This window comes from Oryx dammah, unplaced genomic scaffold, assembly GCF_014754425.2.
Source record: "Oryx dammah isolate SB20612 unplaced genomic scaffold, SCBI_Odam_1.1 HiC_scaffold_2, whole genome shotgun sequence".
In the NCBI taxonomy this organism is placed as follows: Eukaryota; Metazoa; Chordata; class Mammalia; order Artiodactyla; family Bovidae; genus Oryx; species Oryx dammah.
This window is the reverse complement of record NW_024070186.1, coordinates 84,607,711-84,679,799: the sequence shown is the minus strand read 5'-3', so window position 1 is coordinate 84,679,799 and position 72,089 is coordinate 84,607,711. Positions and strand designations below refer to the sequence as shown.

Here is a 72,089-nt window from a genome sequence, read left to right as displayed (position 1 = left end):
GGAGAAGAAACTCTGGACAGACCACCTCTGGGCTTGAATTGCAACTCTTCCCCAGGTCTCTGCCTTGCCAGATTAACCTAGATTTTGGACTTGCCAAGTTTCTATAAATGTGTGAGCCAGCTTCTCAAAATCAATCCCTTTTTGTTTCCCTCTCTCTTGCCATCCACATACAGCCTGTTGGTTTGTTTCTCAGGAAAACCCTCACTAATACACCCACTCAGAGTGGTTTGCTTCCCTGATTGGACCCTGATACTGCATTGAAATCCTTCTACACTGGGACTGGTCTCTCTTTCTGTCTGGAGGGCAGGACTCAACAGAACCAGGAAAGGCCCTTACTCAGGGCCCTGAAGCAGAGGTAGGAGGGGTGGTCCCCAGCCAGGGAGGAGCATGACAAAGCTTGCTTTTTTCACCCTCTCCATCCCTGGGGGTCTCTGCGGTCACTGCCCTGCAGGGTCTCATAGCCCAGGGAGGTGGACAGACATATCTGTGGCTTACTCCTCTTCAGGGTGGCTTGGGTCAGATGATGTAACAGGCAAAACCAGGAGGCTCTGGGAGGATGGAAACAGGAGCTGTTCCCTAAGATTTGGGCCAAAAAACAGGCTCCATGGAGGAAGTGACTGCCTTGGATTTCAGATTATAAGATAGATGGGATATTTTTTCCTTCAAATTATATTTTGAAAAAAGTTTAAACACATAAAGAAAGATGAAGGAAGAGTATAGTGAACACTCATATAGTCATAATCTAGATACACCAATTGTTAGCAATTTGTCATATTTCCTTCCTCTCACTGTATGTACACGTACACATATATACTTCACTGAGTCATTTAAAAATACGTTATAGACATTATAACACATCATTCCCAAACATTTCACCATGTATCTCAAAAGAACAAGGCAATTCTCTGACACAGTCATGATACTACTGACACGTTTAAGAAATTAAACATTGATAACAATATGATTTAATTAATCTATACTCCAAATTCCTTCAATTAGCCCAATAACGCCCTTATACTTTTGTAGTTTTTCCACCTTAATCAGGATTCTAATAAGGGATCATTAACTTATATTTAGTTATCTGTCTCTTCAGTTCCTTGTTTATCTAGAACAGTACCCTGCCTTTTCTTTTTTGGAGGGGAGAATTGTTCATGACTTTGACATACTCCCAAGGCTGGATTTGTTTGACCATTTCCTCATGATTGGATCCAGGCCAAACATTCTCGGTAGGCATACAATAAAGGTGATTCTACTTACTCATAGGTAGAATTTGGACAAACTGAGATAAGGAAGAATACACCAGACAGAAAACAGTAAAGATTTTCTCATAGGTGTGAGAAAGCCCAGCATGTCAGGGAATAGCTGTGACCCCAGGGAGCTCCACTGTGGCTTGAGGCATGGGGGCAGAGGGCAGGGAAGGATGTGTTAGGAGGATGGTCAGGGAAGTGTGGTCTGTGTCCATTGGCCTCTGTTTAGAGGGCGCCATGGAATTACAGCCTCTGGAGGCATATAAACTTTTCATAAATGCCAGAACAGAAACAGATTGGAAGTAAATCAGCTGATCTGACAGGAGGTACCAGTCTGTGACCCAGGGGTTGGAGACGCCTGCTTAAAGTTTCGCAACTAACCCAGGAGCATGACTTCTTTTCAGGAGACCTTGGCTAGCTGGGGTATCTCTGGGTGATTCTAGTGCAATGTTTCCTCATAGCTGGAGACTCTTTGAGGCAGACCAGGGGTTTCTGTTCCTGCCTCTTCATCCCTCCCATTTCACCAGGTTCTGCAGCCAGCCTCCAGTGCAGGAGGAATTCAGTTTACCAGCCACAGCATGCTAGCTCCTCCCTCCCATCACTGGGAAAGGTCTAGGGTGGGAGAGGACAGAAGGTGCAAGTTGGGGTCCTACCAGGCCAATTAGAGAAGAGTCGAGGAAAGCACAGGACATGAGAGGATGTGCAAAGGATTCTAGGGTAAGCGGGAAACAAAAGACCAGCAGACGCAGCCCAGTCTTGCAGTTCTGACCGAGCTGGAAGGAAAGGGAAAAGTGGCAGTATGAAGACAAAGGGGCTGTGGTGGGGCCCAGCTGTGTACTGGCATTCAGGGCACACCAGGTCATCCTTGGAGCTTTGCCCGCGAATGGCCTCTTAGTTTAGTGCACGATGTGAGGCCGCAGTGCCCACGCCAGAGAAGGGTGAAAGCCGTACTTACAGGGAGAGGATGTCCCGGAAAGAAGAGGCTGCCTCATGGCATGGGTCCCAAGCCCCCCATCCCCCGCCCCGCACCACTCATAATTAATAGCAGAGCTCCATCCATGGTGCAGGGGTCACAGCTGGAAGAGGGGTCGAAGCGTCACATCCCAAAGAGATGTCTAAGACAGAAACTACATCCAGACACCTCAAAGCCGAGGCTGAAGGCAAGAAAAAGAAAGTTTAAATAAAACTACCGTGATTCCAGGCATATAATTATTAATCTAGAATAGGATATTATTAGAATAATAACAGGTTCAGTAAGTTGGTTGAATACAAGGCAAACATAGGGAAAAAATGAAAAGCTTTCCCATTTAGAAAATGTAATGTTAAAGAAAAATTCCTAAGACTCACACTACAACAAAAAATACAAAAAACTCATAGATAACGGGGAAATGCAAAGTCTTAATCAAGAAAAAGCAAACTGTAAGTCTTTATTGAGTACCATGAAACAGACTGAAAATTGAGAGAACATACCATGTTTCCAGTTTGAAAGGCAATATTAAAATGATGGATCTTTCCCCTACATTTATCTAGAATTCAATTCAACTTTTCTAGAATTTGGTTCAGGGGCAGGTGGAGTTATGGGAGGGAGAACCTGACCAACTGATTCTGAATTAAGCAGGAAAATTTTTTAAAAATGCCTCATAGATCAAAACATACTACAAAGCTAATCTACTTAGTATATGGTATTGATGCGTGAATTGAAAAAGCAGATTAATGGAACAAATAAGCAGTATAGCAACAGAACCACAAATTAATGGAAATTTAAGACAATAAGAATGGCACTGCCAATCAAAAAGGCTGAATTATTTAATGGTATAGGGACAATTATTTACATATATACCATACATACAAAAATTAAAATAGATTAAATATCTAAAATGAAAACTGAAACTATAAAAATACTAAAAGAAAATATTAGACTATCTCTATTATCTTGAGTTTGGAAAAGGTTTTGCTAACCCCAACACATTGCTCTGGAGACATAAAGGAAAAGACTAAAAGAAGAGACTACTTAAAAATTTAAACTTTCATACAAGGAGAGCCAGCATTCAAATCATTGGCTGAGAGAAAACATTTGGAACATATATAACATATAAATAAGGGCTAAAAACCCACAACATATAAAGTGCTCCTACATATGAGAAAGAAAAAGATAAGTAATCTACTTGAAAAAATACACATAGGATAAATAAAGCACAATAAAGAAAATCAAATGCCTAATAAACATAAGAAGATATGCTCAATTGTGATAATAAACCAACTTTAAAAATGCAAGTCAAAAAAAGGTATATTTTAAATTCATGACATTGATGAAAATTAAAAGGTTGAAGAGACACAAGGAGGCAGCACCCTCATACACTGCTGGCAGGTGTGAAATTTTTTGAAAATAATTTGGCAACATGCATGATGCCCCTTGACTCAGCAATTCCATTCTAGGACTCTATTCTATAAACATACTAACATATTTCACAAAGATGCATGTATGTGGGTATTTGATGCAACATTATTTGTAACAGATTAAAAAATGGGTAATAATCAAAAACTGGAATTTTAAATAAATTATTTAATTTTAATTAATTAAAGTAATTAAAACAATTTCTTAATAAAAGAAATAATTTTAAATTAATGTTATTATTTTAACCAATTGATTAAATTTTATTATTTTAAAAGTTAAATAATTTTATTTAATTTTGGTCCACCTATTCCCAAAATATTGTCTAGCCAGAATGACTGCTTTTCTGGTATCACACTTCCTCATGTCCTGGGCTTCTCTATCCCCGAAACATGACTCTTGCTTGTTTGTTTTTAAACCTACTGTGCATTCAGTATTGGTCTGGAATGTCTGTTCCATAAAGGTACACCTTTGGAGTATTTCTTTTGTCTAAATCAGGGCCTGGTACTTCCCAGAGGATCCAAGTCTGCTATCTTGGCCACAGTTGATTGATTTATAGTGCTCACCTGATCCGTGGCCAACCAATCAGAACCCTTCTCTGAAATTTTTGAACTAGAAGTAAGAAAGAGAGCTAGTCTAAAGATATAAAATCTTAACTTCAGTGGGTAGCTGGGGAGTCCTCCCATAAATGTCATTTTTGCCCTGTGAAGCAGACAAATACAGCTGACTGGGCCACAGAAATTATGAACAGTGTGTGTGTGTGTGTGTGTGTGTGTGTGTGCAGAAATTATGAACAGAGTGTGTGTGTGTGTGTGTGTGTGTGCGTGTGTGTGTGTGTGTGTGTGTGTGTGTGTGTGTGTGCGCGCGCGCGTGTTAGTCCCTCAGTCGTGTCCGACTCTTTGTGACCCAGTGGTCTGTAGCCCACCAGGCTCCTCTGTCCATGCAATTCTCCAGGCAAGAATACTAGAGTGGGTTGCCATTCCTTTTCCAGGGGATCTTCCTGACGCAGGGATAGAACCTGGTCTCCTGCACTGCAGGCAGATGCTTTACCGTCTGAGCCGCCAGGGAAGCCCGTGAACAGAGGAACGAAGCTGAGACAGAGAAGACCTGCAAATAGAGAAGGAGAGAGCCTCACTCTGGCTCTGGCGTCCCTCTTTCTCACGAGTCTCCAGAGACATCCTGTTATTATTCTTATGCTCTGTTCTCCTTGTTTAAACTAATTCCAGCTGGCATTCAGTCACAACCAAACAAGTACTAAGTACTATGCTTTCCCTCTGTGGAACGCTGTGCAGCCTTTAAAAATACTGTCACCAAGTATATACATAAAGCCAAGAAAAGATATCCAGGATATACTGTAGTGTGAAAAAAATAAAGGTAAAGAACAATGTGTATACAACAAGTCCACCAAAAGATTTCTTTTAATTTTAAGAGAACTATTTGTTTGTATAGTATACAAAATTACAAACCTTTACTTAGGCATGGAAAAAGATGTGGAATATTAGATACCAAACTCCCAATTATTCTTATTTCTAAGGGACTAGAGTGGAAGAGAGATTGAGGAGCTTTTACTTTTTGCTTTATTTCCAAATTGTTTGAATTTTTTCACTCTAAGAATATATTGCTCTTTTATGCTTTAAATAAACTTTTTATTTTGAATAGTTTTAGATGAATAGGAAATTTGCTAGATAGTGCAGAGTTCCCATATACTCTTCGCCCAACTTCTCTAATGTTGATATTGTATAAATCATAGTATATTTGTCAAAACTAAGAAACTAAAATTACCACATTGCTATTAACTAAACTCTGGGCTTTAGTTGGGTTTCACTAGTTTTGTTTTTTCCCTGCTATTGTTCTTTTTGTGTTCCAGGATCTGATCTCAGACACCGCGTTGCATGTGGGTGTCATGGACCCTATTTCCTCTAATCTACGATAACTTCTCAGTCTCGCTTTGATTTTTCAGGACCCTGACAGTTTTAAAGAGTTCCGTGGAATGCTCCCCAATTTTTGTTTGTTAAAAGTCTTTCTCATGATTGTTGTTGTTGTTTAGTCACTTAGTTGTGTCTGACTCTTTGCAACCCATAGACTGTAGCCTGGCAATCTCCTCTGTCCGTGGAATTTCCCAGGTAAGAATACTCGAGTGGGTTGCCATCTCCTTCTCTAGGGGATCTTCCCAACCCAGGGATTGAACCTGAGCCTCCTGCTTGGCAGGTGGATTCTTTACCATTGAGCCACGAGGGAAGCCCCTTTCTCAAGACTTGACTGTGGTTTCAGGTTCCAGAGGGAAGATACCACAGAGGTAAACTGCTTTCCTCATCACATCACAAAGGGTCAATATTATCAACATAACTTTTCACTGATGATGTTAACCTTGATTACTTGGTTAAGGAAGTGACTGCCAGGTTTCTACATTGTAAAGCTCCTATTTTTCCCTTTCCATATTATTCTTTGGAGGCAAGTCACTAAGTCCAGCCCACACTCAAGAGGATGTAATTAAGCTTCAAAATCCAGGTATATTACTTTTTAATTAAAAAGACTTTGAGAGTAGGGGTGCTGCCCTATACTTTTTTTTTTTTACAGTTGCTTCAATATTTATTTATACATTCTACAAATATATATTGAGCCCTTACTATGGGAAGTACTAGCCCCTGATCTAGACACCAGAGATACAGCAAAAGTGTACCTTTATGGAACACACATTCTAGAACAATACTGAATGCACAGTAAGTTTAAAAACAAACAAAAGGCTAAAGGATCCAAGGAGCTACAATACAGAACCAAAAGTATGAGTGGAGTGTGAGGCGCGGGCAGGGCACAGTCCCAAAGGCAGGAGAGTGAGCAGGATTACTCAATGCTAGAGACATGGCCAATCCCCATGGTGCAAATTAAAAGCCCTGTCACGGATTTCTCTCGTGGTCCAGCGATTAAGAACCCACCTACCAAGGGCAGATCACATGGGTTCGATCCCTGGTCCAGGAAGATCCTACATGCTGAGAGGCAACTAAGCCTGTGCGCCACGACTATGGAGCCCATGCACTCTAGAGCCCATACTCTGTGACAAGAGAAGCCACCACAGTGAGAAGCCCACACACCAAGACTAGAGAAAGCCTGTGCACAGCAACAAAGACTCAGCACAGCCTGAGTAAAGAGTCTCTTTAAAAAGTCCTATCACATGGTTGAACGGGTAAGCTGAACTTACGTGAAGGGGCTGAGCCAACTGAATAGCATATGAGAGAATATTATAAGCAATTCCAGGCACATAATAGGCACTTCCTAGGTATTTGTTAAATAAATAGATGATTTGTTAAATAAACAGATGTTTGTTAAATAAATAGTTATTCAACTACATTGAATAGGCACATTCCTGCTTATTCTCTTCAGCACTAAGAAAATCCACCAAGACCTTCCAAGGTAATCCAGGGCAGAATTTCAACACTGGGGAGTGTGGCTGCCCCTCACTGCCCCAAGTCCTGCCTCCCCTTAGGTATGCCCGAGGCTGCTCCCCTTTAGCTTCACACTGAGGAATGGGCACAGAACTTTCCCCTAACTCTAGCAGGGCCAGGAGGGCAGAGTTGTTCTGAAACCAGGCTGAAATGTTTGCCCAGTCTTGCCTAGAGGTTCTAAGCAAACTGAATGGAATGTAAGTAGGTAACAGGCAGCCTGTTTCCAGAAGTGGTAGCAATGGAGTCACTCAAGGGAACCTGCGATCCCAGTTAAGTGGGGGAGTCCCTGGAGACCACCGCTTAGCTCTGTGCCCGTCTTTACTTCATCTCTGAGATGTCCTCAGAGAAGAAAATGGCAACTCACTCTGGTAGTCTTGCCTGGAAAATCCCTTGGACGGAGAAGCCTGGTAGGCTACAGTCCAAGGGGTCGCAAAGAGCTGGACACGGCTGAGTGACTTCACTTTCACTTTCTGAGATCTCCTAGCATTTTTGCTGTCTCAGGTTCAATGGGACAAAAAACAAGTGTTCACCGACTCCCCTTGTCCTGAAGGCAGACAGTCAGAGAGGAGCCCCCCAAAAGGGGGAGCCTGCTCCTCTTGTCCCATTCCTGCTGTTGTCACTGTACTCTGAGAGACAGGATTGTCAGGGACGGCCTGTGTCAAAATAACAAAGCTGTGAAGAACTCTGACTTTATAATAAATTAGCAATGCAGCAGGTCTGAACACTTTTCAGAGTCAAAAAACCAGCATCAGTTTCTGCCACTATTTTGCCATGTGACCTTACAATCTCTCCTTCCTGGGCGTCTGTCTCTGTATACTAGGATGACAAAGTGGGCTTGGGTAAATCTGACGATAGCTTAGTGCTCCTGTGTTCCATCATTTTTATCCAGGGTGATGCCCTCCTGACTCTTCCATGAACTTCACTGCCCTTTCAAGTGCCCAAGACCTATGATTCAAGGCACACAAGCAGGAGTTAAGGTAGAGAACCAGGGAAGAGGCCAGTACCCTTCCCAATGGTAGTTCCAGCCTGTTTGAGAAACCACAATGAACGAAACTGCCTAGAGGTGGAGCTCCCTGCTTAATGGAGAATTAAGCTGTATGTTGACTTGATGGTTTAATTACGTATTATCACCCAGCCATGTATCACGAGATATTTTAGGTAAACAATACTCCCTCAAATATCAATAAACCTCTGCCAGCGAAGAGTGACTCACCATGGGTACACTCATAATTGCCTTGCTTCTCTTCTAGGAGAAATTAATCTGAGTGTGACAACTTAGTTTGGGCCAGAAACAGTAAGAAATTCAATTTAATGGGCTTAAATTAATTAAAAGAAGGCTTTAGAAGATGCCTCTAAAATCATGGATTGCACAAATTTGAATTCTGCACAGTTGTAGATATTTATCCTTTTTAATAAAATTATCATATAGAATGCATGATTTTCATTTATCTCCCAAATGCTCAATGGCATTTAAAGTAACCTCAGTCCTTAGAAGGCTTTTTGAACCTTGCCTTCCTGATAGTTGCTCTCTCTCTCAAACCCTTTGGATACTCCAAGTGAAGTTTTACAGATCTTGAAATCCAGGTCAAATGACTGCCTTAGAAAGGCAGTGACCTTCTCAAAGATCCAGGTCAGCTGATGATGGGTCCTTGGTGGCAGAAACAGCTAGCAGGAGATTTAGCTCTTGGCGTCTCCCGCAAGACACACCTGTACTTCCTGCCACCACCAAGCCTCCTGGCCCCTGCTCCGCTCCCTGTGGGGCCTCAAGCACTCTTGCACAGTTCATGGCATTTGTCCAGAGCCATTCACCTTGACCCATGATCAAGTCCACTCTGGCCTGTCTTGGACTTCCCCTCTGGGTCTTATTTTCCTGTCTTTAGGATCAGCTTACCTATCCCTTATATCTAATACTGACATCCTTTCTTTATCTTTGCTTCTATTCAACCCCACTCCTTTTAGGGGTTTAGTGATCCCCGGGAGCTAGCAAGTGCCCTGAGGCATTACTGTGAAAGAGGGACCTCTTCTCAGGGGAGAAGTCTCTGAAGCAGAGACTCAGAGTGGAGCATCCTTCCATGGAGAGATGCCTTAAAGGTAATGGAGTAGAAACGGGCCCTCAAACTTCCTCCTGCCTTCAGGTATCTGCCCCTTACAGAATACTCATACTCATACCCTATTGGCCCAAGCACATCATAGTGTCAGGCCCTGGGTAACACAGTCATCTGACTTTCCAGTCCTGATACTTCTGTCCTCCTCTTTACAGATGCTTCCCTACTGTCTTGCTTGCCTTTTTTCTCCCAGTGGGAAATTTGCTGTCATCCTTGTCTTTGTTCCTCTATTCATTCTCCCATTGGCCACTTCTAAGATTTTCTCTCTACCATTGATTTTGAACAATTTGATTATGATGTTCTTTGATGTAGTTTTCTTCATTGGGGTTGATTGAACTTATTGAATCCGTGAGTTTATAGTTTTTATCAAATTTGGGGAATTTCTGGCCATTATTTCTTCAAATATTTTATTCTGTTCTGCCTTCCTTCTCCTCTCTCTGAAGCTGATCTTTGGTCAGGAGGCAGTATATGTGTCCAAATTTGCTGGGGGTTGGGGGAAGCATATGCAGTTTTTTTATCTTAGGTCCAGGAACCCAGGGCATTCCCATCGGGGCTGCAGTGGCCGAGGGAGCCCAGTGGAGGTGCCCTGCAGAGGCACTATTTCCCACGCTGACTACCCAGCCCTCTGGCCGCTGATTCATGAGTATCACCACAGTCCCAGTGCCTGCCCCTCCTACCCCAAGTCAGCAGGCCACTCCCTGGTGGCCTACGTGTGGGCGCCTCTTTTCCTCACCCTGGTTGAGGTGGTAGGGGCTCTGGTAATATATTTCCAGGAGAAAAAGCAGGTGGAGTGGCTTCATCATCATCACCACCCCTGTGCAGCTACAGCCCTGTTGAGATACACGAAGCTGAACAGGGGCTCTCCTCTGACGTGGGAGACCCCAAGGTGGTACACGCCTGGCAGAGTGACTACCAGCTCAAGCGAATGCCTCGCTGGTGTGAAGACATGCGCTGACCACCTTACCCCGATCTTCAGAACCCTCTGGCCTGGAGCGCGCAAGGCCGAGTGAGCTGCGGCTTCCCTCTGCTGTTTGTACGCATCCAGCGCCCCCTGCTGGATACTGGGTGTCCCCTCCTCCTCCCCTCCATTCCCAGGAGGATCCCAAGCAGCCAGCCTCACCCTCCTGCCCCCACATCACCTCTTTCCCCTCTAGGCCTTCAGTCCTGTGGGCTCTAAGCTCACCACCCGCTCCCAGGCGCTAATGGGAAATTTTCCTTCTGAGTTGGAAGGGTGACTGAGAGACAGAGCTCTGCTCTTTCTATGGGCATAGCTTTTTTTTTTTTTTTTTAAAGCCCGCCCTGCCTTGGCTTTGGGGTTATTTCCATGGTGACAGGCTGATGTGTAGTATTCAGTACATGTATTTTGTAAATAAAGTGTTTTGTGGCAAAAAAAAAAAAAGCTTACAGTAAGATAGGTTTTAGAAAAACATAAACAGCATGTAAACAACCACCATTAGAAATAGGAGAAAAGAAAAATGATAGGTACATATGAAAGCAGAAAATGTCTAAACATTCTAGACATTGGCAAAAACAACGAAAATAAAAGATAAATTACAAAAAGAGAGACAAACATATGCAAAACAGGTGACAAAGAGCTAATTAGCTTCATACACAAGAGAACATTTACAAATAAAGTGAGAGAGAGAAAGAAAAAGAAAAAGGAAAGGAGCAAAGATATAAAAACGGCTAAGAATCATGTGACTGTGTTCAGCATTACTAATTTTAAAGATATGCCCATCACAGTTCAGTATACCATTTCTGTCCACCCCCTCCAATAGACTAAGCGGAATCACTCAGTCTTGTCCGAGTCTTTGCAACTCCTCCATCCATGGGATTTTCCAGGCAAGACTACTGGAGTGGGCTGCCATTTCCTTCTCCAGGGGTTCTTCCCAACCCAGGGATCGAACCCAGGTCTCCTCCATTGCAGCCAGGCACTTAACCATTGGAGCCACACATTTAACATGTACAGGGGTAGAGCAATAATGCAAATGCATGCCCACATATCACATTATTCAATACATAAAAGTTGTAAATTAAGCAAACCATCAAATAAAATATATTATTTTCTCTTAACAAATATATCTCAGTCACAACCTGACAAGCCAGGTTTCAAGTTTAGACTTCTTACACCCCTCAGACTTCTGCATCAGAGATAACTTCCAGCCCCTAGTACAAAGCCTGTCTCTTTTTTTCCCACTCTAGCTCCATCCTCCACTGTGAGACACACCCAGCCCACACATCCAAGCTCTGTCTACACTTCATATAGGACCTAGGGATGATATACCAGCCATATGATCTTGGAAGAAGCCTGTGCTTACCCTAGAGGTAGGCTTAGAGCTCTTTGGAAAAGAAATCCTAGGGTCTCAGATACCCAGAGCATATCAAGAAGTGGAGGGGTGCAGGCTCTAGGTCAACACATCCCCTTGAACCCATACAGCCCATTCCCTTTGGGAAGGGCACAGTCAGAGAGAGCCAGAATGGAGCTTTCCTCAGCTTAGAGTCCATGGCAGGGATCCCTCTGGCCCTGTTTCCAGGAGGTACTAGATGTAGGGAAATAGCTTTATATACTGATTGGTTCAAATTAATTTGGGGGAGAGATCAATGTGACAATATCCTCCAAAATCCAACCCAGCAGTTCCGCTTCTAGTCATGAATCATCTCGAGTTATTTGCAGAAGTGCCTAATGGTGTTTGCAAAATTATGTTCACTAAAATGATGTAAAATCAAAAGGCTACAAATATAAATATCTAACAGTGAATGGGTAACTAAATTACAGTACACTCATGCATTGAAATATATTCTGCAGCCATTAAATAGGTTGGGTTGGTATGAAAAGTCTTCAATACATACATTTTAAGTCAGAAAAGCAAATTGATATTTATGTTGTATGACCAACTGTGTATGTTTGTGATGCTTACATTTGCTACAGATTTTTCCAGAGGAATTATAAGAAACTATTATAGGTGATTGCCTCCAATTAGAAGAGCAGGGATTGATGTGTGTTAGTGACTAAGTTGTTTCCGACTCTTTGTGACCCCCACGGACTAGCTCACAAGGCTCCTCTGTCCTCGGGATTTCCCAGGCAAGAACACTGGAGTGGGTTGCCATTTCCTTCTCCAGGGCATCTTCCCAACCCGGGGATCAAACCCGGGTCTCCTGCTTTGCAGGCAGATTCCTTACCATCTGAGCCACTAGGGAAGCCCCAGGGATTGATGATGGAGATTTTTATTTCACACTTCTTTCTGTCTGAATTTGTTGTCAGTGCATTTAGTATTTTCATAATTAAAACAATAACAAAAAGATACTCTGTAAACATTTCTCAGATGAATCCAATAACAACCAAGAATCCATTAGGTGTGCAGGGAGTACATGGGCACTGGGGCAACACAACTAAGCATCTCCTCTCCAGTTTGATGGAATTTTGTTCAGCCATTTGCTGCCAGTTCTTTCTCCTTCTTCATTTTCAAGGTGGCAGAACCCTTAGAGAAACCCTAGAGAAAACATGTCACACGGTGCTCCCTTCATGGATTTCCTTAGAAGGCTGCCCTCTGGGCAGCAGTGAGTCAGCAGCTCCTCTCGCTGCTGGTTCATGCACAGGCAACTGCAGGTTTCGGGACAAGCTCAGGCTCCAATGTTATCTAGTCTCACCATGTGGCCAGTGGATCAGAGGGACTCTCTGTTACCTGGAAAGCAACTCAAAGTCAGCCCTTCCCAGCAGTATCAAGCCCCCAGTTCTGAGAGAGGCCCAAAAAGCTCTACTGAGGCATGACATCCTCCATGGCAAGCTCTTGATTACTGATCTGGGAGCTCCTGGACCTCAGAAGTACAGATTGCCTCTGTACTACAGGCACCTAGGTGATGCTTCGCAGTCATTTGCTGAACTGACCCGTCTCATGTCTGTCCAGCCTGTCCCCTCTCCCGCCACATCACACATCCTCTGTGGAGAGCTGGCTGTTCCTGAGCTTCATTCCTTTGCATTTTGGAGCACTCATTTCCTAAAGGTGGTCCATCCTCTTGCGGAAGCTGCCTTGTGCATCTGGGAAAACTCACCAAGGGAGGAATTTTTTTTTAATTTAATTAATTTAAGTATTGTAAAATTTTTGGCTGTGCTGGGTCTTCGTTGCTGCTCAGGCTTTTCTCTAGTTGTGGTGAGCAGGAGCTACTCTGTAGCTGCAATGTGCCAGCTTCTTATTGTGGTGGCTTCTCTTGTGGTGGAGCATGGGCTCTGGGGTGCTTGGGTTTTAGTCGTTGCAGCTCCCGGGTTCTAGAGCAGAGGCTCAGTACTTGTGGTGCACAGGCTTAGTTGCTCCACGGCATGTGGAATCTTCCTGGATCTGGGACTGAACCTGTGTCTCCTGTCTTGGCAGGTGAATTCTTTACCCAGAGCCACCAGACTGAGGTGGCTCCCAGGAAGCCTCCAGTTCCTCCCAGGAAGCCCCTGAGAGGAACTCTTGATGACTTGCTCACTTTAATACTGAGAGCTTATTCTAGAAAATTTAGAAAATAAAAAATACTAGTCAAATAAGATAAAAATTTCATTCCCCTCCACCTTCCTCCTCCAGCAGAAACCCCTGTGCAACATACTTCCCCTGTGGAACTTCTGGCCTTGTGTTATATAGTAATTCCAGGTGCCCACTTTCCTCAACCTGTTTATTCCCTCACTGCCAGGGTGTCAGGCATGTCCACTCCAGCACTCAGCTTTGGCTATCACTGTCTCCAAGCTTCTAGGATTCACTGTAGAGTTTGCCTCATGCGCTGGGGTCCTTGCCAGGATGTTAAATCTGCCATCTTGAGAAAGTGTCTGCCAAGTCAGCTCTTGCTTAGTTACTTGGGGGCACTTACATCCCAGCCTCTTGGATCAAGCACTGTTCCCTAAGCAACCAGTTGTGCTTGCTTAAGAAGCTGAGGCTTGTTTAGTAAGGAGCTACCTTGTATTGCCTGGTCTCTTCACTTCCTTTTCCCTCTTACTCTTACTTCCTTGGAACTCAGTCCCTTTCCGCAGTAGAGATTTAGCCTGCAAGCTTGGCCTCAGGCCTGTTTTCTGGGGAAACTAGGCTGAGGCCAGCATCTTCATGAATTTACCTGTTCTGAGAAGAGAAGATTTCTTCCTGGCCCTTGGACTGGTGAGTGTCCAGAGCAGATCTGTCTAGCCTGGGGGTGAAAGCAGAAAACCCAACTTTTGTAGACATATATAAAACATTAGGAAGGGTAACATAAAGGTTGAATAGACATTTAGCAATTTCACAATTTAGTCCCTCCCTATAATGATGGAGCATTTTTTCATTGAAAGCAGCTGGGGATGGTACTTAGCCCCAGGCAGCAGAGGGGAGTAAAGGAGAAGGGGAGAGAGTGCCGTATGCTTTTTTGGTTCACAACCTGTACTGTGTTTCTCCTTTTCTCATGGTCCATGATGCTCCAGATCCTGCCAAAGTATGGTGAGTCAGTGTACTGGGGAGGATGAGGGGTTAGCGGAGGGAGTAAGGGAACCTGTTCCAGAATTTTAAAAAGCCTTTAGTATAAGAGCTACATTGTAAGAAAGAAGGGGAGTGTTTATTAGGCAAAAACTGGTGACCACCACACCTAGGTAACTTAAGATTCCAAAATCACAGACTTTATTTTGCATACAAGTTCAAGAACTCTTCCAAGAATGGCTTTATAGTCAGTAAGTGGAGGAGGGAACTTGTAAAGGAGAAAATACCCCACCATGACTGGCAGGGGAGAGGGAGGAAGATCTTTTGGTCATAAGTTGGCAAACTTTAACATGGTTGTTAGGAAGAGTCTCTAGTGGTATACCTTTGAAAGTATCACTATATTTGTCCAGTAAAACATTGAGTCTATCCTATTGTTGAGACGCTATTTTTCTGTAACCTATTACCATGAAGCACTGTCTCATGGAGAGGCTCATTTGTTCATCACAGTCAATGGGAAGTGACCAGAAGTTCAAAGTCCAGTGAGAAATCTATCATTATATCTCATTTCTGAATCATCCCAATAATTTCTTCTGGGACTCCAACTGCTTAATAAAGATGTGCTGTGCTTAGTCTCTCAGTCGCAACTGACTCTGCAACCCCATGAGCTGCAGCCTGCCAGGATCCTCTGTCCATAGGGATTCTCCAGGCAAGAATACTGGAGTGGGTTGCCATGCCCTCCTCCAGGGGATCTTCCCAACCCAGGGATCGAACCCAGGTCTCCCACGTTGCAGGCAGATTCTTTACCATCTGAGCCACCAGGGATGCCCAAGAACACTGGAGTGGGTAGCTTATCCCTTCTCCAGGGGAACTTCCTGAGCCAGGCATTGAACCAGGGTCTCCTGCGTTGCAGGTGGATTCTTTTTTTTTCTCGTCAAAGGAAATGTTTTATTTTTTATTTTATTTATTTATTATTATTATTTTTTAAACTTTACAATATTGTAGTGGTCTTGCCACACATCAACGTGAATCCGCCACGGGTGTACACGTGTTTCCCATCCTGAGCCCCCTCCCTCCGGGTCGTCCCAGTGCACCTGCATCCTGCACCCTGCATCGAACCTGGACTGGTGATTCGTTTCATATATGATATTATACATGTTTCAATGCCATTCTCCCAAATCATCCCACCCTCTCCCTCCCCCACAGAGTCCAAAAGACTGTTCTATACATCTGTGTCTCTTTTGCTGTCTCGCATACAGGGTTATCGTTACCATCTTTCTAAATTCCATATATATGCGTTAGTATACTGTATTGGTGTTTTTCTGTCTGGCTTACTTCACTCTGTATAATAGGTTCCAGTTTCATCCTCCAGGTGGATTCTTTACCAGCTGAACTCCTAGGAAAGCCCATTAATAAAGATATAAGATCCCAAGGGAAATAAGGGGTCCAAGCAAAATAAATTCAGATTAAAACTATGATTCTACATCATAGTCTTCAAAGCCAGAAGAATGAAGAAATGCAAACAAGACAAATGAGAAGGGGCCCTGACCTGAGGTAAGGCAGGAAAGCAGTGGTTACTGGAGGAAGTGGATGCTAGAAAGATGGTTCTCAAGCCTGGCTACATATTGGAACTGATAGCCACTGAGTAAAGGGACAAAGTAGGTGACTGTGTAGTTAACCCCACTAGAGAATTACAAGTAGGAAAAATACGGGCGATCCTTATAAGTTAATGATTACTCAAAAAAGCAGGTTTGCTTAACCACGAAACCAAGCAGGCTTGCTTAGCAGCAAATCTATATTAGAAGCATGAGACATGCCCCAAGTAATAAAACAGTGGTGGCCTGGGACCTGCAGCGGCCCAGCGAGTAAGTGAGTTAATGATCCTGAGGACACGTTCTCTGCACACATTAAAAAATAATAATTTGTGGACCTCGCTTGACCACGTAGGGACAAGAAAACTCTCCTGCTCAACCTGGAGGAGGAGCTGATGATGGAAGCATGATGTCTTCTCAAGAAAGACAAAGAAGTCCTTCTCCCCCTCTGCACTTTTCCTTCAATTATAAAACTGTAGCCCAGTAAGTTCTTGTGGTGCAGCACCGCCCACCCACTCGAAAGCCTCACAAGTGTCCTATTTTAATAAATCACTTCTATCGTTTGTCTCTCACTGAACTCTTTTCTACACTGAGACATAAAGGACTTTAGTACCAGAGCTCTTCAGAGCCCCTGGAAAGATACCAAACAGTTTCAGAACCACCCAGGGAGCTTTAAAAAAAAAATTGCTATTGCCTGGTTACCACTCCCAGAGTTTCTGATTTAATTGATCTAGGGTATGACCTGGTTGGTAGAAACGCTAAAAGCTTCCCAGGGTGATTCTAATGTCAACTCTAGGCTGAGAACCATCATTCTGGAGGAAAGATACTTCTCTCTTGATGCTGTTTACTTGTCTCCATCTGTTCCTGTCCCCGTTACCCAACCACACTTGGGTCGGCTCCCCTGTGCACCGTGAAGCCCATCTGCTGATACCTGGTTGTGGCGAAGGAAAGTGCAGCATTCACTGCCGCGCACCATGCAAGGAGTCCAGGCAGCTACTCCGTGAAACACCTGAACTCCTCGATGACTTTCAGGGAAAGGTCTTGAAAGACGGTGAGGGAGAGGGGTTGGGAGGCGCTTGATCAGCGCGTGGATATCCTTCTGATTGGTTGATGGTGAGGTAATCAGGGGTCAGTTTCAATGTCGTCAAACTTCTGGGTCCAACTGATCTGGGGTCTTTGTGCTTGTGGGCAGCATACAGTTAACTTCTTCTCCCTGGTGGGTGCCAATTACAAATTGGTGTTTGCCATCAGCCTCTGTGGAGATTGAACCCTGCGCTGCTGCAGTTGCCAACCTTCAACACCCCCTGAGGGGAATTCAGGGTAGAGAGTGAGGCACTCTGATACAGGGAAACTGGTGGAACAGGTCTTTAGATAGATATTTTCGGGAACTGATTTCATGATCCCAATCCTTGCATATCTTCATATCTAGAAAAGCACTAAATCCTTTCACGGTAACATCAGCTCCTGTGATTAGCAGAAAAACTTTTGTAGAATGAGTGCTTGATTGCGCTGAACTCCCCCTTCACCAAAATCTTATATATTGGCCTTCCCCCACTACCTTTTTGGAGCAGTTTCTCTCCCAGGCTGCAGTCCGTCCTCGTTTTGCCCCAAATAAAACTTAACTTGCAACTCTCACATTGAGCATCTTTTTAGTAGACATGGGAGTTTCAGGATCTGCCAAAGAGGTCAAAGGGTATGACTCGGGATATTGTCTATAGCTCGAGAGGAGGAACTAAAGTGTCTTAACTTTAATTGCTAAACTATTATCATTTTGTCTTCTTTGACTATCCCCCCACCTTTTTTTTTTTTTTTTGCATTTTCTCACTTTTCCAATTAAATTTGCTCTTTGGAACTTGGGGAAGACCTAGGAGGCTAAAGTTTTCTACAGACAAGAGGCAGGTGGAGGACACAGGGCGGGAGTTCTGTCCCAGGAAGTTCCCAGAGGATCCCACTCAGTTACACCCCTTATTCTTGAGAGCCTTCCCCCCTTGCTGTTGGCCAAGGCATCTTGCTCCAGAGCTCAGAGGGTCTGTGCTGACTGCTCAGGACAGGGAGCAGAAGTTAGCTCTGAGGTGTGCCCTCCTTCCTACTTGGGCAGGGACTCAGCCCCACCCTCCAGCCTCCAGCTTCCCTTTGCCACAGGAGTAGAAAAAGTTTCCACTCTCCTGGCAGCATGCTGTATACAAAGCAAAGCTTAGGGAAGAGTGCCTTGAGTAGTCCAGAAAGCCCCACTAGGAAGAACTACATAGAAGAGGGCAAAGTGAGAACCGTGCACACAAAATTCTCATTTCCTTTTCAGTTTACACTGAGTCAAGAAAAGCCCTCTGCAGGGAAGGCTGAGGGGTCTTTCCTCACTGAGAAGTCCATACGCTCAAAACTGGTCTGCTGCAGTCGTGGGGTGAGCAGGTAAAACTGTTAGGCTCATTATGCTTTGAAAAATGAATCAATATGCTTTCAGGTTCTGACAGACTGTTTCTGATGAGACCCATTTGGAAATGTGAAAAGCTCTTTCCAAAGAAGATTGCAGTTTCTACAGAGTTCTACATTCTAGACAGCTATAGCTTCCACTTCCTGGAGACTTGATTAACCTTAAAAAAAAAAAAATGGGATCCTTTCTAATTTATTTCATCTGGACATCAGCCATAGATATCAGAGATTGAAGAGATAAGTGTTTTTCCTCTAAAACAAAATGAACTTGGGCCATCAGATCGGTGTGTACATTAAGTGCTTGGCTGCCTCTTGAGAAATCTGTATGCAGGTCAGGAAGCAACAGTTAGAAGTGGACATGGAACAACGACTGGTTCCAAATAGGAAAAGGAGTGCGTCAAGGCTATATATTGTCACCCTGTTTATTTGACTTCTATGCAGAGTACATCATGAGAAACGCTGGACTGGAAGAAACACAAGCTGTAATCAAGATTGCCGGGAGAAATATCAATCACCTCAGATATGCAGATGACACCACCCTTATGGCAGAAAGTGAAGAGGAACTAAAAAGCCTCTTGATGAAAGTGAAAGAGGAGAGTGAAAAAGTTGGCTTAAAGCTCAACATTCAGAAAACGAAGATCATGGCATCCGGTCCCATCACTTCATGGGAAATAGATGGGGAAACAGTGGAAACAGTGTCAGACTTTATTTTTGGGGGCTCCAAAATCACTGCAGATGGTGACGGCAGCCATGAAATTAAAAGACGCTTACTCCTTGGAAGAAAAGTTATGACCAACCTAGATAGCATATTCAAAAGCAGAGACATTACTTTGCCGACAAAGGTCCGTCTAGTCAAGGCTATGGTGTTTCCAGTGGTCATGTATGGATGTGAGAGTTGGACTGTGAAGAAGGCTGAGCGCTGAAGAATTGATGCTTTTGAACTGTGGTGTTGGAGAAGACTGTTGAGAGTCCCTTGAACTGCAAGGAGATCCAACCAGTCCATTCTGAAGGAGATCAGCCCTGGGATTTCTTTGGAAGGAATGATGCTAAAGCTGAAACTCCAGTACTTTGGCCACCTCATGCGAAGAGTTGACTCATTGGAAAAGACCCTGATGCTGGGAGGGACTGGGGGCAGGAGGAGAAGGGGACGACAGAGGATGAGGTGGCTGGATGGCATCACTGACTCAATGGACGTGAGTCTGAGTGAACTCCGGGAGTTGGTGATGGACAGGGAGGCCTGGCGTGCTGCGATTCATGGGGTCGCAAAGAGTTGGACACGACTGAGCGACTGAACTGAACTGAAAGGTATTATTCAAAGCTGGCACTGGCTAGGCAGACCATCAAACAGGCCATGCAACTTCATTTTGGGGCATGCCCAAGTGCAACAGCCAAACCTGAAAAACCAATGGTTATTAGGAGTTTGGAAAGGACAGCCTGCCTAGGGGGCGGGGAGAGCAGCAAGGGGAGAATTGCCATAATTGTGCTTCTCTTCTCTCTTGGAAGCCAGACAGGGCCCTAAGATCTGCCTGGAGCAGTGACTCTTAAACCTTAGTGTGCATCAAAATCACCCCCAGTTTCTGATTCAGTGGGTCTTGGGTGGGGCCTGAGAATTTGCCTGTCTGACAGGTTTCTGGGTGATGCTGATGCTGCTGGCCTGGTACCAAACTTGGAGAGCCACTGGCTGGGAGAAGGAGAAGCTGAAAAGGAAGTTGTGCCAGAATGCTGGAAAACCCACTGTTGAAACTAGCCCCAAACGGTTGTGCCCCTGGAAACCAGACTGGGAGCAACTTTTTTCTTAATTTGCAAAAAACAGATGCCAAGAGTTACTCAAACAAGCATCATGAGAAGCTTTCTGTTTTGCTAAAAGAAAATTACCTTAAAAACATCTCTTATGATGATGGCTTAAAACACCATCTGCAACTGGGCCATTACTGTCCAAGGTCTTTCTACCTCGTCTTCCTGCCCCTGACTCCAGCCTGCGCTGGTGGCCTGGCAGAATCTCAGAATGTCTTGGTGAACAGCTCTATGAGGTTTTATTAGCATTGAGAATTAAACAGGGGTGTTAACCTCTGTTTTGCCACTAACTAACCACATTACCGGAGAAGGCAATGGCACCCTACTCCAGTACTCTTGCCTGGAAAATCCCATGAACCAAGGAGCCTGGTGGGCTGCAGTCCATGGGGTTGCGAAGAGTCGGACATGACTGAGCGACTTCACTTTAACTTTTCACTTTCATGCATTGGAGAAGGACATGGCAACTCACTCCAGTGTTCTTGCCTGGAGAATCCTAAGGACAGCGGAGCTTGGTGGGCTGCCGTCGTCTATGGGGTCGCAGAGGGTTGGACACGACTAAAGCAACTTAGCAGCAGCAGCAGCAGCAACCACATTACTTCTCTCTCTCTGGGCCTTGGCTTGTCCATCAACAAATGGAGGGTTTTCAACAAGGTAATATTGATACTTGTAATTTATTTAGCACTTGCATATGTATCATCTCACTTTATCCCTCTGAAATAATTTTTATTTCCTCTCCATTTTTCACAGAGAAAGAGAACTGGAAAATCACAATAATTTGCGGGACCAATATTAAAAGTGGCCACAAAATTCTGCAAAAACTAACATGAACAATACAGCTCCTGTGTTACTCATTGTCCCTTATATAACAATTTATGTGAAAAATTCTTTCTAAAATTGAGTGCCTGATAAATATTTCCCTCCAGAAGATGTAATCTGCACCATTTTACAAGACAGAATCAACTTCCTAACACTTCATATTTTCCTTCTTTTCAGCTGCCAGGAAGAATAGAGCTAATTATGCCAAGATTATAATAATTACTTAAATATCAAATTCCTGGTAACATTATCTCTCACATCCTCTAAATCCTAATGCCTAAATGTTTTCTTACATAGATTATCTGTGTTTAGCATGCCAGTGTAATTCACCATCTAAATGGGGCCCTTTACAAAGTGAAAGAGAACACCATGAATAATTATGTCATGGTGATAGATGTATACCAGTACTGTTTCAGGCAAGCTGGGATGTGTGGTCACCCTACCTATAATTGGAGACAGACTTGGCAAAAATTATGTACAAATAATTTGATCTCGTAGGTGTGGCAGTTTGAGGGTCTCATTAAACTCACTAAAGTCACATAGAACTGAAGAAAGATTATATAATTCATAGGAAACAACAGCGACAAAAGATTCTGAATGTATTTGTGAGACTGAGAAAGGAGAAAGCGTAGTGCCGAGAATGGAGCCTTCTCCCTCTAAGCATTCCAGACCCTTCATTTCCTAAAGCCTCTGCCTTCTAAGCCCCGTGGGCGTCACATGCTATAGCCAGAGGCAGCTCTACAACTCCTTATAGGAGGGGCTTAAGCAAGGCAGTCAGCTTAGAAGGGAAAGGGGAAGGGGGCTTTAATCCGAATTGTTGTTATTCAGTTGCTCAGTCGTGTCTGACTCTTTGTTTCCCCCTGGACTGCAGCACTCCAGGCTTCCCTGTCCTTTACCATCTCCCAGAGCTTGCTCAAACTCATGTCCATTGAGTCGGTGATGCCATCCAACCATCTCGTCCCCCGTTGCCCCGTTTTCCTCCTGCCCTCAATCTTTCCCAGCATCAGAGTCTTTTCCAAAGAGTCAGCTCTCCGTGTCAGGTGGCCAAATAGCGTAGTAATCTGAATAGTGTAGCACTTTACTGAAGACTGGGGGAAAATGTGGATTTTCCATCTCAGAGAATGAGGTGCTGTTGCTGAAGGTCGTGGAGCCCTGAAAAGTCACAGTCACCAGGCAGTCTTGCTACCTTACAGGACATGCCACCCAATATTCGCCTACTCACACTCTCCCCCCACCCACTCCCTGCCAAAGACCAGACTAATCGACTGGTCATGGCAGGACCACGAAGACACAGAAGGAGGCCACCTGAGGACTGGTGCTCTCAGCCCGGCGTCCTGGTTCATACCAGACACTGCCTGATGCCTGTCCCACCTTCCCCTTCCTTAGGCACCGGTGTGTAACTAAACAGGACCCTGTGAGGCCTTCCCCAAACAGATCCCCACCACGTCCTCTGCCTGCCTCTTGTCGGTAGAAAAACTATCTTCCTAGGCCTTCCCCAAGTCCCAAAGAATAAATTTAATCAGAGAAGTGAGAAAATGTAGAAAGAAAGGGAAACAGCCAAGGAAGACAAAATAATAGTGTGGCCATTAAGCAAAATCAAGAACCTTAACTTCCTCCTCAAGGGCTATAGATATCCTGAGACATGTCCTTTGAGCTTTTGGCAGAGACTGAAACCCCCATCAGGTGGAAGAAGTTAACTGCATGCTGTCCACAAGCCTGCAGACCCCAGACCAACTGGAACCAGCAGATTGATGATGTTGACTCCCAATTACATCACCACCAACCAATTAAAAGCATGTCTATGAGCTGATCACACACCCACAACCCCCTCTCTCACGCTGTCTTTAAACACCTTTCTTTAAAAGCCTTTGAGGAGTTTGGGCTTTTAAGTACTAACTGCTTGGTGCCCTGCAATAAACACTGAACTTTCCTTTGCCACAACCCAGTGTCAGTAGACTGACCTCACTGTATGTGGGGCGAGCTGATCCAAGTTTGGTTCAGTAACAGAGGCAGGTGAGTTTGCTTTGTCAAGGTGAGTCAGGGGTGAGGGGTGGGCTGAGTCTTGGGTGTTATGAAAGAGGAAGATAGTGCAAGAGGGATAGATGTGTTTGGACCGTGAGCAAGCCTCAGAGACCAAGTGTGCACAGTTGGGCTTCCTGGAAATGAAGAGTCCCTTCAGTCCATCCTCCCCATCTCTTTAACCCATCCAGTTAAGCTTCGCCTCTCAGTCCCCAGCAGGACTGTTTCCAGGAACCTCACTGGACTGCAGAAAGCCGCTCCGTCCCTTCCAAGAACCAACACTAGAGGTCGCCGTTCTCCAACATCTAGCAAGTAGCCTAGAGGGAGCCGCTCCATCTTCTGCTTAAATTGCAGGTTGGAGGGCGGGCCCGCATCCCAGGTGGGAAGGCGCTGCTGGGGCCAGAGCTCAGAGGAGGAGACTGAGCTGCAAAGCTCTTAGCACAGGCAGCGCTAGGTTGGGCGGTGAGGTGTGATTGTAGGAGGAAAAGGACCCATCTTCATAGTCCTTTCTCCTGTCCCAGCCGTTCCCTGGTAGGGAGGATGCTGTGCTTTGTGGGGAGTCCAAAGCCTTGGGATCTGAGGAACTGGTTGGAGGCAGGGCTGGGAAAGACCAAATACAGGTAGAAGTACTTTCTACGAGAGACAAAAACGTTCTGGAGCAACAAAAGCCTATGCAGTCTGGAGAGAGCCTGAGAAAGTGTATGTGCGAATTGTGAAGTTCTACACACACCCTTTTTAATGGGCTTGTTATTCTCTGCAGACGTGGAGACCATGTAAGGGAGGCCCAGGTGTCCCATGAAGGCTGTCTTGGGCCAGGGCTCACAGGAAAGCCCCCAGCCTGGCTTGCCGGTGGTTCTCTCCCACTGTGTTCTTCTCGCCCAAGGCTTTCTCGCAGAGCCCCGGTTTTCTGTGTAAAGGGGGAGGACGGTTTCTAAATGACAATTTTATAAACTTTAGTTTTCTGGTCACAACCATTCTCAGCTGGAAGTCACAAGGGCTTGCTCTGTGAGCAAGTCGGAGTTACCTAGTCCAAGCTTGTTCTGCTTGCCACACGACAGGCCAATAAATCAAGAGACGAGTGTTGAGGCAAGGAATATGACTTTATTCAGAAAGTCGGCTGATGGCAGACTAATGTCTCAAAATAACCATCTTCTTGGGATACCAAGTTCTTTTATAGAACCAGAGAGAGAAGCGGTGAGGAGCTGAAGTCAAAAGGCAGAATAGAAACGGAGAGGCAATAAAGTAAAAAGGGCTATTAGTCTTGCAAAACAACTCTGGGAAGGGATGTGTTAATCTTTTCTTTCTTGCAGCCATTCACAGGTGGGCAGGGTCAGATTATCTCTTTATGAGCTGAACAAAAGACACTTTAGTTTAACAGTCAGGCAGAGGGGCAGAGTCCTTTGAGGCAGACTATTGAAAGTCCCTTGGACTTCAAGGAGATCCAACCAGTCAATCCTAAAGGAAATCAGTCCTGAATATTGCTGAAAAACTCCAATACTTTGGCCACCTGATGTGAAGAACTAACTCATTGGAAAAGACCCTGATGCTGGAAAAGATTGAAGGTGGGAGGAGAAGGGGATGACAGAGGATGAGATAGTTAGATGGCATCACCGACTCGATGGACCTGAGTTTGAACAAGTTCCGGGAGTTGGTGATAGACAGATAAGCCTGGTGTGCCGCAGTCCGTGGAATCGCAAAGAATCAGACACAACTGAGTGACTGAACTGAACTGATTATGTATGATTATAACAACAATAGCAACAAAAAGCAAGCCAAAGAAACAGTTCCAACATGGAGTCAGAATTGATTCTTCTCTACAACATGGGAACCCTGAGGCTCAGGGCGGTTAAATACCTTGCTGGAACCAGACTAGAACCCTTGCCTGCTCACTCTTAGACAGCACTCCCACACTGCCCCAGCTGCCTCCTCTCACCAGAGGGCTATTCACCTCCTCAGAGAAGACCCAGAGCTGAAAAAAAAAAACTCTTCCTGGGCCAAAAAAGCTTTAAACTTGGCAAAAACCTCAAAACAACAAGAAAAGGAAAAGGAACAGAAGCAAGCATACCTCTGGGCGCTGTGAGCAGTCCCTCAGTCCCTAAGTGCTGAGTCATGTCCCACTCTGTGTGACCCAATGGACTGTAGCCCACTAGGCTCCTCAGTCCCTGGGATTCTCCAGGCAAGAATACTAGAGTGGGTTGCCATGCCCTTCTCCAGGGGATCTTCCTGACCCAGGGATCGAACCCATGTCTCTTAAGTCTCCTGCATTGGCAGGCGGGTTCTTTACCACTAGCACCACCTGGGAAGTCAGTCCCTGAGGCAGGGCCGAACCAATATCCATCTGCCCTCTGACCTGGGCCTTTGGGATGGACAAAGAGGTCAGCTGCCTGCCACTCTAGCACCCCCAAACTTTTCTTCATCCAGACAGTATGGCAGAGCTCAACTGGGGTGATTATGCACCACCAGTGCTCCTGTGTCCCAAGTGAATGTAGCCGTTTGTGTCTTAACTGGAGAACAAATAGGAGATGGTTCCGCATAAAACCCAAATGAGCCTGGCAGGTCCACACACTTGGCACCCAGTAGCTCCTCCTCCTCCCACTGCAAGGAATAATGCAATCCACTGCCCATCAGTAAAGTGACCCAGAGGTCCTCCCTTGACAAACCATCCAAGCCAAGTATCCTCAGGGGCTATGAGTCATGCTGATTTGTGGCACACAATGAAGGTCTCTGTAATGGCAGAACCAGTGTTTAATGCAAAAACCAGTGTTTAATGTAAATATGAATTTACTCGCCCTGCTGAGCACTAGCTCTTTCCACAGCTAGAGTGTGAGCATCCTGAGGACAGGAACCATGACGATCCACTTAGATGTGTCTCCCCCGCAAGCCTGGACATAAGGCAGATGTTGGGTGCTTTAGGGAGTACTCTTACAATCCAGGGCTTCCCAGGTGGTAAAGAACCCGCCCGCCAATGCAGGAGACACGAGACCAAGGGACACGGGTTCAATCTCTGGGCTGGGAAGATCCCCTGGAGAAGGGCATGGCAACCCACTCCAGTATTCTTGCCTGGAGAATCACATGGACAGAGGAGCCTGGTGGGCTACAGTCCATAGGCTCGCAAAGAGTCAGACACAACTGAAGCGACTTAGCACACAGCACACGGTGCATACACTCCCAATCCAGCCATTTCTTCACCTCACCACTGAACTGAATTAAGCTACTTCTCTTGGGAGAAATTGTTATTCTGGGACACAAAGAGGATCCTTGGATATAACAAGTCAACATTTTGAAACACTATAATCATCAAAAGGCATCTGTTTAAATAACTCCTAAAGAAAAGACCCTTCACGAGCACACACGTTGTCCTATTTCTTCTTTGTTTCTCTATCAAGAACTTACATTTTTTTCCCCTAAGACAGTGCCTTTCTCAATGTGTTTTACCACCCTTGAGAAACTGGATTGTGCAAGGAGGGAGGTCAGGGTGAGAACAGGCTGTTATTACACTCTTCTCAACCTTGAAAATCATCTTTTAACTGTCAGGGAATAAGACAAAATATCCGAGATTTTTATGTGTTTTCCTTGCCGGTAGATACAAGCAAGATTTCTTCTATTGCCAAAATGTCCCCAGGCCCCAACCTATGGCTACAAAGAAGTTCGTGTCAATATAAGTCATATTTTAATTTTCTGTCACCCGCACCCACATGATTGAGGATCTCGGCCCACCCCGCCAGCATCTCCCAGTGCCCCACTCATTTCTGGGCATCCCCCAAGTGGAAGCCTGCTCAAGGCCAGCTCCCTCATGCACTACACTCCAGCTACCACCATTCACACTTCCCAGGATTTCATGGCTTTCTGGTTTCATCACTTAACGAGACAGATCCCAGAAAGGACTCATCAGTCATAACCACTCTGCTAAATTGCATCAAAATAGGCTACGGTTTTTCCAGTGGTCATGTATGGATGTGAGAGTTGGACTATAAAGAAAGCTGAGCACCGAAGAATTGATGAACTGTGGTGTTGGAGAAGACTCTTGAGAGTCCCTTGGACTGCAAGGAGATTCAACCAGTCCATCCTAAAGGAGATCAGTCCTGGGTGTTCATTGGAAGGACTGAGGCTGAAGCTGAAGCTCCAATACTTTGGCCACCTGATGGGAAGAGCTGACTCATTGGAAAAGACCCTGATCCTGGGAAAGATTGAGGGCAAGAGGAGAAGGGGACAACAGAGGATGAGATGGTTGGATGGCATCACCGTGAGTTGGTGATGGACAGGGCTGGCGTGCTGCGGTTCACGGGGTCACAAAGAATCGGACACGACTGAGTGACTGAACTGAACTGAAGCATAACCCTCCCAAATGACCCCTTTCTCAGGACTATGCCTAGAAAAAAAGTTTCACAATTTAACTGTATAATCTTAACTGAGTAAGACTATATGTGGGGAACCCAGAAAATGAGTAAAATTTGGAGGAGATAGAATCTAAGGTAAATTTTCTACTTTTGCTTCTTATTACAATTGATTATTTTCTTCCACGATCTGTTACTGTGAGAATTATTTGATGATGAAATGATTAGTTCAAGTAGGTGATCCTATGCATACCATCAGCGAGATAACCAGCCCTCAAGACCTTGAAACTTTCTTCCCTGGAAACAGGGTTCTCCATCCTTGTCCCAAGCCACTTTCAATCTCTTTAAACCATTTAACCTAGACTTACAACCTGCTCGTTGCTGCTTTTCAAAACTCTCATTCCAGCCACAGTTATTTGTAAAAGATGTTTATAAAGTTGAAGTTACACGGCAATTATGCTTGCAGAGAAGACAGCTTCTGTGCAGTTCCCGGCGGGGGCGGGGAGGGGGGATTGGAGGGGGATACCTCTTGCCTGCTTGAAATAGGATTTGCATCTCTGTGGGTGGATTGTGGTTAGTGCAAACCTAATAATTTCTCCCCTAGCCTCAGAAATCTTTACCTTTTGTCGTGAACCTTTGCAAGGAGAAGATTTCCACTGACAATTGTTTCTCTTCCCTAACGGTGGGAAGGGCACGGTTGTCACCCCACCTGCCAGTGCCTGAGTCACCCTGTTTTAGATGTAAGAGGCTCCCCGGTGTGTGTTCTTAGTTCTCTCATTGATCAGACTGCTATCCCAAGGGAACTGATAGAGCCTTGGGGTTGGTGTTACACGTGCTTCTGGATTAGAGGCATTTGCCTTAGAAGAAACACAGAGGGAAAGCCGCATGCCGTCCCCCACCGCCCCGCCCCACTAGACATGGGCTCAGTTTCTCAGTTCTGCCGCGTGGTGGCACCATACTCCCCAGAGAGCACTGATAAATCAGAGTCCAGGGGATGGGGAAAGGGGTGGATTGGATGCTGGAGGACTCGGCAACTATCCAGGGTGAGCAAAGTGAAAGGGACAGGAAATGTTTAATTGGAATAAAGACGGTTAAAGGGGCACAGACCCCCAGCCTTCAAATACCTCCGGGGGGAGCGGGAAACATCCTCCATACCCTTTGTGATCCCAGAGGAGGCAGTGAGAGAGAAGCTGGGTCCCTCTCACCCTCAGAGCTGCAGCTGTGGGACTTGTCTCATGTCCCCTGCATTGGCAGGTGAGTTCTTTACCGCTAACACCACCTGGGAAGACCCGTTCCAAAAGGTAACACTAACAAATATTATTCCGCCGTTGCCATACCTGCTAAGTGTTTCTATTCTTTTTTCCTTTCTCTGTTTTCATGTTCCTCTGAGCATGGCTCTGTTGATGAGGAGTTTGCCCCACCCCCAGCAATGCCTGAGACATTCTGTTGCTCCACATCTTCACTAACACTTGGTATGGTGAGTCTTTTTATTAACCATTCTAGTGGGTGTATGCTGATATCTCTCTCATTGCAGTTTTTAATTTGTATTTTCCTAGAGGGTGAGATGGTTGGATGGCATGACCGAGTCAATGGACATGAGTCTGAGTGAACTCTGGGAGTTGGTGATGGACAGGGAGGCCTGGCGTGCTGTAGTTCATGGAGTCGCAAAGAGTCGGACAGGAGTGTGAATGTCACCCTCTACATCTCTTGTGTCCTTGTCTTTCCTTTCTGGTTGTCTGTCTGTCTGTCTCTCTTATTTTCTCTTGGCTTCCCTCTTCTCACCTACAACACTCAACTTCCCCTACCTCATCTTTTTTTCAAGTAGCATTGTCTTTTATACACACACACACACACACACACATATTTAATTTGCTTCATCGAGGTAAAATTTACGCATATAAAATTCACTCACTTTTTAAAATACTTTTTAATTTAATACATTTACTCACTTTTGGCTGTGCTGGGTCTTCCTTGCTGTGTGTGGGCTTTCTCTAGTTGTGATGAGCAGGAGCTCTCTCTAGCCGCGGTGGGAGGGCTTCTCTTGTTGCAGAGCATGGCCTCCAGGGTGTGCAGGCTTCAGGAGTTGTGGCGCACGGGCTTAGTTGCCCCGTGGCTTGTGGACCACTTTGCTTTCTATCACTATTATCTTGCCTTTTCTAGAATGTTGTATAAATGATATGTAGTTTTTGTGCTTGACTTCTTTCACTCAGCATAATGCCTTTGAGATTCACCTGTTCTTATACATATCTGTAGTCCATTCCTTTTTGTTACTGAGTAGTATTCCATTTTATGAATTTATCGTAATTTGCAGTATTCACCTCGCAGATATTCATCTACTCACCAGTTGATGGATATTAGGGTTGTTTCCAGTTTGGGTCAATAAGAATAAAGCTGCTGTGAACATTCATGTAGCAGCCTTTTATATGGACATAAGTTTTTATTTCTCTTGGGTAAATACCTGTGTATAGAAACACACATGATATGCATTATTTAACTTTATAAGAGGTTGTTAAACTGCTTTCCAAAGTGGTCGTACTATTTGCATTCCCCCCAGCAATGCCTGAGTCATTCTGTTGCTCCACATCTTCACTAACACTTGGTATGGTGAGTCTTTTTATTAACCATTCTAGTGGGTGTATGCTGATATCTCTCTCATTGCAGTTTTCATTTGTATTTTCCTAGAGATGGTTGGATGGCATTACCGAGTCAATGGACATGAGTTTGGGTAAACTCTGGGAGTTGGTGATGGACAGGGAGGCCTGGCGTGCTGTGGTTCATGGAGTCGCAAAGAGTCAGACACGACTGAGAGACCGAACTGAACTGAACTGAGTGACTAATGAGGTTGAACATGCTTATTAGCCATTCATACAACTTTTTTGATGAAGTGTCTATTCATTCTTTTTGTCCATTAATAATAATAATAACTAAATTATTGCTTATGTACTTATTACTAAATTGTAAGAGTTCTTTATGTATTTAGCATATAAGACCTTCATCAGATGTATTTGCCAATATTTACTTCCCAGCCTGTGGCTTATTTTTATTTTCTTAACAATGTCTTTTGAAGAGTAATTTTTTAAAGTGTATGAAGTCCAATTGATAATTTCTCCTTTATGGCACATAGATTTTGTGTCTTAAGAAAATTTACCTAACCCAAGTTCACAAAGAATTTGGCCTAGATTTTCTGCTAAGAATTTAGCCAGAATGTGATTAGACTAAATCCCGACTCTTTCCAGAATGGCTATAAGTGCCCCATCCCACCAGGAGCTCAGGTTTCCTCTAACCCACTGCCTCACAACACTTGTCATTATCAAGTTTTCTAACATCTGCTAATCTAACAGGTAAAAAGTGATATGGCTTTGTTATTTTAATTTGTACCACTGTGATGACTGACTTAAGTCAGAGTGCCTTTTATCTATGTGACTCCCAGCTGATATTTTTTTCTCTGGTGTATCCTCAATTGAAAGTATTTCCCAGGCTCTTTTTCATGCTTCCCACAAGTATCATTTGGTCCTTCTACCTGGTTTATTGTCATCACTAATGGCAATCAGATGTAATCAGAGGCAAACAAATTCTTTCCCCCTGTCATTGGCTTATGTGGTGAGTGGTATCATTGTTTTTTAGGAGGAAGCTGCCATCTGCAGGGCTTTTGCTTCTACAGTGCTTGCTTTATTTTTAATTGCAATAATTAATTAAACAGCTAGACTTTTTAGTCATCATATTTGTGGCTCTGTACTCAAGCAGGGAAACCATTCCTTTCTCAAGATGTTTGCTGCTTACTAATAACATTGAAAAGTCATCATTATTCTATCTTTCTCCTCTCTGGAAGGACTGATGCTGAAGCTGAAACTCCAATAGTTTGGCCACTTGATGTGAAGAACTGACTCATTTGAAAAGACCCTGATGCTGGGAAAGATTGAAGGCAGGAGGAGAAGAGGACGAAAGATGAGATAGTTGGATGGCAGCACCGACTCAATGGACATGAGTTTGAGTAAACTCTGGGAGTTGGTGATGGACAGGGAGGCCTGGCATGCTACAGTCCATGGGGTCACAAAGAGTCGGACACAACTAAGCAACTGAATGAACTGAACCTCTCTGGAAAAGACAGATGTGGCTGCATGAATTATCTGTTTTAGTGTCCAAGGCTGTGTCTTGAACATGTGTGCAGTTCTGTGAGCTGGGTCAGGCTATGCTATGGAAGAAGTTGGCTCAGAAGTAGAATTTGGAAAATGAATAGTACTCTGTCCAAATACTCTCTCAGTAACGAACGAAATAAAGAATGATATCAACCTCCTCTAAGGACTTTAAAGAGAAAGGAAAAAACCCACAGAGGACTGATCTCCAACTAACTTAAAAAATATTTTCTTGGCTGCGCTGCATAGCATGTGTTATCTTAGTTCCCTGAGCAGGAATCAAACCTGTGCCCCTTGCATTAGAAGCGTAGAGTCTTAACCAATAGATTGCCAGTGAAGTCCCATCTAACTAATTTTTTTCTTCCACAAATTCCAACTGTAATATGCTGGAGCCTGGAAGCTCAGTGATAACAAGCCCCAGCCCCTGCATTCCACAGTCTCTCCAAGAGACAAAGGCAGCTGTAACATGTGTGGAAAGTGGAAGCTCAGGATAAGTCATAAGCAAAGCTGGAGGGCATGTGCAGGAGGAACAGACTTTCTGCTGGGAGTGGGGTGAAGGCACCAGGAGAGGCTTCGGGGGAGGAGGCCATTGAGCTGAATGGGGGAGAAGAAGTATTTTGTTAGGGAAACAATGAAGAGTGAGGATTCTTGGTAGGTGGGTTTGGAGGACAGCAGAAGGCTAGAAGGAGGGGATGCAGGGTGGACCTGTGCATGGAGGGTGGAGGTGGGAGAAGAGGTCAGAAAGGGCAGTTATGACACCATGATCCCCCAGGGCAGGATGAGACCTTGAACCCGTGCTTGAAGTCATACACATGGATGATACCTGGAGTTTCTTGTGTAATATTTCCTTTCAAGTTTTTGCCCTTTTAGTGGGGCCTACCCTGAGAACCCTATGAAAGACTTCAACCCACTCCCTAGCATCCCCAGCCCCTCTATCCTTTCTATAGTTCTCATCACTGAATAACATATAATTATTTATGCATTTAATATTTTTATTCCTTGACTAGAGTATAAGCTTGGTGGGAGCAGGGATTTTCTTTTGTTTACTAATGTATCTAAAACTGTGCCTCATATATCATAAATGCTCAATAACTATTTGCTGAATGAATGGATGTGGAAGCTGGAGACATTCCCCCATCTGTCAGCCCCTTCCTAGAACTTGACATTTCTGACCGCTGGTGGGAGGTGTGATAGTTTTCTAATGTTGCATAACAAATTACTACAAACTCAGGGGTTTAAAACAACCCACAAGGGACTTCCCTGGTGGTCCAGGGACTCTGAGCTTCCTCTGCAGGGGGCGTGGGTTCCATCCCTGGTCAGGGAACTAAGATCCCACATGCCACGTGGTACAGCCAGAAGAATAAGTAACTAAAACACATGTGTTTTATCTCAGCTTCTATGGGTCAGGAATCCCAGCAAAGCTTATCTGAGTCTACTACTTAGGGTCTCATAACACTGTAATCAAGGTGTTAGCTGGTATAACTGAGTCACTTTGCTGTACAGCAGAAATTAACACATTGTATATTAACTATTAACATTGTATATTAATTTCAATTAAAGAAAAGCTGTCAGCTGGGGCTGAATCTCACTGGAGGCTCTGCTGAGGAAGGGTCCACTTCCAAAATTCTCTCGAGTTGTCCGCAGAGCCTAGTTCCTGAGGCCCCATGCTCCAGAGCTTCAGTTTCTTGCTGGCTGTTGGCTAGAGGCTGTTCTTAGCTCCTAGGGCCCTTCTGCAGTTCCTTGGCATGTGGGATTCCCCAATGAGACCTCTTGCTTCTTGAAAGCTAGCAAGGGAGACAGAAATTCCAGCAAGACAGGCACTTCAGGGATATGTAACCTAATAATGTAACTATACACATGTAGTCCCCTACATCCTGTCACCTTTGCCTTGTGGTAGAATCAAGTGAGCCCCAAGTTCTTATGCACATTCAACAGGAGGGGATCACACAAGGGCGTGAACAACAGAAGGTGGGATCAGAGGGACCATTGTGACAGGAAGTCCACCTCAGGAGGTGACAGCTGGAGGTGATGCCTCTCCTTTGAATGCAGGGAGTCCCTCAGTTTTATGCACAGCTCAGCCTCTGCAACATGTTAGAGTCATTTGCATATGTTAAATACGCATTACGTATTTACATATGCCTCTCCCACAAGACTGGGGGACAGAAATCATTCTCTCTTCTCTTTAGAGTCAGTGTATAGCACAGAACCTGGTACATAGGAAGTCATTGTTTGAGATGAATGGGTAGAAGGATGGATGGATGATAGATGGATGATGGACGGATGGATGGATGGACGGATAGACAGTGAATGGATTTATGAGATATGAATGGAAAAAAGGCAGAAAATAAAAGAAATTATGGTAACAAAACAAGGTGAAGGCAAAGCATCTGTTCAGGAGTGTGGCCCTCACCTGACAGTGAGCCACACACTTGAAATAACAAGGTATAAGCACCGGAGAATGGATGCTTTTCAACTGTGGTGTTGGAGAAGACTCTTGAGAGTCCCTTGGACTTCAGGGACATCCAACCAGTCCATTCTGAAGGAGATCAACCCTGGGATTTCTTTGGAAGGAATGATGCTGAGGCTGAAACTCCAGTACTTTGGCCACCTCATGGGAAGAGTTGACTCATTGGAAAAGACTTTGATGCTGGGAGGGATTGGGGGCAGGAGGAGAAGGGGACGACATTGGATGAGATGGCTGGATGGCATCACCGACTCGATGGACGTGAGTCTGGATGAACTCCGGGAGTTGGTGATGGACAGGGAGGCCTGGCGTGCTGTGATTCATGGGGTCGCAAAGAGTCGGACACGACTGAGCGACTGAACTGAACTGAACTGAACTGAAGCAGCAGGTATGGATCTGTTCACAGTCCCCAGCCTCATTCCTGGAACTGTCAGCTGGATGCTTGCCACCAGGGCAGACAAGAGACCAGAGGCAGGCAGCCCCTCTTTCCCAGATCTTCTGTTTTCTCTTCAGTAAATAGGAGTGAAAACAATCATGAGGGATGTCCGAGTGTTCCATGTGCAAAGACACCAGTGAAATCCCACAGCTCTTTGTGACTTTGGCAGGCCTGGAGGTAATTTCCTAAGAAATAAGCTGCAGGAAGAAAGCATTACTTGGTAATCCTCTCCAAGGCTCAAGGGAAAACTTTTGATAACAAAAGATTTTCAAAGTGCTTCATGCAATAAATGTTGAGCTTTGAGCTGAGACTCCTTGAGCTCCTGCTGCAATTATGGAGGGGTGGTGATCCAGGCCTTGGTGTCCAAGTCCAGGATGGAAGCCAGGTCACAGGAACACCTGTGCAATAGTGGGGTCTTGGGCTGTGGTTCCTCCATCAGAATTGCCCCACTGCCCCAGGACAGACTCTAATGATGATACTTATGTGTTCTCCACGCAGTAATGCCTCATGGGAGGAAAGAAGGTGACATTTTCTGGCTGAGAGCTGTAGGCTGGGTGACCTTGGGTTAGAACTTTACGTGTGCCTATATTTTTTCCCCTTTTGCTTGAATATGTGCGATTTCCTTTATTCACCCGATCCCTGACAGGTCATTTGCTCTATGTCAGGTAAAGGCCATTAATAGCCAAGAGAGTGAATCGTGACAAGGCCATACCAGAGGCCTATACTATTTATGTCTGTGCTAATCAGGGCCAGACAGTAAGGCTGAGGAACACCACTGTCTTTAGAGGTGACAACCGAGCCTTTCCATCAGTGCATGTTTGTAAAAATCTTTATAGCAGAAATCTGTGAAAGGTTTAGCGCTTAGTTTCCTGGACATTGATGAACCCCAGAAACTCTAGGTATTCTGACCCATGAAGAAATATCAGATTCCAGGATAAAAGGCACTAACTTTTTTCCTCTTTTAAAATTTAAAATGAAATTTAGTGCCATCTAGTAAGGAGTGTATATTTTTAGGTATTTTGAGGACATATAGGCAAAGTGAGTTCAGAAATAATAGGATACATGGAAAGATGTAGAAGCTGAATCAAGTGGTGGCCTCAAGGGCACTAACTCTTAAAAAAGCATTTTAGCCTGGATTTCTCTTCCTGTTTTCTTTATAACCTATCAACCTACCACCGCCAAGCTAAAGGAGCTTACAGCAAATTTGGAAAAGCCAACGAATCACAATGGGATCTTATTTATCAAAATTGCCCTAAGAGCAAAACAGTAAGCAGAACTTGAAATTTCCCAACACAGTGTCCATGCTTGTTTTGAAAGCAATGTCCTCGTTTAAGAAGAAAGGGGCTTTCATCTGTTTTTCATCACATCGGTTCACTTCTTAGCTTTCTGAGTTCTTCCTCTCTTCTGTAGAATTCCAAACACGAGGAGCATTGTTCCTCTGGATCCAAAACCAGTTCCTTGACCTGAAAATATCATGACAAACATTAGAAGACCACTAGCTCCCTTCTGGGGTCTCTGTGTCCCGAGTCCACACTTCAGGCCCCAATCTTTAAAAGCTGACTTGGCACATACGGGTAGCTTTTGTATAAAAGCATCACTTAAGTACTGATTCTCCTGCTGGGTGCATAGCACATTGCTTAGCACACTGAGGGGACACAAAAAGATTAAATTCAGGGCGCTTACACTCTGGGGACAGTTGTGACTTATTCCAGGGTCACTGGGAACCCCTGACCAGGGAAATGATTCTCACTGGGGAGCATTTCCAACTCAGGTAATACGTGATGTTCATAGCCAGTCTGAATGGATTCATCCTGGATTCCTGGAAAGTGTCAAAGAAAATGCAGAGCCATCCGCTCACTCATTTCTCCAGAATGGGCTAGTCTATCAGGCTTTCTGTGAAGGAAGAAGTGCAACCTACCACACACACACACACACACACGCACACACACGCGCATGCACACGCACACACACACACACCTGCGCATACGCCCACACGCACACGCACATGCACACGCACACACGTGCACGCATGCTCCAGTTGTTGGTCCCAAGCATGTGCTGCAATCTTCTCTCAGGGCCACCTTGTGTCCCATCCTTTCCCCTGCTGTTGTTTAGTCGCTAAGTTGTGTCCCCTGATTCCTATCTTAATGGAGAGGTTTTTGATGGCACTGCCTGGATTCACTCTCAATAACTCATTCTTAGTAAACCATCTCTGTTGGAGTGAAAGGCTTGCTTTCTATGTATTTCCCCCTTTCAACATCAAATCAAAAGGAAAGAAAAAAATAGGACTGTTCTCCCACTGTTCTTCCAGTTAATCTTGTATGACTGTCTCTTTCCTCCTGAACATGGGTCTCCCAAACCACTAGCTTTCCATCTCTACTCATATTTCTCCTTAAGAGATTTAACTGTAGTGGAGTATTTTTCAAATGGATGAACACTTAATGGGTTTGTATCTTTTTGACTTTGTAATATTTAAATATGCACTTGGATTACAAAGGCCTTCCTCATCTATCTTACTGGAATAGGTCCTACCCTCCTATCCCCTTGGTCAACTTTTCTCTATTTACACAGCCCCACTCATTTTTAAAATCTAGTTTTGTTTGTCTATGTGAGTTTCTGGTCTGTCCTCCCCTGTTGGGCTGTAAGCTCCACCAGGGAAGGAACACATCTGTCTTCCCTGTGTATCCCCAGCACCTACCAGAGTGTCTACCATATAAGACATTCTTAATAAACACCTGTTGAATGGATAAATAAAATAGAACATTCATAATTGATGTAGCACTTAGCTAATTAAATTTAAATTTAAATAAATTTAACAAACATAAGGATTTCCCTGGTAGCTCAGTGGTAAAGAATCTGCCTGCAGATATATAACCAACCTAGACAGCATATTATAAAGCAGAGACATTACTTTTGTGACAAAGGTCTGTCTAACCAAAGCTATGGTTTTTCTAGCAGTCATGTATGGATGTGAGAGTTGAACTATAAAGAAAGCTGAGTGCCAAAGAATTAATGCTTCTGAGCTGTGGTGATGGAGAAGACTTTTGAGAGTCCCTTGGACTGCAAGGAGATTCAGCCAGCCAGTACTAAAGGAAATCAATCCTGAATATTCATTGGAAGGACTGATGCTGAAGCTCTAATACTATGGCCACCTGATGCAAAGGGCTGACTCATTTAAAAAGACCCTAATTCTGGGAAAGACTAAGAATCTGCCTGCAGTGCAGGATACCTGGGTTCAATCCCTGGGTCAGGAAGATCCCCTGGAGAAGGGAATGGCAACCCACTCCAGTATTCTTGCCTGGAGGATTCTATGGACAGAGGAGCCAGTCTTTCCCAGAAGCATTAATTCTTTGGCGCTCAGCTTTCTTTATGGTTTAACTCTCACATCCATACATGACTGATAGAAAAACCATAGCTTTGGTTAGACGGACCTTTGTCACAAAATAATGTCTCTGCTTTATAATATACTGTCTAGGTTGGTTATAGCTTTTCTTCCAAGGAGCAAGTGTCTTTTAATTTCATGGCTGCAGTCACCATCTGCAGTGATTTTGGAACCCCCCCCAAAATAAAGTCTCTCACTGTTTCCATTGTTTCTCCATCTATTTGCCATGAAGTGATGGGACTGGATGCCATGGTCTTTGTTTTTGAGAGGCTCTTCAGTTCCTCTTTGCTTCCTGCCATAGGGGTAATACCATCTGCATATCTGAGGTTATTGATATTTCTCCTGGCAATCCTGATTCCAGCTTGTGCTTCATCCAGCCCAGTATTTTGCATCATGTACTCTGCATATAAGTTAAATAAGCAGGGTGAAAATATATAGCTCTCAGCCACATACAGTCACATAGATACATAGTTTATATATCAGTGAGAAACCCTCATTCTCAAATAATCAGTTCTTCAGTTTAGTGGAAGAACCCACCAGACCATTTGGGTCCTGCAAATAAACTAACCTGTAGAATTCTGAAATGTTCCCATTCTCGGTCAGTCACTTTGTGCTGGAGAGACAGACCTTTATATTCACCAAGTGTCCACTAGATTGAGTGTGAAACAAATTCATAGGGGTAAGAGGGTGAGAACAGCACACAGAGGAAATTTTTCTGATGTCAAAACAAACTCTGTGAGGACAAAATGTACTTGGAGTTTGACTCCATCTCTTCTGTCTCACGGTGGGTTATTGCAGTTCATCAGGAAAATAGTTTGGAGTTTGCAAAACCACAAGTCTGTGCTGCTTGGCTTTCTCACAGCTCCTTGGTGACTGTAAGATAGGTTTAATAACTACACTCTGGATTGCACAACTATTATTATCCCCACCAGAGAAACAGGGCAGAAAAATAGAACCTGTGTTTGCACTGTCTATTTCATGTAAACAGTTGCATTTTAAGAAAACAGCATATGCTGTTTACCCATGACTAAGTCCTCTCCTGGTGCTGGGGATCTGCAGCACATGGTTTCAAGATGGAGGCATCTTCCCCACCTGTATGCTCCACACCCCCTCCTTTCTCACTTTATAGCCTGTCCCTTTGGCTCTCTACTCCCGATGGGTGCATACATAGAAAAGAAAAGGCGCTTCTGAGGAGGCCCATGGAAGGTAAAGTGCAGCCAGTGGACTTAAAGATGTGACCAGAGTTATGTAGGGATCTAAGGATTTTCATGGTTCCTAAGTTAATGTGGGAGAAGGAAATGGAAACCCCCTCCAGTACTCTTGCCTGGAAAATTCCATGGATGGAAGAACCTGATAGGCTACAGTCCATGGGGTCGCAAAGAATCAGACATGACTGAGTGACTTCACTTTTTTTCTTTTTATAGTTCCTTTTGGAGAAGGAAATTGCAACCCACTCCAGTGTTCTTGCTGGGAGAATCCCATGGACAGAGGGGCCTGGTAGGCTGCAGTCTGTGGTTGCAAAGAGTCGGACACAACTAAGCAACTAACACACACACACACACGCACACACACACACAAGCTAATGTGACCTTTCCCTCACTTTCCTTTCTTACTCCCCCAACCTATCTGGGGTCCTGTCTTCTTCCCACGCTAGGTATTCACATCACAGTCATAGAATGTTAAAGTGGCAGGAAAGGATGAACTTGAACTGGGCAGAGGAAGTTCCTTGCCAAGGTCAGCCACAAACTGATGACAAAACTTGGCCTAGAACCTTCCAGTCTCGATTCACAGACCTGTGCTTTTTCCAGAAGCCCTAATGGGAAAAGGATTCTTTAACTGAGCTGTTAAGGAGATTCTCACAGATTCTTTTTTTTTTTCTTTACTTAACTGTCTCGGCTCTTAGTTGCAGCATGCAGAATCTTTCATTGCATGGGCCCCAAAGCATTTAAACTCAGTAGTTGTGGGTATGCAGGCTTACTTGCCCCAGGCATGAGGGATTTAGTTCCCCTAGCAGGGATTGAACTCATGCTCCTTGCGTTGGAAGGTGGATTCTTAACCACTGGACCACCAGGGAAGTCCCTCTCACAGATTCTTGACTGTAAATAATAATGGCCTGTCTAGATACCAAAAGTGAAATAAGATAAAATGGGATAAACCTTAGTTGGCTATAACATCGTTGAGAGGAGACTATGAACTCCCTCATCCCTGAGACTCTCAGGGATCTGAGTAGCGTCTAGTATCACCAAGGACAAGTTCAGTCACATGAATCCTTCTTCCTTCTGCTATCCACCCAGTAACCATTCATAGCATGACTCATCCGTAACATGTTTAGCTATGGGTCTTTGTAAAATTCTAAATGCTCAGGAAAGGAAAAGGCCTTACAGAGCATACAGAATAACCACATGTTTGGGTGTATAGGAAATCACATATGTTAGAAGGAGCTGGAGGTCTTAAGGCAGCCTCCTATGCCTGTGTCCACAGATCCCTGTGGGACTTGAGGATCTGGCAGTTTTCTGGTTAGTTAATCTGAACAGGTAGCTGTTAAGCCATGTATTTCAAGGCAGAATGTTCACTATGCCACTTGCATTATTCTATTTGGCAGTCTACACTGCAGGACTTCTATATAGTTGAGCTAGAAATCCCCCCTGCCCACTTATCCAGTTTTCTAATCTGAAGTCCTGTGGGGATCCCTCTGCTCTGCAGGATGTCCTAATGTAGCCATTTATCCCCTGAGCCATTTCCTTGGCCTATGCTGTCCCTGGATCAGAGATGTACTTTCTCGCAACCCCACACAGATGCTGTGGGAGGCCTGGTACAGCGACCTGGGCTGGGCTGGCCCCGCCACTCCATCTGCTCACAGGAACAGTACTTCCTTTGTACCATTGTTTGGTTTTTTGTTTTTTGGTGGTTGTTTTTTTTTTTTTAACTTCTTCTCCCCAGTTTCAAATCTAGTCCCTCAGGGCTTCAGTTGAAGCCATCCCTGCCCAAGCATATACCCACACCACAATTTGTAATTATTCCCTAAGCAGGTCATGGATATCTTTTCAGATAACCCTCCTGAAGTGGGAAGGTCCTGAGAAATCTAGTCAGATGGAGGCACCAGCTTCTGGAAAATTGCACAGCTCTGAGTCCTGGCTAGTGGGAGAGGAGATGAAGGGGTAAATTAGGTTGATGCCTAAATCTTTAGGCTGTCTGTTGGGGGCTTTGGAGTGAGTTACGGAGAAGGCAATGGCACCCCACTCCAGTACTCTTGCCTGGAAAATCCGACAGACGGAGGAGCCTGGAAGGCTGCAGTCCATGGGGTCGCTGAGGGTCCAACATGACTGAGCGACTTCACTTTCACTTTTCACTTTCATGCATTGGAAAAGGAAATGGCAACCCACTCCAGTGTTCTTGCCTGGAGAATCCCAGGGACGGGGGAGCCTGGTGGGCTGCCATCTATGGGGTTGCACAGAGTCGGACACAACTGAGGTGACTTAGCAGCAGCAGCAGCAGAATGAAACTCAAGGAAGTGAAATTCTCAAGTTGGGATAGTTAATATGATAACAAGAAGGTCGCATCAGGCCAAACTGTAGAGAAAAAAGGCAGAGTGTGTGTGTGCATCCCTTAGGCTTGTGAGGTCAGACCCTCCTTCAAGCCCAGCAGACTTTCTTCAGGGGAGCCCCTCTTTGGCCCTTTTAAGAAAATCACTGGCCTTCTGGTCATGATCGAAACCTCCCTATTTGGAGCAGATTCGATAAGTCAGCTCTTTTGTTTACGTATTTTTCTTTTAAAAGTTGAGTTTGTTCTCCTAAATTTTTGTTGATCTAACTATGTCAAAGCAGACCAGTCCAAATACACAGAAGTCATCAGGAAAGCAGACATTGGATCGTTAAAGGCAAAATGTATTTAAGGCATGTTTACTTGAGAGTTCATGACACCAAAGATAAGAGGATTTCGGCTGACAGGTCAGCAGGCTTTTTCCCTAAAGACTATGGCCCCCAGTAGTCCCAAGTACCCAGAGTGGTTCCTGCAAGGCTGAGCTAGGCACCTGAGATGCTAAGGGTCCTAGCTTTGTCCTTCTCTTGGGTGGAGGTGGCTGGGGGAGGGGGAAGGTATGAGACCATGTGCAACCCCCAGATGGGCAGAACAGAGTTGCCCAGGGCCTTTCACAGCAGGATGCAGAGTTCCTGAGTCTAGGAGTTTGTGTCATTAATGGCCATGTTCAGCTTCTTCTACAAGGGCAACTGATTCAGGTGAGAGAAGCTGAGAAACAAGTGGCCAGAGCAACTACTCAGAGGGGAAAGGAGCCAGAACAGTGAAGTCCTCAATGACAGGGATGTGACCTTCTTCATCTTGTCTTCCTGCTGCCTAGCAAAATGAGTAGTCTTTATGAAGTGCTCAGTAAGCATTTATTAAAGTAATAAATGACTGACTTATGAGAACAGATCAATAGGCCTGGGGTTGGGAAGACAGAAGGAAGTCAGTCTGAGGGGATTAGTCAGAAACCTCAAGGGAATCTTGGTGAGTCTCAGAATCTTTGACTCAATAGAGAAGGTCCCTTTAATACAAGACCCACATCCAAATGCAGCTCCCACTAAGGCTGTGATGTATGTCATGAGCTTGATAACATGTGAACCTTCTCAGAGCAAATTAGACAGTGGCCTGAAGTAAGGCATTGCCTCTGGGGAAGGAGAGAAAAGATGAAATAGAAATTTAGGAGGCTGGATAGAGGGAATTTGGAGACAAAGAATGTAGAAGTTGAAGAAAAGTGACTCAAAAGTAAAAATAATATAGAGGTAATACCTACATCACAGGGTTGCTGTTTGCAGTGGTGCATATTATTTGAGTGCCATTAGTTAGGGCTTCCCAGGTGGTGCTAGTGGTAAAGACCTTTCCTGCCAATGGAAGAAATGTAAGAGACGTGAGTTCAATTCCTGGGTCAGGAAGATCCCCTGGAGGAAGGCATGGCAACCCACTCGAGTATTCTTGCCTGGACAATGCCATGGACAGAGGGGCCCAGTGGGCTGCCATCTATGGGGTCACACAGAGTCGGACATGACTGAAGTGACTTAGCACAGACGCATGCACGCCCTTAATTAGGTTCTTAATAAAAACAGCCTTCCTCCTCCTTCTCCACCTCCTCCTCCTCCTCCTCATCCCTCTCCATAAAGGTAAGACTATCCCACCTGGAAACCTCAAGATGCCCACCCCACGGAGGCCCTACCAATGGTCTGAATCTCATGACTGAAGGTCATGGACACACCCCTGCCTCTACTGGTCTCTACTGAACAGATAGAAATAAAAGTGTCTTCTCTCCAGGGCTGCGCCAGAAAACCCTGAAAGCCATTCTCTCACAGTCAGAATGTCTTCTTTGTTCTTCTGAGACAGAACCAACATCTCTGTAAGGCACAAAGAGGGAGCTTGACTCCTAAGCTGAGCAGACGCTGTGGGCTGAGAAATGGCTGGCCAGGGGCAGCTGGGGCAGAGCCCCCGATATTTCAGTCCTTGTCATTGGGCAAACTACAACAACGTATGAGAGACCTTTCTAAAACCCGAACACGTGTATTTCCAAATGTCAGGTCCACATTCAGCCTCAGACCCCTCCAAACATACTCATCCTAAAGCTCTACCAAAGTGTCTACGAGGCCCCTCAGGGAACTGAGAAGGACTGGACATGTAGTGGCCACATTTCTGGTTCCTTTCCCCCAAACATTTTCATGCCATCATTTACTCAACAAACATTTACCACGCTCCTACTTTGCGCCAGGCACCATTCTGGAAGCTGGAGCTTCAGAGAAATGAAGCCACATCCCTTCCCACATACAGCCTTGTAGGGAAGACAGGCAAACCACAGACCAGAATGCTGGGGGGGGTGTTAGAGAGGTGTTTTTAAAGCAGCCCTGGGGGCACAGAGAAGGCCACAGAGCAGAACCAGACTTTCAGATAAGACCTTTTGGAGGACCAGCAAGAGGTGACCAGGTGAAGAGGACAGGGAGGGCTTCCAGGTAAGGGAGAAGCAAGCAGGATGGTCAAAGGCAAGGAAGAACATGACTCAGTGGTTCTTACCTCCCTGCACATTGAAATCATCAGCAGAGGGTTTTGTTTTGTTTTGTTTTTTAAGTATAGTTGATTTACAATGTTGTGTTAGTTTCTGGTGTATAGCAAGGTGATTCAGTTATATTCTTTTTCATATTCTTTCCCATATGGTATATTAGAGGATATTGAATATAGTTCTCTGTGCTATATAGTAGGACCTTGTTGCTTATCTATTTTATATGCAGTAGTACATATCTGTTAATTCCAGATGGTTCAGCCCCTCCACTCGATGAAGATAGCATGTGAGAGCCTGGAGTTGGGCTCTCTCCCTCTGCCACCTGGCTCCAGCCCATGTGTGATGTTCCATCACCTCCTGTTCATTGACCTCTTTCACCTGCGTTGGGGAATTGCCCTTCACTCCTCCAAACTCAGTTGGACTTCATTAAAAGAAATAATTCTCTCCCAGAAGGCTTCCCTGGTGGCTCAGATGGTAAACAATCTGCCTGCAATGTTGGAGACCCAAGTTGAATCCCTGGGTCAGAAAGATCCCATAGAGTAGAGAATGGCAATCCACTCCAGTATTCTTGCCCGGAGAATCCCATGGACAGAGGAGCAATGGGCTATAGTCCTCGGGGTCACAAAGAGTCAGACACAACTGAGCAACTAACACTTTCACTTTTAGAAGGCATGTTAGTGGACACTCTGTCGAATCAAACAGGGATCCCAGAGATCCTCTGGCAGATTCCTATCTGCTTTGTGCCATGGTCCCACTGACAGTTTGGCAAAAATGCCCATAAATGCATAAAACAAAACAGGATCACAAAATAATTCAGTATTATTGAAATAGGATTCTGTCAACCTCCCACGGAGATCCTTGGATTCATGTTATAAGCACCTGATAGTCAAACCGTGGACGGAAAGCTTGGTAGACTCTCCAAAGTCACCCAGCTAAGAAATAAGAGAGCTGAGGCAAGAACCCTGTTTTTCTATTCCTGAACCCATGCTCTGCTCATTAATCTATTTATTATCTTAGAAAATTAAAAAATCAAAACAGAACTCTTATTGTTTCTGCAGTTAAAAACTGCTGAATTTTAGTCCCACTGAAAGGCATGGAGGTAGCCCTGCTGGGCCTGTATATATTCTTAAGAACTGGCCTCACTTTGTATTGGATTATAAAACTGTACAAAGATTGTTTCCCAGGAAACATCTGGAAAACCTTAAAGCCACAATAACTTGACTGAGGATTCGTCTAGTACACTGGTAACTGGTAGCATATGTCCCAGCTCCTGGAATTTGTTGGATGACTGTGTTGAGGGATGGGCTAGATGGATGGGTTCAATTCTTCTACTTTCAGGGAGCCTTTATCAAGGAGCCCAGAATACTAGTTACTGAGCCTGGTGCAGAAAACTCAGCCTGCTGCTTGCCTCAACATGCCTCAGGAATTAGTAAGCAGTTGGTATCCTCTTTCTCTGCTGAGAATGTTGGAAGGTTTTAACCACTCCACCCCCCGACCAATCTCCCAGTGAAATTTTCACCCCTATCTTTTCTGGGGCAATAGAATATAATGGGTAAAAGTATAGATTTGGAGTCCCACATTAGGTTTAAATTCTCACTTCACCTCTTTATATTTTTTTTTGAAACTTTTTTTTGTTTGTTTTGGAGTATAGCCAACTAACAATGTTGTGATGATTTCAGGTAAACAACTTAGACTCAGCCATATATATACATCACTTCATCACTTTAGAAAAGTTACATGACCACCTTTTCCCACCTCAGTGTTTTCATCTCTCTAATGGGACTAATTCTGCCTTGTGGAGTGTGTAGCGATTAGAGCTAATATAAGGACAGCACCATATAAGACCTGGTGTTGCAGTGTTCAATTGTCAGGAGCTATAATTACAATTAGTTCTAGGTTGAACCCTGCACCTTCCCCATTCTGTCCCTTAATGAATGAAGCAGGTATTAAGGCACATGTCATTAGCAGAATGACTGGGCTCAAAGAAGCCCATTTACCATGATCAGAGCAGACCTATTTAGTTTCTCCAACAGATCTCAGCAAGATAAGTGACTTGATCACAGTCACATGGAGAGAAAGCCCCACATCTTTTTCTCCACCAGATCCAAACACCTCCCTACACCTGGTTGCCTCCCCTCTACCTCTGCTTCTGTTTCTGTGAACCCAGATCCCTTGTTCCTCTCATAAGTCAGCTTCTTTACTGTCTCTGGATCCCACACCCACTTTGCTACTCAGGATTACTCTTGCAGTCTCCCCTTCTCTTACATAGTCAGTATTCCTCTTCTGTGGAAGCATTCTCATACGCATGCTCTTGAGCACCTCCCTCAAACTCCATGTCTCCCTTCAGCTAACTCATTTTTCTACTTTCCTTCAACTTCAAAAATGAGTTGCAATGTCCATATCCTTTCCTTAACACACTCAATGTGGGTTTCTATTCCCATTATCCAGAGACTGCTATTGTCAAGGTCACCAGTGAACTCCATCTGATAAATCCAGGGGCCACTTCTTCATTCTTATCTCTTTTGAACTTTCAGCACAGTTGATTATTTTTCCTTTGAAACATTATGTTCTTCCCTCGGCTCGGGACAGGATAGCCCACCATCTTCTTTTCCTTCTGTCTCCTTTATTAGCTCCTTCTCCTCTACTCAGTCTCTCTAGGTTAGAGGGTAGCAGGGATCTGTCCTGAGCATCCTTTACTCCCATTTCTGTGTGCTCTCCCTTCATAACCCCATCAAGTCCCATGACTTTGAAGACCATGTATATGCTTATGATTCCAAAATTTCTGCCTCCAGCCATGACTTTTCCCTAAACATGACTTGAATGTCCAACTGCCTTCTTCACATTCCCACATGGATATCTAACCAGCAACTGAGATATAATTTACCCATGAAGAACTCAAGTACTCCTCCCAAACTTGCTCCTTCCTCAGTTCCTAGTTTTAGTCATTAGCATGAGTGTTCACCCAGTTGTTCAACCTGTAAATCTAGGAGTCAGCCTTGATTCCTTTCTTTCTTCATAATCTTCATTCAGTGGATTGGCAAGTCTTGTCCACTTTATGTCTAAAACATATTCCAAATTCATCCGCTTCTCTCCATTTTCATTAAAGTCACTGAGGTCCAAGCCACCATTACCTCAATGACCACACTAGCTTCCCAGCTGACCCACCTGGAACCACTCTACAATCCTTTCTTGACAAGGTAGCCAGAATAATCTTGTCACCCTCCTGCAGAAAACCTTCCCATGGTGCCGGGGTCCAGCCCCAGTGGATCCAGGGTAATTCGAAGGGGAGATGGAATTGGCGTCCTAGGAAAAAGCTATTTAATTAGAATTATAAAGAGAGATTAGAAAGGAATAGTGTAGTAGGAAAATTAGTGGAGAAAAAGATGCTGAATAACTTGGTTTACGTGGAATACCAATAAAACTCCAAGACAAGGAATTTGCACCATCTACGTTGGGCCACTGGCGCCCGTTTGAATATCAGAGGGTGCCCCATCTTGGGCTCCCTCTCTCATGGATCTTAGAAGCCAGGGCAAGTAAGTAGACGTGGTGAGTACCCATGTTCCAGATGGGAATTCGGCCAGAAGGGGAAAGAAAGAGCAACACGGGGGAATCAGTCTTTCCAGAAACTGATCCCATTTCTTTATTTTTTAGGTTTGCTTATATACCTTTTTGTTACACATAGAGACAAATGGAAATTTTAAAGTCACGTGGGGGTCAGCAGTCCTGACCTTTATCAAAATCAGGTGCTTCACATAAATGTATAAAAAAAGGTCTTAGGGGTTTTACATCATCTTATGGCCATGAGGCCTGCTGACATTTTATGATCCTTTCTTTCTGATAACCAAAAAACTTATTTTTTCCAAGGGTGTTTTTTCTTAAATTAGGCACCACCCTCTGAAAGTACCAGATAAAGTTGTATTCCTATAGGGTGAGGTAAGTGTAGTGGGTTACAACTAAGAAAGGAATTTATTTAACCTAAGGTTAACATGATTAATCTTAAAGGTTAATACTTATTTTTCCTATATGCTAGTTATATTCATTATAAGGGCAGGGAATATGGAGATTTAGCAGCAAATATTGGCTCAACAAATGAAAAACCCTTCACCAATATAATTTCTAATCCACCCACTATACTATACTAATAATTTTCTAACTTCTCAAAAGAGTCTGTATTTACAAAGTTTTAAAGCATCTCGTGCCTCTCACGGTTGGGAGGCTGTAAACATTCACATGTGGCCGGACGAACCGCTCAGGCAGGCTAGAGAAACTTCAGAGGAGTTTGTAAGTTGAAACACTCTTGTCACACCCAGGAATTTTTATTAACTGGAGCTGCAAGTTAACTCCTTCTCCGAGAGAGGTGGTGGGGGAACAGCCCCCCGTAAAGTCAGAGGTATAAGTGAGAGCATAAAACAGACTCTGGTTTTGGGGGTAGATGTTCGGGAACAGGGGGTTTCCTGAGGCTCGATCCCGCCTTTGCGTAAGCCAAAGCCTCCTTCCTCATGACCTTTGCCATGGGCAGTTCCTCACGCTGGCTCCCGGCACCATGGTTTCCCATTGTACTTGAAATAAAGTCCAAATTCCTTAAAGCAAGATGTTACATGGCTTCTTCCTACCTCTTCAAAGTCATTTCAAATCACTTTCCACTCATCTCTCCACTCAAGCAATACTGGTCTTTTTGTCCCGTGAAAACCTGAAATCTATTTCCACCTTAGGACTTTTTCACTGGCTGTTCATCCTGGAATGCTCTTCCTCAGGATCCCTGAATGACTGTTTCCTTTTTATATTAGTAACTCACACTTCAGCTGAAATGTCAGTACTCAGAGAGGCCCTTCCTGACCTCAAAACTGAGGTAGCCCATCCAGTCATTCCCTATGACATCAACCTATTCTCTCATATGTATTTTCCTCTCTGTGTGTCTGACTCTTTTCTGGATGGTAAGTCCCAGAAGAGCTAGGGTCTTGTCGCCATTACATCTGCAGGACTTAGAGCAGTGCCTGAACACAGAAGTGCTTGATATATGTTGTTGAAAGTGTGAATGAGTGGATAACTGAGTCAGTAACAGAGTGAAGGCCAGTACCAGGCCTCCTGCCTTCCAGTTCTGTGGTCCTCTCCCTGTGCCGTGTCGAGCTGCAGTTTTCACCAGTTTGACTGTTTTCTTGCTGTTCAGCAGATGCTTGGCATCCTTCAATTCACAACTGGTTCCAGCTCCTAGTGATAAAGGAAATAGCCACAAAGGAACAGGAAGGAACGAGGGCATCTGAATAAATTAGGAGACATGTGGTCATCCCCCACAAATAATGAGAATTAAATATTCAGTCATCCAATAACATTTAGTAAGCACTTATTATGTGCCAGGCATTATGCAATGTACCAAGGACAAAAAGACAAACCTACCCTGAAGGATGTGCTAGTCTCCAGAAGGAGATGGTGGGCCTTGTGGTGATGTCTGCATGGTGTGATGGGCTTGAGAACAAAATAACATGTGCTGCGGAAACACAAAGCAGAGAATTAGGACCATAACACTGAGTGGGCAAGAATTCAGCAGCACAACCAGAGAGTGGAATTTTTGAACTGTCTTAAGGAGTGAATTCAGAAAACAAAGATCATGGCATCTGGTCCTATCACTTCATGGGAAAACAGATGGGGAAACAGGGGAAACAGTGTCAGACTTTATTTTTTGGGGCTCCAAAATCACTGCAGATGGTGACTGCAGCCATGAAATTAAAAGACGCTTACTCCTTGGAAGGAAAGTTATGACCAACCTAGACAGCAGATTAAAAAGCAGAGACATTACTTTGCCAACAAAGGTCCATCTAGTCAAGGCTATGGTTTTTCCAGTGGTCATGTATGGATGTGAAAGTTGGACTGTGAAGAAAGCTGAGCACTGAAGAATTGATGCTTTTGTACTGTGGTGTTGGAGAAGACTCTTGAGAGTCCCTTGGACTGCAAGGAGTTCCAACCAGTCCATTCTAAAGGAGATCAACCCTGGGTGTTCTGTGGAAGGAATGATGCTAAAGCTGAAACTCCAGTACTTTGGCCACCTCATGTGAAGAGCTGACTCACTGGAAAAGACCCTGATGCTGGGAGGGATTGGGGGCAGGAGGAAAAGGGGATGACAGAGGATGAGATGGCTGGATGGCATCACCAACTCGATGGACGTGAGTCTGAGTGAACTCCAGGAGTTGGTGATGGACAGGGAGGCCTGGCGTGCTACGATTCATGGGGTCTCAAAGAGTCGGACACGACTGAGCGACTGAACTGAACTGAACTGAACTGAAGGAGTGAATACCTGTAATTGACAACTCATAGTTTATGCTTTCACATGAAAAGAACAGTTGTTTTTTACCTTCATTTTAACTGACAAAAGAAAAATCACATTAGGAAAACATACAGGATGACTCTGGCAGTTGAAATAAACATTTATTAATAAATAGAGAAATTTCCATCAGGGAAATTTTTTTTTAAAGACGGGATAGTTCTGTTTCTTGCTATGAAAAGTCCACCAAAACAATTTCATCTTCCTTGAGGGTCTTATGGTGAAAACACTGAAGCAATTACCTATACGATCAAAGATTACCCAATTGAAGAACTACTTCCCTATTAAACCATAGGCCATCTCCTTGAAAAAAAAAAATGTGCTGTCAGGTAAAAACAAGGTTTGATAGCAAGTGAGAGAATGAAGTAGATCTACATGAATTGATATCAAGAGACATTATTTCATGAAAATAAGGAAGTTTCAGAAAACTGGTTATTCTTGATATTATTGTTATTATGTTGGGATTTGTCTATGACTTCCTAGAAGAATAAATGCAAATGTAACCATCTCTGAGGTGTGAGATTATAAGACCCTTAAACTATCTGAGGCCTGCATTTTGGTACTATTTTAATTGTTTACAACAGTGTGTGCTATTTTGGGAAAAGTAAAGATCTTTTAGAACACCGGTCTGATTGGTTTTATGATGCTTAAGAACTTGTGCTCGGCTCTATGTTCCAGAAACATAAAAAGAGGATTTCCCTAAATTATATCACTTGCCAACATTTACAGAAGAAGATAAACTGAGACCCAGAAAGATGATGTGATTTTTCTCATACTGTGACTCCTAGTACCTTTAGCTCCACAGTTCTTGGTTTCTTGCTGAGCATTAAAATATATATCAATCTTAACTTACATATTTGGAACTTTAGCAACATTGCTTTGTGGAAAACTGTGCAATTATTTAGTGTAATAGTTACAGACCAGTAGTACTTTGCCCAGAAAACAATTCAACTAGAAGTCTCTTGAATATTACTTCTAGTTTCTTCTGCATATCTTAGAATACTCAGCAAGTTTTTTGAATAGATAGGCCGCTTCCATTCAGTTCTTAAGTAGTTATTGAGCACTTAAGATATCTGTGCTGTGCTGTGCTTAGTTGCCCAGTTCACGATTCCCTGGACTATAGCCTGTCTGGCTCCTCTATCCATGGGATTTCCCTGGTAAGAGTACTGCAGTGGGTTGCCATGCCCTCCTCTAAGGGATCTTCCCAACCCAGGAATCGAACCCAGGTCTCCCACATTGCAGGCAGATTCTTCACCATCTGAGATACCAGGGAAGCCCCAAAATACTGGAGTGAGTAGTTTATCCCTTCTCCAAGAGATTTTCCCAAACCAGGAATTGAACTGGGGTCTCCTGCATTGCAGGCAGATTCTTTACCAGCTGAGCTACTGGGAAGCCTGTAAACTATCTAGCCACTAGCAATGAGACAAATTCTCTGCACTCGTGGAGCTTAGCTCCCACTGAGAAAAACACAAGAAGCAGAAGAAAACAAAAATAAAGGATATAATTTCAGGTAAAAATATAGTAAGGGTGTGATGAACCAAGTAAAATGATAGTGACAAGAGTGCTATTTTTGAAAGGTCAGGAAGGCCTTTAAAGGAAGTGACATTAGGTCAGAGATCTGGAGGGAGGGAGGCGGCCACTCAGAGTTCTGAGTGGAAAGCATTAAGGAGTACAGTCAGAGTCACTGCCCTGAACAGAAAGAATTCCTTCTTTTCCTTAAAAAGTGAATATCTCAAAGAAAGAGCTTTTAGAGTTTGGAATGTTATGGTTTCACTCTTGTGATATGGTGATAATGTTTATAAGTCCTAGTGCTGTAAATTTCTCTCTATTGCTTACAAATTTGAGAATGAATTTTGTTTAGGAATGTAAGTCTGTTATAAAAGTACTGTCTTATCTAAATGCCACCTTCTGCCAAATGTGATATATAGATAGATAGATGCAATGGAATATTACTCAGCCATAAAAAAGAATGAAATAACGCCATTTGTAGCAACAGGGATGGACCTAGAGATTATCATAGTAAGAAAGTCAGAAAGAGAATCAAATAGCGTATGATATCACTTATACGTGGAATCTAAAGCACAACACCAACGAATTTATCTATGAAACGGAAATGGATTCACAGACATGGAGAACAGACTTGTTTTTGCCAAGGAGGAAGAAAGGTGGAAGCAGAGAAGGATTGGGAGTTTGGGATTAGCAGATGCAAACTATTACATATAGGATGAATAAGCAACAAGGTCCTACTGTACAGCGTGGGAAACTATATTCAACATCCTGTAATAAGCCACAATGGAAAAGAACATGAAAAAGAATATATATGTGTAACTGAGGCACCTTGCTGTACAGCAGAAATTAACACAACATTGCGAATCAACTATACTTCAATTAAACAATAAAAGAAAACCCTCGGAATATTCACAAAGGCACAGAATCCAATTCCTAAGAAAGAATCGTTCCAAAGCTGGTCCTTCCACAGAGAGAGAAACAGCCCAATCAAAAGTGCCCCTGGGCTTAAAACTGCACTTTCCTGCTCCCCTGCCCCCGTTCCCTCTCTCACCCCAAGCAGAACAGACTGCCTAGAATCTGTAGCTGGGAGGGTAGTCCAAGGCACAGAGAGAGGAGCTGCAGAAGATGTCTTGGCGTTCTCAGCTTTTAGCCCTACACGCCTAGCTCTGGTGGAGATAGAAATGACAGTCTGTCCTTCACAGTGGGGAGACTGAAGCTCTGAGATGTGGGTGGCTTGCCCAGGATCACATAGAAAGCCAGCACTCATTCCTAACCTTCACTCTGTGGCTGTGTCACATTCCAGGCCAGGGACCACATGGGTGGAATTCAGGCTCCATTTTCGGGAAACGGGGTTTGTTGCTTTTTCATTTACACAAAAAATGAAAAATAAATAACAGATGTCTGAACACATGTCGCAATTCTTCTTACTGGAACTTAAAAGTGCATTCTGACTGAGAAAATTAAATTAGAAAATCCACACAGCAAAAAAAAGATGTTTTGAATGAAATACACTTTGTCTTTCCCTCTCTCTCACACACACACACGAACAATATCTCCTTGTTTCTTCTTCAGAGAGCAGCTGTGAAAGAAATTGGGGGAGGGAGATGAACATAACATCCCATCTTTGTGTTTCATACAGAGCAAAGCTTTTAGACCAGCCTTCCTGAACTGCAGGGGGCGGGGCATGCCTTAAAATTAAACATCAGTGACCTGAACAGGCTTATAAAATAAGCTTGGGAGAAGTCAGTCACCAAGACAGGGCATCTCAGAGTGGATGATTTTGCGTGTGGAAACTGCTTTCACCTCGATAAAAAAGGTATGTACTGTGGTTTTAATTCTCATTTCAGCTAAAAATAATAACTAAGATGATTGAAGGCCTTTGGCCAGTTGCTTTGCAGACTTGGTTTCATTTTTCCATAAACGCCCTTACAAGGGGGATATTTTTAGTGCCGTTTTTCAAATGAGGAAACTGAAGTTCAGATATCCTAAGCAACAGGCCTGAAGTAAGACCACCAACAAATGCCAGAGCTGGGATGTCACCCTGAAAAGACTCACCTCAAAGTCCTCTGCCTGCATCGGGCAACCCCCTTGACACTATCATTAGACAATGAGGAATTATTCCTACACTAATACTGTACTAGATGAATTCTCAGGGGGTTATCCAGTGTGCATTGCAGTAAAACTGACCAAAAAGTGAGTTGGAATGTGCTATGTGAATTGAAAATTCATTTAGTATTAGTAGAATTAATTATTAAGTAATTAAATTAAATAGTATTAATATTAACAGAAAATGCAAAGCTTTTTATCTCCTGAAAAATTTTCTTCAGGCGATATGATTTCTTATTAGATTCAATAGCAAAATGGTTTTTAAGACCCATGTACTTGTGGAAATGTATTTTATTTTGTCATGTGAAATCTAAAAGTCTCATCCCTAATATTCTGAAGCTCCTTGGGACCAGATACCAGGTACACACTATCGTGCAGGTGTGTAGAGTCTTAGGAAACCTGGTCTAAGTTCTGGCTTCACAGCTTATCAGGAAGTAACCTCACTGAGCACATGGAGAATGTTAGTGCAGGACTCTTCCAGACTGGATGTTGTAGAGACTCAGGTCCATGTAAAATACTGAAACCCGGGCTTCTCCCTGGAGAAGCTCAAGGAGTGTAGGTAGTAATACACAGAGTCAATTCTGGCCCAGGGTGGATGCACCATAACCTTAGTAGAATTCTTTTCTAATTATTTAATATTCAGTTAAGATAATATTTAAATTATATCTATTTTTTAAAGTATTTGAACTCTCTTTGTTAGGACCATCTTCCCATTAGTGTTAGAAGAAGATGCAAAAGTAAGTCATACATATCCAAGTTCATAGATACAGGTTAATAATGTGATTTACCCTCAGAAGTTGCTCAATGAGCATTGCGTGAATTAGAATGCAAGGGGCACTGGGAAAAAATGATGGATATTATCAACTCTTTCCCTCACAAGAAGTTTAATCACAGGACTAAAACTTCTGTAATAAAGAGGCATCTTTGGAAGAGATGCAGGCGGGATAATTAGCTATGCTCTGAAATCCTGCAGAGCTGAAGAACACATTTCAGCTCACTACAGAACATTTTGTAACAAGATGTGTGTCAGGAGCTGACTTTGGGTCGAACTGTCACGTGGTGAAATGAGATTCATCAGGTATAAGAGGTAGGTGTTTACTGAAGCCACTGAACGTGGTCACAGAAGGCAGCAAAGTTCAGGGCTGTGGCAGGATGGAGAGCTGGAGATGGGGCCTGAGCCCCGGCCTTCTGCCCCTCTGGGCCTTAGCTTCCCCATCGGTACACCTGAGGGGAGGGGTTGGATAAATGACCTCTAAGTTGCTGCCCAGTTTTGGGGCTGTGGAGAATGTGCATAAAGTGTGGCCCTCCTTGAGCTTAGAACTCCTGGGCAGGACACTGAGCCTGGAGCCGACTAGGGGCCAAGAGTAGAACTTCAGTGGTTCTAAGAACGGCTTGGAAAGGAATGCAAATTTTTGTGGGTTTAGGCTGGATTTTGGCAAATCCATCATCCCCAGAAGGTTAAAAGACAGATGTTGTTTACCTGGTGGCAGGGGCTGATGGGAAACAGAGCCTCAGAGACTAAGGAAAGTAGCCCCCCTCCCACCCCCGGCACCCGCAGACGTGCTCAAGGCTGGGACTCGGGGACTGTCCCTCCTCCCCTCAACCTCATACCAACTTTTACTCGTTATGTAACTGTTCTTTTGAAAAACACGCAACAAAACCTCCAGAAGAAGAGCTATTGATTATTAAAGGTTATTTGGAGATTTAGAGATTCTTAAGAAAGTGGTTATAATTATCCCATTTATGACACATTCTTTTAAAAACTCAAATCTGAGAACATCTTGCTTGCCTCAATTCAGGCCTCTTCATCACAGGGAGAAAGGCAAAGAGCTGGAAATAGCTCTCGTGCAGCTCCAGGCGAGGACTCACAAGGAAGAGAACAGACTGAGAGCAAGTCAGTGAAAGAGGCTGGGAGCAACCCAGGCTTCGACCCTGCCAGCAGCGCTGCAGCCCCGACCCCTGCCCACTGTGCACCCCTCAACAGCAGCTTCCGCACCCAAGGGCTCTGGGCTCACATCAGCTACTGGTCCCTCTCTGCTTCAATGTATAGCATGTATGAAAAGTAGCCTCAACAGAATATTAAGGAAGAAAGGAAGGGAAGGAGGAAGGAAAGAAGAAAGGAAGGAAGGAAGGAAAGAAGGAAGGAAGAGAAATTCAGGAAATACAATAATTTGCTTCTGCATTTCATAACAGCATTTATTGAGCATTTGTGTCAGATACTGCTCTAAATGTTGTCTATATTTTCTCATTTAATTCCCTTGGAAGTTCACAAGGTTGGTATGATTATTATTCCCACTTAATAGCCAAGGAAATTAAAGCATCCATTGGACACAGTTATACTTAGTGTGTGAAGAGCCAGAATTCAAACCCAGTCAAGGTGATCCTGGAGTCCCCAAGGTTCCCAGGCCTACTCCTGGACTGATAAACAGCCAGCAAGTGGAGGATAGGGTTGGGAGGTGGAGTCAGGGGAGGCATTTCTTTGATGAACCTCATAGGGCATTAAATGCAGGTTTTGTTTTCAATTAGTTTTTTCTCTCATGGTTCACTTGAGGGCTTCACTCTCTCCCAATTCCCACCACCCCACCACCCACACACACATTGCTTCTGTTCATTCAACAAGTGCACACACACACATACGAACACACACACATTGCTTCTGTTCATTCAACAAGTGCACACACACACATACGCACACACACACATTGCTTCTGTTCATTCAACAAGTGCACACACACATATGCACACACACACATTGCTTCTGTTCATTCAACAAGTGCACACACACACATACGCACACACACACATTGCTTGTGTTCATTCAACAAGCATCTACTGTGCCTGGCACTGGAAGGTTCTGTGGGAGAGTCCAGGGAAAATTAAACATGATGCCCATCCTTGAAAAATATGTAATTAGCTGTGTGGGGTCATCAGGGAAGTTTATTTGTTGGCCAAATAAGTCCAACAAACTGTAATGCCAGGCAGATTGTGTTCTAATGGCGGCACAGAAGGTTCTATCTAGTGAGGCTGACAGAGGAGGAAGACCTCACAGCCACACCGATGACTGAGGCGGCCCCGGAGGATGAGGGGCTCAGAGGGGCTGAGTAGGAGGCTGCCCACACACGGACTGGTGAGCCCAGACATGTTCCTCCAAGGACTCTGTGCCCTCAGAGGCTCCGGATGCCTCCAGCTGCTTTGTTCTCCCCACTCCAGGTCCGTCTCCAGCCACCCAGCCCAAAGATGGTGCCAGCACTGCTGCTGCTCCCTGCCCTGGCTGGCCTCTTCGGAGCAGCTGAGGGACAAGCTTTCCATCTCGGGAAATGCCCCAATCCTCCGGTGCAGGAGAATTTTGACGTGAATAAGGTGCAGTAAAAGAATAAATCCCTGCTTGTTTTGCTGTCTCCTGTTTGAATAAGCATCCTACCAGGTTTGGTTTTATTTTCCTGCTCTAATGACCACAGTAAGCCTTGAGGTAGGTAGTTATCCTCCAAAGAGTTCCCAAAAGTAGACTTTGAGACAAGAACTGGGAAGCAGAGAGGTTCTGGGAGATGATCCCAAGAAGCCTGAGTGGGGTGGTGTGGAAACAGAGAAGGCGGGCAAGCAGTAAAGGGTGAGCTCAGGAGCAGGTTACTCTGTGAAGAGGCTTCACTTCTGCTGGGGGTCCTCTGAGGAAATGCACAGAATGTGCCTCAGATTGTCCCGTGGAGATGCAAGCAGGCAGTGGGGCTCCCATGACACTGGACAAGCCTCTCGCAGGGGAGGAGACCCAGGGGCTTGAGGTGGAAGCTGGCGGCGTGTGTGGGGACTGCTTGCCATGATGGAGGTGAGCCCAGGGGCGGGCTGAGAGGACAATGGGACACGGCATCAACAGCAGATGTTGCAGAGCTTTATCCTCACTCTACAGATGAAGAAGCTGAACGTCAGGGAGCTTGCCACCCGCTCAGGTCATGCAGCCAGTAAATGCACAGTAGGATTCAAAACCAGCCTTCCCAGGAGGGCAGGATCCCATGGGTGCCTCAGATAGGGCCCAGGATAGGATAGCACTTCCCCCGGGGCCTTCTTGTCACCTGTGCTAAAAAGATATCAATAAAATCAACTCCCCCATATATGGTAAGGATTGTCTCAGCATCTTATTCATGTCTTTTGAACACAAAACTTTTCAATATTAATGAAGCCCAAATTATCTTTTCATTTTTTGCTGTGCTTCTGGTGGCATATCTTAAAAAAAAAAAAAGAAAAAAAAAGTTGCCTAGTCTATGTTTATAAAGGTTTACTCCTATATTTTCTTCTAAGGGATTTATAGTTGTAGTTCTTACATGTAAGTCTTTGATTCATTTTAAGCTACATTTTGTACATCGGTGATATAGAAAGGAAACTTCTTTCTTTGGCATGAGGATATACAGCCATTCCAGACTGTGTTGAGAAGACTACTCTTTTTCCACTGAATAGTCTTGATACAATTGTTGAGAATCAATTGACCATATGTGTAGGAATTTATTTTTGGACTCAAAATTCTATTCTATTGATTTATGTCTGTCCTTATTCTAGCACTATATAGACTTGATTACTGTATCTTTGTAGTAAATTTTGAAGTCAGAACATATATGTCCTTCAACTTCGTTCTTGTGGCTATTCTGAGTCCTTTGTATTTCAACATAAATGTTAGGATCAGTTTGTCAGTTTCTGCAAAGAAGCTAGTTGGAATTTTGATAGAGACTGTATTATTAAATCTATGGTCAGTTTGAAGAGTATTGCCATCTTAACAAGTTTAAGTCATCCTATCCATGAACATAGGATGTCTTTCCATTTATTTAGGTCTTCTTTATTTCTGCAGTCTTTTGTAGTTTTCAGAGTGTGTTTTATGCTTCTTCGGTTAAATTATTTTCATAAGAATTTTATTTTTTTGATGCTATTATAAGTGGAAATTTTCTAAATTAATTTGCAGATTTGTCATTGTAAGTATAGGAATACTTTTTATTTCTAGATATTAATTACTTTATCCTTTAACCTTGCTGAGTCCATTTGTTAGTTCTAATAGTTGTGTGTGTGTGTGTGTGCGTGTATTCCTTAGAATCTTCTATATACAAAACCCTGTCATCTGAATATGGAGATAGGCTTACTTCTTCCTTTTCATAATTTTTTCTAAACATTGCATTCTCCTTATATAGATAGAGAAATGAAGACCCTTCACAAAAATAATATGTGATCGTGAGGGAACATGATATGAAGAGCAATCTTCCACCTCTGAGTTTCTTCCTTTCAGGAAAATTAAGCTTCCTTGTTTTAAATTGTTGACCATTAAAGTCAGCTTAACAGTAATGGAACTATTTCAAATGCACTGTATAAAATGGAGAATTTTTTGGAGGACGCCTATGAAACCAATTGACCTTTAGCTTATTTCTTTGATGCTTTAAATGCATGTTAAGTTCAGTGATTTTAATTGAAAGATGCCCTTTAACAAATGAGAGGAAAATTTCTGTCATAAATGTGGACATATATTTTAACAAAGAGCCAGATGACCAAAGCAATACTGCCACCTATTTGCAGTATGCTCTCATTTCAAATTCTGATTGCAACTCTTTAATTTTGCTTTGTTTTGCTGAGTAATACATTTTTAAATTTCTAAAATAATTTCAATTAATATTTTGACTAGGTAAATATATTCACCGGGTTCAAAATTCTAAAGGTGCAAAAAAAGATACAATGAAAACTTTCGCTTCCACCCCTGTAACCCAGACTCATTTCTCCCCGGTGACAACCAGTAAAAACAGCTTATGGTGCATCTTTTGAGAGATAATGTGTATCTATATTAAAAAGCACATATATAATTGCAGTAGGAAGAATGTTGTCCATGTCCTATTCCACAGAATCTGCAAATAATGTTTCTCCATATAGAAAAACCCTCTCCAGTACTCTTGCCTGGAAAACCCCATGGACAGAGGAGCCTGGTGGACTGCAGTCCACGGGGTCACGAAGAGTCGGACGTGACTGAGCGACTTCACTTTCAGTTTTCACGTTCATGCTTTGGAGAAGGAAATGGCAACCCACTCCAGTATTCTTGCCTGGAGAATCCCAGGGACGGGGGAGCCTGGTGGGCTGCCGTCTATGGGGTCGCACAGAGTCAGACACGACTGAAGGGACTTAGCAGCAGCAGCAACAGCAGCATATAGAAAAGGGGATTTTGAAGTTGTGATTAAAGTTATGGAGCTTGAGATGGTAAGGATATCCTAGATTATCAGGTGGGTCTAATCTAATCATTACAAGCAGAGAACATTTGCCAGCTGTGGTCAGGGAGGTGTGATGACGGAAGAAGACTCAGAGAGATGCAGTGTGAGAAGGAGTTGACCTGTTTTTGCTGGCTCTGAGGATGGAGGAAGGGATTCACAAATCAAGAAATGCAAACGGCATCTAGGGCTTGGAAAGGGTAAGAAGACGGATTCTCCTCTAGAGCCTTTGGAAAGGAATGTAGCCCTGCCGGCACTTTGATTTTAACCCATGAGATCCTTGTCAGACTTCAGATGTACAAAACTATGAGACCATAAATTTATGACGTTTTAAGCTTGTGGTAGTTTGTTACATTAGCAATAGAAAAACCATATAACCTTTTCTCCCAGTTTTACATAAAAGGTAGCCTAATATATATACACTATTTTGCACCTGGCTCTTTTTCCATTAAGTGTACCTTGGAGATAATTGCCTGTTGTGTTTTAAAAGAGGGTGTATAGCATTCCATTGTATGGATGTGTCATCATTTAGTTAACCCTACTAACGCTCACTTAAGCCACTCCCTGTCTCTTAATATTACAAAGAGAACTGCAATGAATGTATTTCCCTTTGAGAAGGGAAGTTGCATCCAAGCCAACTACTCACTAAAGGAAAATGGAAACGTCAAAGTGATAAACAAGGAGCTGAGGTGAGTGGTTGTGGTTAGGCATACATCATTTCTTATTTTCAGGAGGACACCTTTCCAGAAGTGAAATTGCTCTGCCAGAGTAAATGCAGTTTTAGTTTTGCTTGACATTACCAAGTTGCCCTCACGAAGGTTGTAGACTGAAGCAGTCTCTATGTTGGGGAATGTGTGGAAGCAGGGTGTGCCTGTCTCCCTTTACCCTCACCCACACGGTTGCTCAGTTCCTTTAAAGCTGATTCTGCACTGAAGTTAGGGTCTGAGAGCAAGCCCCCAGGGGAAGAATGATATAGGTCTTCTAAATGCCAAAAGCCTCTGTGACCAGTTCCTTGTGTGGGGTCTTATGGGGAGAATTCAATCAATTCTGGAGTCCCAGCTCCCCACAGTAAACATATCCAACTTTGCTCACAATTCAAAGATGCCTTGTAAAATAATAAAATATTTGACATGACATCTTACATCATCTAAACCAATCCCTTCCTTTTATAGAGTTTAGAATTTCACATAGGTTTTGACTGAAGAGGACACCAAAAGCATAGCTAGATAAGAGCACTTTAGGAATGGACGGTGGCATTCAACCAATGCCCACACATCCGATTCACTTATTCCCATTGGAATCAATATCTTGCTCAGTGGCTTCTGGGAACAATGCAGCCCATTTTGCCTGGCTTCCCCAAGAAAGGGCTCTGCTCTGAAAGACAACAATGGGGAAGAGTTTTCAGGTCCCCAGAGAGCCACAGGGTTTTCTCTGCCTGTTGTTGTCTCTGCAGTATCTTGGAAGATGGTATGAAATTGAGAAGATCCCAGTGAGCTTTGAGAAGGGAAGTTGCATCCAAGCCAACTACTCATTAAAGGAAAATGGAAACGTCAAAGTGATAAACAAGGAGCTGAGGTGAGTGGTTGTGGTTTCAAAAGCATTGTACGTCCAGGAGGCAGCCCTGCAGACTTGTCCTGGGATGACTGGTGCCCTTGCCTTCTAGTGTGAGAGGATGGAGACATCGCTGGGTCTTGGTTGCCTGCTCACAACAGGTCCTGAAAGGACAGCTTTTGGCAGGCAGGATGGTAGGGACTACAAGTCACTCATTCATTTCCATGGCCACTTGCTGAGCATCTCATTGTGTCCCAGACCCTGTGAGAGACCCTGGGGACTTAATGGTAACACAAACTGCAAGATTTCCTGCTCTCACTCCAAAATAGGCCTTCTGTGAGCAAAAGACAGCAGGGACTCTCTTGTCTGATCTCCGGTACCAGAAGAGAAGCCCTTTCTACATCACCTGCTGATTGAGAGCATCTAGCTTAGATTGAATCCTTCCAGAAACTGGGAGCTCATCAATGTCCATGACAGTTTATTCCATCTTCAGACAGTTTTAACTGTTAGAAAACTCCTTTTCTTGTTAAGCAAGAATGAAATGCATACATAGTCACATTCTGGGTTTTGTGGACAGGAGAGCCTACAGAGATATACTTTTCTATCACTGAGGGCTTCTTCACTGATCCCCAAATTCATATTTTAAAAGCAATATAAACTTAAACCCAGTAAGAACTGCTACCCACCCACCATCAACAAACATGAAAGTAACAATAAACAATGGTAACTAATATTAAGCATTTTTATGTGCAAGGCATGGTTCTGTATGCATATATATGTGTGTGTACAAGTGCATGTATTTATGATATGTAAATGAGCATAGCTATTCATTTAACCCCCATAGCAACCCGAGGTAGGTACTATTATTAAATCCATTCTTATGGATGAGGAAACAGAGATATAGAGACGTAAAGTAATTTGCCCAAGAGTTACACAGCTTGTAAGTGACAAAGCTGAGATTCAAGAGATTCAAAACCCAGGAGAAAGGACTACCCTGGTGGCCCAGTGGTTAAGACTCCACACTTCCAATGCAGGGGGTGAGGGTTTGAACCCTGGTCAGGGAACTAAGATGCCACATGGAGTGGCCAAAAAATAAAAATTAAAAAATAAATTTAAAAGTTTTAAAGTAAAGTGAAACCAGGGAGAAGTGAAATGGAGAAGAAACCAGAAGACAATGAAAGAAGCTGGACATGAAGGGTTGCCATTCCTGTTTCCTAAGTTGTCTAATAACTGTGTTCAACTCCAAGAAAACAAGTACCAGTCAGACTGAAAGTCACACAAGCTCAGAAAGGCTTCCTGTGGCCATCTTATTACCCATTAAGCTTCCTGTGAGCCACAACACAGTGGCTGATTCTCTGACCCCACATAAACCAAAACAATACTGGAAGAGTCTTGAATAAAGAAAAATCGGACTTGTTTCAGAGCTCCTGATATCACTGAGGCCCAAAGAGGGGAAAAACTTTGCAGATCTTCAGACTTCATGTTTTGCATGATTTTTAATAATCTCGTCAGTCTTTATGTTTTCCTTTGGACCCTTGTCATTTTTAAACAAGTGAATATTCTTTTTGTGTCAGGTTGATTCATTTCCTTGTAAAATTTCCTTTTTTCCTCCATCACCCTTTGGAGTCCAGGAGCAAGAAACAGCCTTGCAGGCCACTACATAAACTCTGAAAAACAGGGTTGAAGTGCCAGGGTCTCACATGTCATCCAGTCCTTGGCCATTGCAATTGTTGATCCTTATTACCCCAAAACTGTCTTCCTCTGCTCAGTCCAGAGACAGTAATAAAGCAAAGGGGAGGGAACGGACCCAGGACCCAGCCTACCTTCAAGAATCTCCTGCCCAGAAATCACACTGTTGGGCACCATGATTGTTGGTATCACAAACCTTACCTTTCATTGATTTTTGGCTTTTAACTAGCTCAGGTTCTTTTGTTTCTGTTTTTTACTCATTGCAGAGCTGATGGGACTGTGAATCAAATTGAAGGTGAAGCCACCCAGGAGAACATCACAGAGCCTGCCAAGTTGGGAGTTAAGTTTTTCTGGTGTAAGTATACACACTTCTCTCAGGAGGCGTCAGGGACAGGAGCTCGACAAGCTGAAGGCTAGAGGCCTGGGTCGGAGCAGTCCTGTCACTTCTGAGTGTCACCTATGCTGATTCAATGCTTAATTACCTGTGGACCATCTCCTACCTGCCATTTGCTGGGCTAGGCCCTGGAGTTGCAAAGATGAGCAAGACAGAGCTGGCCAATGTCCCTGTGAAGCTTACATGTCAGTGTGGACACTGACAAGCACCCAGGTGATTTATTACAGAACTACAGGAAGTATGTCAATGGAGGAAGCACAGGTTGAAGCCCGCATTAGGAGGCTCAAGCCTGTCTTCTTTCCCAGAGGGAACTAATAACTGAAAAATTAGTAGTTATTAGAAAAACGACTAACATGTGAGAAAGTTTAAAAGCAAGAGCTGGTAAGAGTGAAGATAGGTTGGAGTCCTGGCTCTGTTTGCCACTTTCTAGACAAATTTTTGGGCTTTCATTTGGTTCCCCTTTCAGCTGGACAATGGGTTTTCCTTGGTATTGGGAGGTGGAGTTATTGAATAATATCCTGTGAACTTAAAAGGAACTTTGAGACTTGAAAAGAAAGCAGGCAACTCCATAAAGAACGATTATGTTTATTATGGGTAACTTACATCCAGACAGAATCATGTAGACGACCATCAGAGGCATTCCCAGCTGCACTGCGTTCTGCCAAAAGGGGGACAGGGACACTTAATGGGGCCACAGGTAAAAATAGAATCTGACTACAAAAGGAAGCATGTCCACACTGACAGAAACTGAGGGATTTGCCTCCCCCTACCCTCACCCCAGGGGTCTCATGACCATTAACCACCTGTGTCAACAAAAGACATTCTTTCAGTTTTCATATCAGATAAAGACTGTAAGGAACTTATTTGGCTTGGGTGCTTTCCTTGTGAGTAAGCTAAAGCTCAGTAGGGCAAAAAAGGGGAGGGCTAGGACTGCAGGCCTAAGATGGAGTTGACAAAATGGAGCCAGCGCCTCAGTGGCTGTGGAGGTCAAGTTCACAAAGGAAATTTCTGGATTCAAATGGAGAAAGTAAACCTCCATCTCGCTTCTTAAAGACCCTTTTAATACTGAACTTTCAACACTACTCAGATGTCAATCAGTGAATCTCTATAGGCCCTTTGTGAGGAAGAATTTGTTACCTGTTACCACCTCATTTGGGCTTCCCCAGTGGCTCAGTGGTGAAAAACTCGCCTGCTAATGCAGATGAAGGAGATGTGGGTTCGACCCTTGGCTTTGGAAGATCCTCTGGAGCAGGAAATGGCAACTCACCCCAGTATTCTTGCCTGGGAAGTCACATGGAGAGAGGAGCCTGGTGGGCTCCAGTCCACAGGGTCGCAAAGAGTCAGGCATGACCGAGTGACTAAACAGCAGCCATCACCTGATTTACCGTATTCTTAAGAATAGTGGGGTTTTCAAGGTTCACACAAGAAGGAAAACAAGCAAACCAACATTAGCCCCTGCCTCCTCCTGCAGGTGGATTATAGAGGAAGCTGGACGGTACAAACCTGGAAAGCCTGGGGCCTGGCCTCACATTAACCCCACTTACTGAGTAATGGCTCCATAGGCACTTGTGCTCGGGGCACCTGTCAGGCCAGGGGACCCAGCCAGACCTCCAGCTATTACAGGCTTCCAGGCACCAACCAGCAGTCAGGGGACGGGGGTCCAGAGTGATGGCTCTGAGCTCTGGCTGCACATTGGACTTACTGGGAAGCTTTCGAAAGTACCAAGCAGCTCCAGTTCAGCCTTTGGGAGTTGGTGTGGGGAGAGATGGGCCTGGTGTTTTTCAGAGGTCCCATATGATTCCCACATGAAGCCAGAATTAAGACCCACTGATGTAGAAGAACTAGAATCCCAGAGCCTGGCTTCCAGGACCCTGGAGATGAAGGTTTCTCTTGCCCTGGTCCCTCCTAATACTGCCTTCCTCTGGTTCTCAGTCATGCCATCAGCTCCGTACTGGGTCCTGGCCACCGACTATGAGAACTACGCCCTCGTGTACTCCTGTACCACAATCATCTGGCTCTTTCACATGGATCATGTTTGGATCTTGGGAAGAAACCCTTATCTCCCTCCAGAAACAGTGACCTATCTCAAAGATATCCTGACCTCTAATAACATTGAAGTGGAGAAAATGACGATCACAGATCAGGTGAACTGTCCCGAGTCCATGTAACCAGGCTCTAAAGGGAGCTGCATTCACTCCATGCTCCTTCTCTTGCTTTGCTTTTCCCCTATACCAACCCTCATAAAGACAAGCCAAACCACCAGAGCAAACTATTACACCTACCAGAAGGGAAACGTGGCAGCAGAAGCTAATGGAGAAGAACCCAAGGCAAGCTGGCCCAAACATTTAGCCATGCACCATTCTGTTACCTTGCGTGTCTGATAATAAACTTGCTGCTGACCTGCTGTGCTCACAGTAGATTCTAAACTGGACTAATTATTGTGGGGTTTTAATTAGAAGCTTATGTTTGGAAATCCTTAAGCAGTGATGTTGAAAAAAAATGAAGCCCTGAACAGTTTAAAGGTAACAATCCTGTTTCTAGAAAGAGAAAGCTGATCGCAAAGGCACATTCCAAGTGACCCGAATCCAGGTGTCCCATCCTGCAATAGGCAGTCCTTAGTGGGGGGAATCCTATGGAATTTTTGAGTCTCTGACAGGCAGTTTCCTGGAAACATTTGCTCTCAGGAGGTTTTCAGAACCACATGAAGAATGGGACCATCTTGAGTCTGTGCAATGAAGAGAATCTGTGAGGGAGAAGCTATGGGAATTTTTTAAGAAAATAATTTTTGTGTCTTTTATTCAACTGATATTCAAGACTGGGACTCAAGAGCATTCCAGGCATTGAGAAATAGAATCCATTTCCTCCCACAGAAGCTCACAGACTAGCGAGGGAGACTGACAAGTAGAGATATGGATTTTAATCCAAGCTAAGGGGTGCAAAGGCAGAGGCGTATGGAGGGAGCTGGGGAAGTTCTGAGAAGATCTCAACCCCTGCCAGACACAGGCACTTATGAGGTGGTACAGTCACACACTGGGGCATTCCAGCTTCAAGGAGTCAGGAAGCACCTGGAGTTTGCTGCTGATTCCTTTTTTTCTTTTACATTTTAACTCTTAAAATCAAAACAGCCTCAAAATGATCACCCTGTGATTATTCTTATCTCACACAAAATTTGTAATCCATTAATGTTTGGGAAATGAATAGAAAATGAAGCCATTTGATTAGATTTTTGCATTTTCAGCACAAATATAAAATATTCATTTCCTGGAGCATTTGAGACTCTTCACTGCTTTATATTAAAGGTTCTAAAAATTCCAAGAAACTTAATATGTATCATTTTCATTTTACTAAATAAATATGACCTCAAAATGTAGCTTGCAATTCAAAGTTCCTAAAGGCTGAAACTCACTAGACAAAGAGGTGGGAAGGAAGCTGTAGGTATTAAAGAAGAGCCTCTTCCCACATCTCAGCCTTCGGCTGCTTCCTGTGCCTTATGTCATTGCCCATTCCAGTGGAGGGCACCTGGCTTGTCTTTTATAGTTCTTCCCAGAGTGGTGAGCTGATTGTCTAGCTCTTACCTCATAGTACAAGATAAGTTATGATTGAGTTAATAGCTCTTGCTGCTGCTACTGCTGCTGCTAAGTCGCTTCAGTCGTGTCTGACTCTGTGCAACCCCATAGATGGCAGCCCACCAGGCTCCACCGTCCCTGGGATTCTCCAGGCAAGAACACTGGAGTGGGTTGCCATTTCCTTCTCCAATGCATAAAAGTGAAAAGTGAAAGTGAAGCTGCTCTTAACGGCTGTCTAATAGCATCTAAAACAACAAACGTGACTACATTTTGCACCTTTTACAGTGTCTTGCCCAAACATAGGCTCACAATTCTTGTGTGAATCAATTACTGAGTAAGTCAATAGATGGGTGGACTTGAGGTGTTTGGGAAAGAATAAGGAAACTAAGAAGCAAGTATCAGGGGTCATTGAATCTGAGAAAATGGGACCAATTCTGAGGGTAGCATGGGGGCATCATGGGGTAAAACAACAAAAATTTCAGAAGAGAAAGCAAGAGCAGTGGGAATTAAACAGCAAAATAGAGATAGTAGCAACACCCCGTGTGCCCATAAATAAATGACCCCCATGATGCTAAAGCTGAAACTCCAGTACTTTGGCCACCTCATGTGAAGAGTTGACTCATTGGAAAAGACTCTGATGCTGGGAGGGATTGGGGGCAGGAGGAGAAGGGGACGACAGAGGATGAGATAGCTGGATGGCATCACTGACTTGATGGACGTTGAGTCTGAGTGAACTCCGGGAGTTGGTGATGGACAGGGAGGCCTGGCATGCTGCAATTCATGGGGTCGAAAAGAATCGGACACGACTGAGTGACTTGAATGAAATGACGTACCCATCATCAGTGCCAATAGTCATCAACATTTCACCAATCTTGCTTCAGCTATCACCAATCCACCTATGGTGTTTTTTCAAATAGTGTTTTGAAGCAAATACTAAATAGCACATCCTATTATTTTTCCTGTTAACTACTTAAGTATAAATCTCTAGCAAGTACAGGCACTTTTTAAACCAAAAAAAAGAAAAGAAAAGCAAGGTTATATCTTACATCCTGAAAGTACTCAGAGAATGTAATTTAATTTATGTAATATAAAGATTATTTTATATTTTCCATATGAAAGGAAAGATATATGTACAGAGGTGTTCATCATACTTTTACTCGTAGCAGCCCCCAAACTAAAAGGAGCTAAAGTAAAATGAAAACTAACAGCAGAGGAGTGAAGGGAAGATCCCTTGGAGGAGGGCGAGGCAACCCACTCCAGTATTCTTGCCTGGAGAATCCCATGGACAGAGAAGCCTGGTGGGCTCAATCCATAGGGTCGCAAAGAGTCAGACACGACTGAAGCAACTTAGCATGCATGCAGAGGAGTGAGATAATAAATTATGGAACAGCCACTTGAAGTAATGTGGTATACTCCGTAAATTTGTAGTTATGAGGATAAAGGTCACGTGAGAGCTGGTGCCTCCCTGCCACACTCACTACTGATGGGGGTAGGGAGGATGAAGGGGGAGTGGGGAGGAAGATTAGGGGTCCCTGCATGTGGCCTTGCTGCCTGCAGAGAGAGAGTCTGGAACATGTGCTGTGCTGACCCAGCCACATTCAATAGGACTAAGATGTGTCTACCTGAGCTAATGACTGCCAGTCCACAAGCTAAAGAGAAACTTCTGATGGCCTACCTGGATAGAAAAGATAAATTAGGCCAATCTAATCAGAATTTGACTTTAAGAGATCTAGAGAAAGGATAATTGAAAACTCTGTAAGTAATAACTGTAAGGTCGTGCAGTTTGGGGTGGCCATTTCTGTCGATCCACAACTGAAGTTATGGGAGTACAGAAGAGAAATGCAAAGATAAGCTCACACTCCACCTAAGACCTCTGACAGCAGCTTCAGTAGCTGACGGCTGTGTCCCAGCTCTAATTCCTGTGGGGCTTAGCTGTCTTAGGTTCCTGTCCTTGGATTTCTTTAAGATTAGGCTCACACCTACCTACACACACACACACACACACACACACACACACACCTTTTTTTTCTTTTGAGCTAATTTAACTTGACTGAGTAAAGTTCTTTGCAACCTAAAATAGCCCTAAGACAAAAGTGTTCACTTTTTGAGTGAAAAAAGACAGCAGTATTGTACTTAAGTTGTACTTGTAGTTACATAAAATAATGGCATGCAATCAAGGACTGAAGGTGAACAAAGAAATGAAGGCAATTAATGTCTTAGAATAGTGGAATTACAGAGTGATTTGCTTTCCTTTTTTATTTTTGCTGCTGGTATTTGTCGTGTAGGTCTTAAAACTTTAGACTGCAAAACTTTCTTCTAGTTCAGCCCGACCCTCTGGCAAGTTGAGTTCCAAATGCCAAAGAAATAGAAATTTAGAAAATGTTTGTTTTCACAGTTGTCTAATTGTTGTATTATTTTATTGAAAAGTTCCCCCCAACACAATCACTTTCATCTTAATAATTATGAGAAACTATTAACATTTTGAATATTTGTTAAATATGGTTAATTTTTATGCTAAAATCAAATATAAGATGAAAATAGGTTCATCAAATGTAGGTTTTCCAGCAGAATAAGACAATCTGAACTACGTTGTTGGGAGAGCTGAGAGGCAGTGTAATGGAAAGCATGTTGGGACCTCGGATGAGATCCAGGGCTCTAGTCCTGGCATCAGAGGACTTAGCCAGCATCCCTCTCCCCTCCAGGCCTGTCTCTTCACCTGCGTTGTCATTAAAAGAACTGAACTACAAGATGCACCTCTAAGGACTCTTCTAGGTCAAACATTTATAGTTCTGTACATTATAGTTTTGCTCAGTTCAGTTCAGTTCAGTCGCTCAGTCGTGTCTGACTCTTTGCGACCCCATGAACCGCAGCACGCCAGGCCTCCTCGTCCATCACCAACTCCTGGAGTTCACCCAAACTCATGTGCATCGAGTTGGTAATGCCATCCAGCCATCTCATCCTCGGTCGTCCCCTTCTTCTCCTGCCCCCAATCCCTCCCAGCATCAGGGTCTTTTCCAATGAGTCAACTCTTCACATGAGGTGGCCAAAGTACTGGAGTTTCAGCTTTGGCATCAGTCCTTCCAATGAACACCCAGGACTGATCTCCTTTAGGATGGACTGGTTGAATCTCCTTGCAGTCTAAGGGACTCTCAAGAGTCTTCTCCAACACCACAGTTCAAAAGCATCAGTTCTCTGGCGCTCAGCTTTCTTTATAATCCAACTCTCACATCCATACATGACCACTGGAAAAACCATAGCCTTGACTAGACAGGCTTTTGTTGGCAAAGTAATGTCTCTGCTTTTTAATCTGCTGTCTAGGTTGGTCATAACTTTCCTTCCAAGGAGTAAGCATCTTTTAATTTCATGGCTGCAATCACCATCTGCAGTGATTTTGGAGCCCCCCCAAAATAAAGTCTGACATTGTTTCCACTGTTTCCCCATTTATTTCCCATGAAGTGATGGGACCAGATGCCATGATCTTCGTTTTCTGAATGTTGAGCTTTAAGTCAACTTTTTCACTCTCCTCTTTCACTTCCATCAAGAGGCTCTTTAGTTCTTCTTCACTTTCTGCCATAAGGGTGGTGTCATCTGCATATCTGAGGTTATTGATATTTCTCCCAGCAATCTTGATTCCAGCTTGTGCTTCTTCCAGCCCAGCATTTCTCATGATGTACTCTGCATTGAAGTTAAATAAGCAGGGTGACAATATACAGCCTTAACGTACTCCTTTTCCTATTTGGAACCAGTCTGTTGTTCCATGTCCAGCTCTAACTGTTAATAAAGAAAATTTTTCTAAGAAGGGAGGAATACCTGTAGCTTTATAGAGAAAAGACATCATAAATTTAAAAGACCAATTCTTTGAATTGTTTTGTCTCCTCATCCTTATCAATGTACACATACACATACAAATGCACACTTTGTTTTTCAATCAGTACATGTATCTTTTTTCCCACTCTACAGTATTTGGATGAATATTTTACTTCCATAACATGTTACGTTCTGTAAATGCATTAGGAGTATTATATTTAATTCTCCTGAGTTTTCCTAGGCTGCTAATTCCAGTGTAAAAATGCCATCCTTAACTCTTCAGCCTCTTCAGAGATCCAGGGGAGCAATAGTTTATTGAATTATAAAGTGACTCTTCCATAACAAAATTTCAAAGAGTGCTTGGGACAAGAACTGTCAGGAGCCGAAGTTGGATAAGCACAGTCAAGTATTCGGACCTTTATCCCAATCCCTTCACTCAAGCGTGCTGAAGCCCTAATGATGCCTCTGGACACCTACAGAGGGGTACGTGCTCACTTCTGTTTATTTCAGTGCCCCTTGATTTTTTTTTTTTTTCCAGAGGGAGGGTGTTGTTGCTTTACAATGTTGTGTTAGTTTCTGCTGTACAGCAAAGTGAATCATCTATTTGTATACATATATCCTCTCCCTCTTGGTCCTCCCCCCACGCCCCATCCCACCCATTTAGTCATCACAGAGCATGAACCTGAGCTCCCTGCACTATATAACAGGTTCCTTGATTAACACACCCTCCTGGCCTAGCTCCATCCTCCTGATGGTCCCTCAATTCGAGCTTTCCTGTCTCTCCTCCCTTTGTTACTTCTCAGGCACCCAGTCTACTGGCTCTCAACTAATGCAAGCCAGTTTCCTGAGAGAATACATACTTTCCTTAGGAAGACATCCCAGAATGGGGAGAGTGTGGACTAAAGAG

At 43.9% G+C, this 72,089-nt stretch overlaps 1 protein-coding gene and 1 long non-coding RNA gene across 2 annotated transcripts; both read left to right on the top strand.

The window, feature by feature from the left end:
- The first annotated feature begins 27,537 nt into the window (after positions 1–27,537).
- LOC120869920 lies at positions 27,538–32,815 on the top strand. Its single transcript, XR_005722675.1, has 2 exons — positions 27,538–29,051; positions 31,404–32,815. It is a non-coding gene; the product is annotated as an uncharacterized LOC120869920 (long non-coding RNA).
- A 20,500-nt stretch (positions 32,816–53,315) lies between these two features.
- On the top strand, positions 53,316–66,235 carry APOD (apolipoprotein D). Its single transcript, XM_040249264.1, has 5 exons — positions 53,316–53,664; positions 57,165–57,314; positions 61,629–61,750; positions 63,682–63,770; positions 65,742–66,235. Exons 1-5 carry the CDS (start codon positions 53,623–53,625, stop codon positions 65,975–65,977), a joined length of 639 nt encoding a protein of 212 aa, XP_040105198.1. The 5' UTR covers positions 53,316–53,622; the 3' UTR covers positions 65,978–66,235.
- The last annotated feature ends 5,854 nt before the right edge of the window (positions 66,236–72,089 follow it).

What these genes read in the sequence shown, in the direction of transcription:
- APOD (XM_040249264.1), top strand. Translation starts at nt 53,623, where the DNA reads ATGATTTTGCGTGTGGAAACTGCTTTCACCTCGATAAAAAAG. An exon ending in AGAATTTTGACGTGAATAAG is followed by an intron (nt 57,315 to 61,628) that starts GTGCAGTAAAAG and finishes TTGTCTCTGCAG; the next exon opens with TATCTTGGAAGATGGTATGA. An exon ending in GTGATAAACAAGGAGCTGAG is followed by an intron (nt 61,751 to 63,681) that starts GTGAGTGGTTGT and finishes TACTCATTGCAG; the next exon opens with AGCTGATGGGACTGTGAATC.